Source organism: Drosophila willistoni (assembly GCF_018902025.1).
Source record: "Drosophila willistoni isolate 14030-0811.24 chromosome 2L unlocalized genomic scaffold, UCI_dwil_1.1 Seg168, whole genome shotgun sequence".
Lineage (NCBI taxonomy): Eukaryota > Metazoa > Arthropoda > Insecta > Diptera > Drosophilidae > Drosophila > Drosophila willistoni.
In genome coordinates this window covers 1752944-1819215 of record NW_025814047.1, presented here as the reverse complement: position 1 = coordinate 1819215, position 66272 = coordinate 1752944, and the positions used below count along the sequence as shown (strand labels likewise).

The following is a 66272-nucleotide window of genomic DNA, read 5'->3' as shown; positions in this document are numbered from 1 at the left end:
GGACCAATTGGCTGATTCAAATCATTTAGTTAAAAGACATTCTCTTCAACTAAACCAAACTGAAAAAAATTTAATAGAGTGTCTGGAAAAAATACCAAAAACTGGTTGCAAGAGCCTCTCATCGGGAATTCATAAAATAGAAATTCCCCGACTTGATCCGTTTTCAGCTCTTTGCAACGGAGATATAGAAGATGGTGGATGGATAGTGATCCATAATCGATATAACGGTAGTCTAGACTTTAATAAAACTTGGACTGAGTATCGTAATGGTTTCGGTGATTTGAAAGGAGAATTCTTTATTGGTCTTGAGAATTTGCATCGCATCACCCATTCACAAATCTATGAACTTTACGTGGAATTAGGATATTTCGATGGAAGATTCCAATTTACCAGTTATGATAGTTTTAGAATTGGTAACAAAAATACTAATTATGCATTGGAGTCCTTGGGAGAGTTTCGAGGCACAGCTCTGAATAGAATGCCCTACAATTTAAATCAACCATTTTCCACCTTTGATCATGAAAATGATCAAATGCCCGATAATTGTGCTGGAAAACATGGTCCCTGGTGGCACAAAGATTGCGGCTGGATGTAAGTTACCAATCTTTAATGTTTTATGCAACCAAGAATTAACATTTTTAACATCTTTTGTGTATTATTATTAGCCGACTTAATGCAAAATATTTCAAAAGTGAAGTTGTAAATTGTTCAAGTATGAGCCTGGGTAATTGCATTTCACTCAAATCTGCCAGGATGCTTATCAGACCAAAATAAAATTTGATTGCATCAAGATCAATCGAAATACGCAATACAAAAAGTTATGTAATTTAATAAAAATATAGAAAAAGGGATAACACCTTTCTAGGGTGGACGATTTCCCTTTTCGGACAATTGTGTTTTTCCTGGGTGAGGTTCCCTATCTGCCTTAGACAATTTTTACAATTTCACTGTAACTTAAATAAAATTAAATTTCTTTGTGCAATTTATTTAAATTATTAATAAATATATTAATTAAATCGACTTCTTTCACTTAACTAGATTAACATGTATACATATGTCTATTATTTAATTTTAATAACAGGACATATTTTCTGTCTGGATTTCGCAGTTATAAACAAAATTTATAAGATTTATTGGATCTTGATCAGGCTGAAGTTTGTATATCCTTTCAACTTGTTACAAATATATATTACTCAATGCCTACCAATGTTACATAAGGTTGGAGGACAATTCTAAACCAAAGACAAGCCTTTCACTTCATTTACCGAGACGTATAGATCGATTCCACGGAAGATGAATAATACCGTTTGAATAATAGTCGTTTGTAATAGATTTAAAGTTTACTTTTCAGAATTCCCAAACTGCTTTAATTATTAAAGTATGAGCGACAATTCGATAATCATGTTTAATTGTTAAGAAGTCGAATTGTTATCTTGCGTTATTTCTCACGCTATTCACATTCGTTTTAACAGTTTCAGTACTGACAAGGACTCTCACTTTGGTCCTCCTACTTCTCCTGTATCGTCGCTTTCACTTTCTCTTTGTGTCTCTCGTGGTTTTGCTCTTCCTTTCCTGTTTTTATGTCACCGTTCCCATGCCTAACCCTTACACACAAACAGAAAAACAAAAAGAATTAAATGAGCAATGAACAAAGCTTTCTAGGACATATGTACAAAGTACGAGTATTAAGGACATTCGGTCGCCAAGTGACCCGAAGTGCCAAACTAAAGCTGAATTGAAAAAGCTTTTCATTCATAACCTTGCGCAACAACAACAGCAACAACAACAACTGGAATACGTTAAATGCCATGCGGAAATCAAGTGAAATGAAAAATCTGAGCACAAATTTAATAAAATTTCAAAAGCGAAGGCGTAACTACAAAACTGAGGAAAAAAAATAACTAAAAAAAAAGGGAAAAATATTAATAATAAAGATGGCAAAACATGGAAACTGGCAAAAGGTAGAAAATTTCAATTCAACTTTTATATCGGGTAGCCCTTTATAATCGGCTTATAGTTTTAACGCAAAGAAATTGTAAAAACATTATAGAGTCAACCAGTTGGCAGTTTGCACAGTTTGCCAAGTTGATGTGGGCGTATGCCTAGTTCTTTTCAGATTTTCTACTGCTGATTGTGGGAATTCTGCTATGCCATTTCCGTTTTTGTTTTCCCTTTTTCCTTGTCGTTTTGTTCACTAAGCTTCAGCACATGCAGGAGTAAAATCAACAACAACAACAGCAACGAGAATCTCTGCCTCCATCTCTGGCTGCCATCAAACATGAGCTTCAGTGTCTAGGTCGAGGCAGCTTTTTACTTTGCTCTCATGTGGCCCGAGGAGCAAAGGTGGCGCGGTGATGTCGTTGGTGTTTCCTGGGGTGCGCCCATGGGTGAAGGTCACCCATAATTTGTTAAGTTTTCGTATGCCTCTCAAATAATTAGATTTAGTTTTGATTAGCGGTGATCAGATGACGATCAATTTAAGCTCAAACATGGTCAAGCGAATTATTATTTAATTATACTTTAAGTTAATTGAGAATTAAATGAAATTCGTAGTTAAATTTCACCAAATTATATTGTTATGCATTTATCAATAGATTTCAGCTAAACGCCCACAAGTATGCAACATATTTGGCAATCGCTTGTCACTAACACATGTGAGTTAGTGAATTATTATTCAAGGACCAATTCACAATAAAGCACTCGCCGCCAAATTGAGAGAGAGAGAGAGACTTTGAGAGGGAAAGCAATCGAGAGAGAGAGAAAGCTTGGGCATCCCACCCACAATAAGACAGCCTAAACCGTAAATCACAAGCAGCCTCAAATGCCATAAACTTTATGGCAAACCTATAGAGCGGAAGCGGACGGATTGTGGGTGTTAGATATATCTATACGAACAGAGCTTTAGGCAATTCCGTGAGCTTTTTGATCTCTCGCTCTCGGCTGCTGCTATTGCTGTTAACATTTCCATTTTGTTTTCAGTTGCTTTCGAATTGTCCGCCAAATTGGATGTATTTCCTAAAGGTTTAGTTAACAAAATATATATCTACTACATCCAACAACAACAACAGCAGCTGTAAACGTTAACTGCAACTACAACAATGCCATAAAATCGTTTAAGCTTACCACACAAGTTTCGCAGGGCTACAATAAACTAAGTTTTAAAAATCAATTTAAAAATGTAAAAGCAAAAAACAAAAACCAAAAACAAAATAACAAAATTATTACATCGTGTAAGTTCCTTTGTCCCTCTGCCATTTTGTGTGTGTGTGTGTGTGTTTGTCCTTTGGTTGTGAAATATGCCGCGGATTTTGCTAAAATAATGCTATTAAAATGAACCAACGATAGACAGGACTTTGAAACTAGAACCAGCAGGTGCATCCATCTACTGGTCGACAGTTCGCTGGCAGGCGAAACTTAATTAAACCTTTAATATGATACCAGGATCCCGGTTGCAGATTTCAACTCGCCAACATATGCGTGAGTGTGTGTGTGTGTGTGTGTGAGTGTGTAGGTGGATTGCCTAGTGGGTGGGTAAATTGCAAAGTAATCTATATGTGCTCGTATGTCTGTATATATGTGTTTGTTATTAACAAAGAACCTGGTCTGGTGGTCTGGTCTGTTCAGCCTTTTAGTGAGGACATTCACTTGCCATTGTTTGAGGCTTAATTGCATTGCCTCCATACAATTAACTGGTAATCAGCTTTATTGTTTTCAACCTTGACCAACCCGAACAGTAACATTATTGGCCATACAACAAAGCCAATGGCTATCTCAATTCTTTCTTGATGACCATAATAAATACAAGTGTTTTTCTCTAGTGCTTGTTACAATTTTCTACGAAATTTATACTTGCTTTTTGTTAGCCTAATACAAATAAATTAATCCGCCCAAAAACTATTAAACTAACATTGGGATTTACATTGATCAAAATGCCAAGTATCAGTTCAGGACGAGTAAGAAAGGATAATCAATGTGCTTATTAAGAGGTAGAAAGGAAAGAAACAATATCAAATTGATTGATAAATGTATTGGTTAGAAATAATTCTATAATAATAATAACTTGTAAGTACAGTCACTATAAAACATTAGAAACTTAATAGGTTACTGCTTACTTACCCATATAGTAAGCCACTTCATTTGGTACAAACTTTGGTTTAAACTTAAATGACAATAGTTTAAACTCAATAGTTTATTTTAATCTGATATTGTATACAAAAAAGTAAAGTATATAGCTTCCTTAACTTTATTTCTTTGTGATTCTCAACTAGTTTCAGCATTGCGAACAAGTTATTGTCATTGTATTTCGGGGGTCTATAGAGAAGTCTGTAACTTATGATTAACCTCATGCTGGCTAAGCAATAAGGATATACTATTTTTAGTACAGACTATCTTTACAACTAGACGATTGAGTAATGTATTTTATATAGAGACTACTATAGTTCAAGGTATTAAATTAAGGAATCTTAATGAAAATAATATGTTAATTTTCGCCATTTGGAAAAATTCAAGATCGTAAGTGATATTTTTACTAATCTTTCCTATGCTTGGTACATAAATCTATTTGGATACATCGTTCAAAAAAATTTGTTTAGATTTTAGGAGAAATGAATAGAAAATTGAGAGGTTTTAAAAATTTGCCATAAAACCTTTTTTATTGTGAATCCTTATTAATGTATCATTTATTCGGTTAGATAGAGAAACTAGCTTGAAGGCATTTCTAACTACAACTTAGAGTTTCGATTCAAGTTAAAACTTCTCTGTCCTTAATTTATTTTAATGCACAATTTAAGTACTGCAAATTTCTCTTAATATGTAAATACATCTCTGAACTATAAGGACATCAAATTAGAAATTGAACCCATTTTGTGTGTCTTAGTTACTAAAGTAAACATCTCTTAGTTAACTCATTTTGTGCTCGAAAATTTTCAAAAACACTTTGTTTCTATGGCATTTTCAATAAGTATGAATATTCATTTACATAAAATGTGCGTCCAATGGCCGGAATTGTGTTGCATCAGGTGCAACCAATTTCCAGTCTCAATGGATTATTCAAGTTGGGCAAATATTTGCCTTAACTTGTAGACCGCGATAGCTCTCCCTCTCTGTCTCTCTCGCTCATTTGCTGGCTTTTGGTATTTCTGACTCTGTCGCACTATTGCTTTACTCTCCATTATCCACTATCGCCAGTCAAGCATGGACGAACGCAAAATTAATTCCAGCTTCAGCTCCCAAGGAACACAGCTGCCAGCCTCGACAACTTTTTTTACAGCTTTCTTTTTATTTTCTTCCTTCTTTTTGTGTGTTTCTTGCCTTTCATTTTCTTTTCCTTACGTTTTTCTTCTCCTTTTTTTAATGTTTTCTATTGCTTTCGTGAGCCTCATTGTTATTGGAATGTCTGTGCTGCTGCTGCTGGTTTTGTTATAGTTGTTATTGCTGTAGCTACCTTAGTATCCTTGTCCTTGGCTGCAGCCGCGCGCCTCATCTCTCGCCCTGTCTCTCTCTATCTCACTGGCTGTGCCTCGTCAAGTCTCCGGTTTTTTTTTGTTGCCAGCTTCCTGTGTGCCTTTCGCCTGGTTCCTTCCTGTTCAACGTGAACGTGCGTTGTTTCCTTCTCTTACAAGCTTTGGCATTGGTATGTCCGCCTCCGTGTCCTGTGCGTGTTTGCCTGGGCTCAACTTGACTTTGCTTGTGTTACTTTACGTTTTTTTTCTTTCTCCCATTATTTTTTTTTCTATAGACTTTCCCTTTTTTTCGGTTGAACTACTAACTTTTTGCATAAGGATTTGCAATCAAATAACAATAAACGTCAACATAACACAAAAAAGAAAATAATACGAAAAAAAAAAACGAATGAACAGAATCAGAAAGTGAATCTAAATCTGAAGCGAAATCAGGATCACCAGGATACGCAGAGTTAGCGGCGGCATTGTCAGTCAGGTGAGTCAAGTCAAATATAGTACATATATATATTTACATATATCAATAACTAGTCTTAGAATTTACATTGATTTTGATTGATGGATAGATGGGTTTGGTTGCAAATCCACAAACACACACACACCCACCCATCTACACACGCACACCCACACACCCAGGCACTGCCATTTGTCAAGTGTGACGTATACGCCATGTGTGCCAGTTGAGAAATGAAGTGGTTTACAGTGATTAAATGATACGATTTAACTAAACAGTTTGACTTTAAATCGCCACAATAGAAAACTAATCGATATTAAATAAGATAGAATTAAATTGTCTAGAAAGTCGTAAAACACGTCCTAATAATAAGCTTAGTTAAGGATTATATCAAAAAGGAAGTCGTTAAAGCCTTGTCTTTCAGTCATAAAAGGACTACTAGTATTAAAGTAGTAACTAAGCTATTTACAATTGAGAAATTTGTTGATGTTGTTGATTTTTGTTACAGGGAGGACCGCTGATTAGAATTCAATTTGTGTCCCTTACTACTTATTTAAAAATTTACAAGTTGATTGTGGATTTGATAATATTCTTGATTGAAAAATATTAAAAACCTTATTTCAAAGCGTTAGTTTTCTACTCAAACTGTGAAAGCTTTTCGAAAATATTGCTCCAATTACTCAAATGCAAACCATGATCCATTTAGAACCTTATGTTTTTATATTTCCAGAGGTTATATTTGAAATTTTGAAACTGCAGACCTCAAATCTAAGATATTTTTTTGCTATTGCTGAGAAAAGGCCAAGAACAATCGAAAAATCAAACGACCAAATAGCATTTCTACTAATCCACTAATTTGCTCACGTAAACTCTTTACAAGATAGAAACCACTTTACAACGGAGATGGAAATAGAAACGAGTTTTATCTGAAAATTAACAAAAGTTTGAAATTATTCTACTTTTATACAGTTCGTTGCTATATTTTAAGACTCATGCTGCAAATCTACTTTTACTTTACATTTCTGAACTTTTTGTAGATATGTTGGTAGAACTTGAGTTTTTGAATAACGCGGGAACTTTTATCGTTTTGGCAACACTGATCATTTTGTTAATCGATTGTTCACATCCATTATCGCGAAAAAGACATATAACCTAAAAAACAGAGTTTCAGTTCACCAGTGCAATTCAACAATTTAAACTGTTTTAATAGCGATTTCATAGATTTCATTTTCATGTAAATTTCTAATTTTCTATGTGACATTTACTGTATTTATAATAAATTTTTTATGCAGCTTTGTTAATGTCCACTGACATGTTATAGGCCAGGAAAACTTAATTTTTAAGCAAAGAGTCTAATAATATGGCAAGGGGCTGTATTAAATTGCATATTTAATAAATATTTTTTTGGCACTTGATATAATGTAAAAATTTGATGCAATTATTCATTAAATAAGTAACTAAATGTTGAGGAGACTCCCAAGGGATTGGTTAACATTTGAATACTATTTATGTTCATTTTCAATTCAATCACTTTAAAAGTAAATGAACATTCCAATCATTACCTGTTCGTTTTGAAGGTCTGACAAATGAAAGTGAAACAATATTTTCGTTTCTCAAAAAATTTCCTTTGAAGTTAACACAAGGTCAAGGCGCTGTTTTTGTTGTTGCTTGCTGTCTAGCAGAACTAATATTGAATGGAGGTAAAAAAGGATTAGAACTATTTATTATGGAATGTGTATATACACGTATACACAAACACACACACAGGCGTGCGCTCAGGCAGTGCTGGGAAATGCTATGAACTTTGACCTTTGCATACATTTGCCATTGCAACTTCAACGTTAAACTGGTTAAACAGCTTTTCTATATGTCTCTGGCTCCCCAGTACTATATCCCCCTTTTGTTTTTCACTTTCTCTTGCGCTTTCTCTGTATTTTACTCCTGTCGACCCAGTCCCTCTCCCTCTCTTTCTCTCTCTATCTTTTGAGTCCTGCACATGTTTTTTTATAAGCTTTACTGCTGTTACATTTTTACGACAATGCAACTGCAGTAGTTGTTGTTGTTGCTATTGTTCATATTGGTGTAAACACACAGACTCAAACACACACACACACACATACACATACATGAGTGTGTGTCTGAGCGCGTGTATGTCCTTTCGTCTCTCTCGCCTTCTGCTCTGATTGTATTAGTTATTTGCGGCCAACATTGACATTTATGTGTTGTTAAGCACTGGCTTCAACTGCAGAGACACGAAAATAGTGGCGGGAGGGGCCAAAGAACACCTCAACCCAATGACAAACCTGGAAATATATATATATTTATGCAACCATATGAAAATCAAATCAAATTGTATAAAAACGTAGATACATGTATATAATAAATAAATATATATGTATATATATATTTATATGAAGGTGGCATACAAGGATACCGAAGGCCATTTGAAGGTTGTTGCCGATGATGTTGTTGGCAAGGTATTTGCCAACCTTGTTGCGATTTTCTAAAAACTTTAAAGGAACACTGTTTAAGAAATGAGATTATATTTTCTGCAGATTGCTATCACAATAACTTTAACATTCCGTCATTTGTTGTAGTTGCTGCAATACTAGAGAATGAAACATTTCTCGGGCCAAACGACAGCCCTCACATTGGCAATTCGGTGAATTGGGCGTATGTTGATGTTGCAGGTTAGCTAAACGTAGACGATGTTGGCCATTGGCTCGTTGACGTTTCCTCTGGGCTCTTGCCCGGCAGTAGACAAAACTATAGATGATAATACCTAAAAAAAAGCCATCAACTTGGAGAAGATATACAATTGTAAATCCTACTTACCCACTGCCACAATCAGAATATGCAAGACTAGGGCACAAATGGCAACTTTCATGAATTGCTCCTGTTGCACTTCCTCGGAAGTGATTTGCATTCTTATGTCGCTAAAGTTATGGGTGGAATTTTCTTCCTTTGTGTCAAACATCAGCAGCTGTGTCTCATTTAACCAATCAATATCTATTAGAAATACATTGCAAATTGATATAAGTGGTCAAGGAGTTCAAAAAGATGAACTAACCTGCAATATTATTTCCATCGTAACAGTAAGAAAGTCTACCTAAAAGGAAGGGTAAAAACTTAATCGTCTTTAAAGTGCTCATGCTGGGAGTTGATTGATTACGGAAAATGTTAACTGCTTCTACCCCAAGTCTTTGGCTCAAACAGACTGATGAGTAGGTGCAAAAGAAACAGCTGTGGACTTAATGGCTTTGATTTGATACACCGGCTACGAGACCAAATGACCAATTAAGGCGATAAATATTGAAAAGTGAATGAAAATGAAATCTGTTTTAAAAAGTGCTTAGAAATATAACTTTCTATTTCATTACGACCATTGGGACTGTATAGATTATGTACTTGCAATAAATGGGATAAACTTTTACTTAAAAATTGTTTATAAACAATTTCTGATAATCTAACCTAGTTTCTAGCTTTCAAAATTTGAATTAGGGGCAATTTTCGCCGTTTTCACAATCCGGCACCTTACGCCAGGGATTGAGTATGTATAGAATATATGTATTGAATCGCCAATAATATATATTTAATACACAATATCCTTGTTGGGGTCCTGCCAATGGAAAATAGTTCTGTAAATGTATAAATTCATTCAAAGCTGCCTTCTCCATAGTTTTTGGCCGTATACGGAGGGATGTAGCTATCAGAAACTTTTGTCGAGGCAAACTAAAGCTAATAGTGTTGCAATAGTATAGAAAGTCACATCATTAATCAGAAATTCAAGTTAAAATATATATAGTTATATATAGTTAATATATATAAAACATTGACACAAACTAAAACTTTTTAGAAAAGCAAGGTACAAGTATTGGAAAAGTAAGCTACATTGATGTAATTACTACTGTTAAGAAGAAAGCAATAAAGATTACTATATCACTTACTAAAAAGTAAGCAATACAGTTATGACTTACTAATTTTCTTATAACTTATAATAGAAAGCAGCGTAGTAATCACCTGCACAGAAAATAAAAAAAATACTTTAATAGGATTCAAAAACCCACAACGCAAAGCATTTATAATTTTGTATATTTTGATGGTCTGGATACAAATCCAAGTCTTACTAGACAAGACGACTATCCACTAAGCCATTATCCTGGATTATCGTCTACTAAGCGCCTGGATTGGATTGGATGACTATATCATATAGCTCCCAAACGAACGATTGGTCGAAAACACTGAATTTTGTTAATAACTTCGTTACTTTTAACCCGATCGTTACAAAAGTTATTTGATGTCTATTAATAACTGTGTCAAATTTGATCAAAATCCGATAACTTTGTTATAAAGCTGTCAAATAAAGAACAGCTGTCAAGGGAAGAGAACGAGAGAAACTTGCAAGAATACAGAAACTTTGGCGCGGCTGAAGTTAGCTTCGGCACTGTGATTTTTTCTATATTTGATATGTTACCATATCAATCTGTTCTGTCGTCAACCCCTTGTATACAATTCTTAGAATTAGGAAACACAAATTCAGTGCTAATTGTGAATAGTTGATCATGGCCTTCAACATTCCGTTGTAGCCATACATACCAAGTTGACAGTCCATAGTGCTGGTCGAGTGGAAGCTCTTCAGGGACAGATAAGGCAATGGTGGCCACACAATGCTCTGTGGAATCCAGACTATTTTTTGTGACCTTCGTTAGGTAATGGCAATGGCACCAAAGGCAACCCAGAAAGAGCAGGAAATTGCGATTGCAATTGGTTACCTCAACAATTTCTACTTGAAGCTTGCCCAAAACGGCCAGAAGAGCCAATAAGGACACTCCAAAGAGAGCTACAGTATGAGCATCATAATTGACATTTGGATTTGTAGTTGGATTTCATCTGTGTGGGCGATTCGATTTGACAAATTGCATGGGATAATGCACCCATAATGAAAACGCATCGAGTGCTTTGCAGAAAAGACATTTTGCTAATGGCCCACAATGCCGAATTCGGTGAAAAGTCGCATGGAAAATGGAAAACCCAGCTGCCAACGGTGACATCGCAGCCTTGCCACACAACTGGCAACAAGTACAAATTGTTGCATGATTGAACAGCAAATTCTTTGTAAATGGTTTGGCAGAGAGTTGAAAATGAACATAATTTTCATCTAGGTAAAAGAGGTTTTCCGCAAATGCAACACACAAAATGCTGACCAAAATCGTGTCAAAAATTCATTTGAGTTTAGTGTTTCATTGGTAAAGCCTTTTGAAAATAAATACCTAACATGTTCAATAGAAATATTTTGATTGCAATTGTGAAATTGTAGACTGTTGAGTCTCAAATGACTAAGATGGTTTTCTCATTTAAATATGCAATTTTACTGACATGCTCTTTAAACTAAGAGTTTAAACTTTGATTTTGTCGAATGTGGTTAAATAGGCTTCTCAACTATGAGGGTGTGTTTGTGTATGTGCGTTTGTGTGTGGGTCTTTGTGTGTGTGTGTCGAGAACTATTCTCTTCGAAGGCTTCGCAAAAGTGTTTGTTTTAACGAATATTTCACAATTGCTTCCAAGAGCTTAAGAACATCGACTAGAGTCGAGAAAAGGAAACAATGAAAATGTTAAAGCTTCCTCTTTTATATTCTAGATTTGAGAAATTCAAACTTTTTAGAATTGTAGGCTATATCTTTGAGTTTTAAAGTCTTATGGCATATATAATATTTATTGCAACAACTCAATTATAACAAATAAGATTAAGAAATATATAAATACGCATTATTAAGACTTTAATTCTTTCATCTTTTTATAAACTAACTGTGATTTGCATTTTTTGAATATTCTAGAGAGATCTAATAAGTTCAGAGATCTCTCTTGCCTAAAGTGGAACTTTAATTTCATTCCATCAAGCTCAGTTATCTACTTTTCCAACTCTTTGCTTCTTTATTTATGCAATAAGGTCTGAATTTAGAACAAATCTTTAATGCATAGAACTGATTGAATTCATTTAATCATTGATTTCAATTTTGAATAAATTTAAACCTAAAAGTTGTATAAGTTAATTTACTCACTTGCTCAACCAAAAAAAAACGTTTAATCTAAAATAAACTTAATTTGTAACTCTATCATTTTTGACCGACATTACAAATTTATGGAGATAGTTCTTGAAATCTATTAATTAAGCCAAAAATTAAATAAAAAGTCTTTAAATTAAGATTAAATTAAAGTATTACTTTTTCAAATCGATTAGTATTAGGCCAGAATACAGTCAAAGGAAAACAGGTGGAATTACCAAAAATTTTATCAAATAATTTCTGAATTTTTGTACTTTCTAAACTTATCTAGATTTAATACATTTCTTAAATTTCGTCTCACAAGTAAACTCTCTACTTTAGAATTTTAAATGAGTTTTTAACATTATTGACAGTGTGATAAATAAAGGACAAGGAAGTCAATCATCAAGTAAGTCAGGGAACTAATGAGTTAGTGAAGAAGTGATTCAAAGTGTGTAACTAAAACGGGAACCAGATTTGTGAAAATATTCACTCACTCAATTAAGGGAGTTCTTCACTGTTCACTCTTTAAAAACAAAACTGTAATGGATAACGTATAGCAGCGGAGAATGCCCGCATTTGGACCTGCTCGTCGGGGGGTGTGGTTTTAGTTAAACTCATGGTAATTATGCTGCTTGCTTTTCTGTTTAATTATATTCAAAATATAGAGCGAGCTATGGGACGAACGATATAAAGGTCAGGACGACGAGACGAGTTCAAATAGCCATGTCCGTCCGTCTGGATCAACGCAAACTCCTCCTAGACCGTTGGAGCTACATAGCTGTAACGTAGGCATGTAGGCTTGTATATCTCGGATTTCGCCGGATCGGACCACTATAACATATAGCTTCCATACAAATGGCAATGTCACGAAACAGTGACTTTCCTCAATAACTTCGTCTGGTTTTTTCTATAAATTTATTTATTTATTCTATCTATCATTAAGATAAATATGTTATTCGAATTGAAATTTTGAATTATCTACCATCTTCACTTCCAATTGAAAATTATCTTGATCAAAAGTGAAAAATTATTCATTTAAATGTTACCTTTAATTCATAGCATCATCAGCTGTTCCTTTCAACTCTTCAAACGACTCCAACTTATATTTTGTAGTTTCGTTGCCAATTATAAAATGATCATAACTAGTAAATCGAAAACATCCACTGTAATATCCCAATCGCACATAAAGTTCATAGGTTTGGGAATTGGTAATACGATGCAAATTCTCAAGACCAATAATAAATTCTCCTTTCATATTACCAAAGCCATTACGATACTCAGACCAATTTCTATTAAAGTCTACGCTGCCATCAAATCTTTTATGAATGACTATCCACCCACCACCTTTTTAATCTCCCTCACAGAGTGCAGAAATCGGATCAATTCCGGGAACTTCAATTTGATGAATTGAACTCATGAGGACTCATGAGAGTCCTTTGCAACCAGTTTTTGGTATGCCTTTTGTCAATCGATTAAATATTCCTTAGTTTGGATTATTTATTATTTAGGTTTTTTTATCAAAAGAAGATAAGAAACATAATTTCATTCTATTTGTATTGCCGTCTGTTAGACTTAGAAGCGGAAAATTAAAGAGTAAACCTTAAAATTGTAATTTCAGCACTATACCGTAAACGGGATATAGAGATTGCATGTCGATCCAGACGGACTGACAGATGGGCAGACACACTAACATTCTAAACTCACCTCGTCATGGTCTTTCTTTCTTTTCTTTCGACACAACAATTTTGTCCATTTGCCAAGGGATCACAGAATATAGAAACTTGAAAGGGTATACAAACTTTAGCAGGATTGAATTATCGTACGCCAGGTTCTCTGGTTCACTCCTTGGTTAGGACATACATATTTGTGTACTGTAAGAGAAATTTAATAGAACTTATTTTATCTAGATAAAAAAAAGATGTAGCAATTTTTGTTGATTGATTTTTTTTTTATTTATATATCATTACAGTAAATTGCAGAAAATTAGATTAGGATTGCATTTGAACTACAGTAAACATTCTTTTAAAAAGACATCGAATGTCATCTAACAATGAGACAAAACAGAAAACGGAAATTGTCCACTCAAGATTGAATCCGTCCAGAAGTTATGTTTGAAAATTATTTGCTTTATTGCTGAAATATATATTTTTTTTTTTTTTGATTGCATAGTTTTTCCAGATTTTCGTTGATTTTGAAATGAGATTAAATTTATTTTGGTCGGATAAGCATCTGGACAGATTTGAGAGAATACCACGAGCTCCAGCACATACTTGTATGGCCACCGCGTCCACTACTGTAACGTTCTCCATTGAGGCGGCTAATTAAGATAAACAAAATATTTGACAATTGGTAATTCTTGTATAATTAAATTGGTTACTTACGCATAGGTGCAAAATTTATGCCACCAGCCTGAATACCGTAGAGCACAATTACCATCTTTCCATTCATCATTATCTTGATCAAAACTGGTAAATGATGCATTTAAATTGTAATTCATAACCTCCTTAGCTGTTCCTCTAAACTCTCCCATTGACTCTAACTTATATTTCGTAGTTTCGTTGCCAATTCTAAAATTACCATAACTAGCAAATTCCAAAGTTCCATCGTAATATCCCAATTGCACATAAAGTTCGTATGTTTGGGAATTGGTAATACGATGCAAATTCTCCAGACCAATAAAAAATTCTCCATCCTTATTTCCGAACCCATTACGGTACTCAGCCCAAGTTCTATTAAAGTCTACACTGCCATCAAATCTTTTATGAATAACTATCCACCCACCACCTTCTATATCTCCCTCGCAGAGAACGGAAATCGGATTAATTTCAATTTGATAAATTCCCGAAGAGAGGCCTTTACAATTGGGGTTTGGTAGTTTTTCCCGACACTCGATTAAATATTCCTTAGTTTGGTTTAGTTGTAGGGAATGTTTTTCAACTAAATGATTCGAATCAGTCAACTGAGTTTCAGATTCTTCTAACTTTATCTGTAAGGATGTAATTTTAGAATTTAATTCTCCAATTTTGTTGCTGGTATTCTTTTCCTTAGCCTGATATTCTTTAAATTCGTTGTGTTTCGACTCGAGGTCTTTGATTGCTTTATCTAAATCTGATTTTTGGGTAGCTAATTTCTCGTTTAGATTCTCTATTTCTCTATTTTTATTTCTTTGTTGAGCTAAGCTTTCCTCCTTATCTTTGGCTGCTTGACGTTGAACATTTTCTAAATTCTCTTTCAGTTGTTCTACTTGTCTCTTATAATTGTCTATCTCAGTTTGAGATTTGGCTTTCTCTTCCACCTCTTTCTGCCTGACTGAGTTTGTGATGAATTCGTTAATATTAGCTATCTGTGTATTCTGTTGATCAATTTTACTTTGCAAATTCTCAACAGCTTTGCTTAGCTGACTATCTGAATGATTCTCCTCGAGTATTTTGATTTTTTCTTTCAGCTCAATAATATAAGCTAGACCGAGTTTCATAGACCTATAGCAATATAAGGCGCACAAATCTTTGTCGTCACTGGAGAATCCACACTCCTAAGTAAACAGATTTATCAATTAGATTAAACTTCACTTTGTGCTATTCACTTGGCCACTTACCCCGTTATTTGGGAGAGGAGATTCAGAGATTACATGATGCAAACCAAGAACAAGGAAGAGGCCAACAAGCGGGAGTACACTTTTCCTTCTCATTTTGAAGAGTAATCCAGAATATATACAAATTGGGATTTGTTAATGTTTAATTTACTTAACACTTGCGACTGAGATTATGTCTCTGAGAGCAATGATTTAATTTTGAAATATTCATTGAATTATATATTTTTCGGACTGTATTGTCGTTTGTCGCGATAAGAATTTATTCTTTTCTTAGTGCAAAATCTATTTCAATTCAATTATGTATTTGCTTTTTGACATTGACCAAAACGATAAGGTTGTGTACGAAAATGTTTAAACAATTCTTATCTCTTATTTATATGTATATATGTACATATATATATATATAAGCATTTCAGAAATGATACACACGACTTTCGGAAGCAGAATAAAATTTAATATGTGAAATAAATCAAAGAAAATCAAAAATTTTGCAATTCTTTAATACGAATTTTTATACCCTTGTAAAAACGGTATATTAATTTTGGTCAGAAGTGTGCAACACATCTCCGACCATATAAAGTATATATATTCTTGATCAGGACGACGAGACGAGTTCAAATAGCCATGTTCGTCCGTCCGTCCGGATCAGGGCAAACTCCTCCTAGACCGTAAAAGCCACAGAGCTGCATGTAGGCTTGTATATACTGCAGGGGTTGTATATCTCGGATTCAGCCGGATCGAACCAATGTATCATATATGTAGCTCCCATACAAACGGCAAAGTCACGAACAGTGACTTTTCTCAATAACTTCGTTATTTTCTGAGCTATAAACGACTATGCCAAATTTGATCAAGATCGGGTGACTATATCATATAGCTCCCATAGGAACGATCGATCGAAAACAGTGACTTTGCAAACATTAGCCTCTTTATCTAAAACGAAGAAAGAGTTACCAAAAAAGTTTACTGAATGTATTGAACGATTAAATTATCTATAAATAAGTTTTCCGAATATGTGGTTCATTTTGAAGAAGCACAAGCGTAGATTTCGTTAGAAAATCGATGAATTTGTAACAAAAAGTGCATAAATACCACATATACTTGCTCTGTTATAGATATCCTGTCATCAAGTAGTCGTTATCCTTTTGGTTGGTTCTGAAAAATCAGTGCACTCGTCATATACCAAATAAACAGTTACGCGTATGCGCTGAAAAATTACATTTAAATTGCAAATTTAAAGGAAAATAATGCACACACACACACCACAGACATACCTAGACGCACGCAAATTTTTTTATACACTTACAATTTACAATTTATGCAGAGGTAAAACCGAAAAAAGAGTGTAAAACAGCCAAGAGAAAACTTTTTTTTCCAAAGAAAAACATTAATTCACTTAGCCGCTATCTCGCTCTAGCATTTGCTTCTCTCTTTCTCTCTCATACACACATACACGCATATACCTGGTTTTTCCTGCTTATTTTCCATATTTGCTGTTGCCTTTGGCCTTTCAAAATTCAAATGAAATGCACTTTCTCTTGTACTCAAGGCAAAAGGCTTCGTCTCAACAACAAAAAGAAAAAAAAAAGGGAAGAGGAAAATTACATACATAGATGGAAAGTTTTAGTCGTCGCCATTAACAAAATCTGGCGACAAATTGAGCGGATTAAATGGAAATTGCGGCAAGATGACATATATGCGACATAAGGATAGATTTATTATTTCATTTTTCCAACTCACCCCGCTCGAAATCCTCTTCCAGCCAGTCTAAATAAATTGATGATAGTCGTGCAAGCTGTAAAATTGACTTTTTTCTAAATTGAAAATCATCATGATTCCGTTAAAAAGCAAAAAGTTTATCGGCCTGTCTTTTGCCGTGCAAGTAAAAATGCATATCACCTGGCCCTAAAGGTTTAAGAATTGAATACTATCATGAAAATTGATTTATTTCTTTTTTGTTTATCATCAGAGATTTTTTACAGTATAAAGCCATGTTCATAATAACAGGGAAAAGCCTAATTTTTTGGGTTATATTATAGATATATCCATATACATATATTTGTACCACTATTTAAGTGTAAGAAATGGTTTTATTTCTAAAAATACCAATGACTATACTTCTAAAAAATGAACTTTGAAGTTGTAAGCTATGTTTTCCCTTTTTCCGATTTAACTAGTTTTAATTCCCAACTAGTTTTAGTGTTGAAATTATGGGGAGTGGTTATCGAAGTCTGCCGATGAGAAAAGTTTGTAACTAATTGTCAAAATGAAGCTATGCAGAGAAGCAGCTAAATTTTTGTTTGTTTTAAAATGACCTTGAGTCTGCTCTACTTAAGATTTAAGTAAAATAGGTCACAAAAACATAACGAATAGAATGATAAAATAGAAAACTGGTCGTTTTTATTCAGCAATATTTTTGTCAATAATCAATTTGAACCTTATCATGGCTCTAATCCAAGGCTGGTTAGTTTATTTCCAGCTCAATTTCCTAAATTCATATATCTATGGTGTATCTATAATATGCTTAGATTTTGAAAATAGTACAATAGTCAACTCAAAATAGAATATGTCTGAAAGCTTTTAATAGTTTATAACTTCACTTTAATTTACCAAACCATTTGAAAATCATGTGGTTTAAACTAGAAGAAATCTGCAGATTAATTAAAGGCTTTAGCCCTTTTTAAATTGTAATTTTTAAAAAGGCACATCCTTTATTATTCTGTGGTTCAATTGAATAAGTTGAACAATATGATAGATCTTGAAATATGTGAAATTTCTTGCAGTTCGTTGAGTATTTTGAATATGCATTACAATTTCATTTAACGAATTAAAAGAATATGAAGTAAACGAATATTATACACAATTTCTTTTAAGAGACTAAGGATAGTCATTTGCTAGTCAATATAGACAATGCTTAAAGTGATTGAGAGATACAACATGTACATATATACATTTATGCTTATTAGCATAAAAAATAGAATGTGTTGAGTCTTTTCGATGGATAATATTTCACGCTTTTCATTCCATTTTGCCCCATTTAACTTGTTAACTTTTATGCACCTGCTACATTTTAATCCCCTCACTCTTTCTCCCTTTCTCTTTTCTTTTTTCGTTTTTTCTATTGCTCACTTTTTCATTGTGCAATTTGGAATTCATAAAAATCACTCGAAATGCCACTTTACGCGCATTTTGATTGAAATTTAGCGCTGAATTTGCTAGTACTTACATACAAGATGCTGAACCTGAATATTTTAATGCAGGACAAAAAAAAACAAAATGAACAAGGAAAAGAGGATGGCAGAAACTGTGTATAATGTTTGTTGGTATTGGATGGGAGTTGTTTCCAAGAAAAAAGGCAACAGAACGTAAAATTTACTTAGGCATTGAAATAAAAATGGAAATATGTCTAGCGAGAGGAAGAAAAACCGAAGGTGGAATTTCCACAGAAATTTGTTGCTTGGATTCACAGCTGAAACTAATTTGTATGCGTATTGGCAGTTGGCGATGAACAAACTCAATAATCGATATGATGGCAACAACATTGAGAACAACAATATGCAGGGAACACTCCCTCCATCAATCATATGCCCCTCTTTACCTAAAGCAACATTCCATACCCAATCTACTAATAACTTTAAGAAGTTAATTAGTAGTTTCAGCTAAAAAGGTTAAATTTTGTTATTATGTTATTCAATATATTTCAAGGTGAAAGCAAAATTAAGTATATTTAAAGAGTTCATCATGATTATGCTTACATATGCCGTTTCCCATCTATGATGAAAAATCGAAGAATTGTTCAGCAGTTTGCTTTACGTGCTCGTTCCTAAACGTGTGTGTGTGTGTGTGTGTGTGTCTATATATTGTGTTGGCATGACTGATTTTTTGTTCAATTTTCTATTTACCCTTTTTCCGAAGGATGTGTGCTACTTTTCCTTAGATGTCTCGAAATAGGGGCAAAAGAAGATCCCTTTTCTTAATCAATCAATGAGAGTCTCAGAGTTTTCCCACTTTCAATAGTTCCATTGTTGGGACTTTCAACTAAGTATAAGTATTGTTTATTATACAAATAGATAGGGTATAGCTGCTTCGTTCTATTGCTGCTGTCAGACTATTGGCCCTTCAGTTTTTTAGTTGTTCCTTTTATGCTTCTCTAGGGTTAAGGTTGGCCCCGTTTCATCTCAATTGCTGCTTGTTTGGTTTTTGGGGTGATGGGTGGTGAGGGACTGACTAGGCCAGCCTTCTGCTGGATCAAGTTCAAGCATTTAAAGTTTTTGCCCCTTAATAATTGCCGAGCACTGTGCTGATGATGATGATGAAGGTTTCTTGTTTCCCTTCTTGTCTCGCCTTGGGGGATGTTGGCATAAAAATGTCAAAAATTATAGCAACAAAAAAAAAGCAAAGAAAGTAAAGAAGAGGAATGTCAGAACGGAAAATGCTGCCGGGCCGACAAGATACCGACGAATCATCATCGTCATTATGATGATAATGATCATCATCATCAAAAGGATATAAAGAACGAAACTGAAAATATTTCTTACACACACACAAACACACACACACACTTGCAAATACTAAACAGTCGACTGGGCTCACCATGCCCCATAAACCACTTTAGTTGCAATGCGTTGCACATTGCCAAGGTCATTGTCTATGTTGTCCCTGGCCCCTTACCCATGTTTTTCCACCTTCTGCCCTTCTACCCTGTCCCTTGCCATCGCCGATGTGTAAACACCAGCAGCAACAACAATAAAAACAACAACAACAACAGCAGCAGAAGCTCGAAAACATTTTCACACTCGAATTGACCAAACACAAACACAGAGCAAGAGCTCCTCCTCTCCTTCCCATCCCCGTCCCCAAAACGAAAGCTGAGGCAGATGATGAGTATGATGGGAAGGCAACAACAGATGAGGGCGACGAAGAGCAAAGCTGGCAGAGGAGGAAACATCAGACTCAGACAACAATTTCCCCTTGTTCAATTCTTAGTCTGTTGGTGGGCACATGGAGCGTATACGTAACACTTAATTGCTACTCTTGCATTTTAGTTTTGAATGATTTCGTTGCTTGTGTTCTTCTAGTTGTTGAGTACCTACTATTGTTAGTTGTGAGTTTGTTGCTTCTTTAAAATGAAACTAGCTGCACATTAATTATGTATAAGTTGCTGGGAAAGCATAAATTTTCACTTAAAGATAGAATGTCACACGATGTTAAAAATGTGCCAACAAATTGCCAGCTGGCAAACTTTGTTACTACCGACAAAATGTATAAATCTTTATTAAAGTATTATATTACTACCAGTTTTTGTATTCAAATAAACTGGAATGGCTTTTCACCCATATAGTCTTTAGAAAGTCCAAGTTTTTGTTTGAAAAGAATATGTCAAATTAACTTTTGTAACTCCTTTGTCAAAAATATGTACGTAATTTTAACTATTTAATTCAAGAATTCTAATCCCTCTTTAATGAACTTGCATTGAGACATAAAAATTGTACATTTTGGGTTCAAGTCTATTTGAGTGAATTATTTAAAACATTCATCATTCAAAGAGGACATTTTTTATCGATTGGAAAAAGATTGTTTCCTTAAGAGTACAAAAGTAGTTTTGTAATTGAAAATATTTAAATTGGCCTTTATTTGTTTTTCTATTACATAAATTTAAAATTCCCAAAAAATGCCAAAATTATTTTACATTTTGAGTTAAATGTAAAATAAATTCTGGCATTTGAGGGAATTGTGTAAAGTTTCAATAAAAAATTTAATTGACATTTGAACGAGTTTAAGTTAAATAATTTATTGAATCCATTATAGTGTTCATTCAAGTATATGATTGGATTTTTAGTTAATATTCAATTTACACGGTTTTTACATGCAAAAATCGCATCAGTTTTACTATTCGCCTTTTTGTTTAATTTTATTTGTTTACGTAAAAGCAACTTGATTTTTATAAGAAGATTCGAGGCATCAGCTAAGGGTATAAATATTTTTAATATCGCTAGCAACAAAATTGAGAAGAACAGGATTAATTTCATTTAATGCAAATTGTGTTGCCGATTGTCGGTTGTTTGTGTTGTTTTTTCTGCTCTCTTCAATGAAATAACGACTTCAACTATTTTTCCCGGTTAAATTCCGCTGAATTCAAAGCTGAAGCGGTGTTTTTCCCTGTTGTTTTCCTCTGCATTCTCTTAACTGCCCACAGGCATTGGTATCATTAAAAACTATTTGCTAAGCAAATGCCGCAAGCACAAAAAGCCGCCATCCCACAGCAACTGGCGGGCGAGAAAAGGATGAGAAGGAGCAGAGCAGAGGAAAATATCACCAGGATGAAATGAAATCCAACAGAAAGCATAAACAACAACAACTGAGAATTGTGGGCGATGTGGTAAACTAGTACAAAATTGTTTAGGGAAGGAAATATAAATGTATTTTAACAAAACAGTCCAGATGAGCAAAGGATAAGATAAACGAGCAAAACAGAATAAACAGAATGAAAGTCGAAATGTTTATACCCTTGTTAGATTCTGTGCTAATCTCTTTCTACCTTAACCTGTTAATGTTGGGAAACTTTTATGTGAAAAATAGAATGGAATGCCATAAAGCAAGCCATTCTATCATATGTATAACTGCTTAACATTTATCAGAATTAAAACTTTTTATGTGCATTTATTAATTATCTAGTTCGCTGGTAATCGCATTAAAAACAACTTTGTAATTAATTATATCTACTACATAGTTGGATTGAAAGTGAAACAAAAAGAAACGGGCCAATCTCGATCATGGTAAAATTTGTATATACTTGCAAGTTGAAATACCACTCGACCACCCGACATATTATTGTGGGACTGGGGCATTGTCTTACGAATAAACACAGTCCCGGTTATAGTTTTATAATAGTTTTATTTAATGTTAAGATAAGTATTGGTTTTTAGATAATATGTAGAATGAATTAACAGAATGCATTCGAGTCATTTATCTACAATTTGTTCACACTGACAATAAATTTGATCATTGATTTACATGACGTCCAGGTATATGTAGGGGAGAGGGCCCAGTTGTGCCCCTGTCCCAGTTATGGCATTCTCAAATATTTTTGAAATGCGGTATTGAATGTCAGTTTGAGCCCTGTAAATCATGTTCGTTAGACGTTCTGCAGTTTTTGGACAGACACCAACGTTAATAATCGTATTGTATATACGCGTACCAAACATCGTGTTGAAAATCGTGCGAAAAAGTTATTTTCATTTTTTTCAAAGTACCAAAATGTTGTGAAATTAACTGTGAAAAGGTGAGTGTAATGCATACAAATATTGTATTTTCCGTATATTTTGTGATTCTATATATGTAGATTTATGTGATTATGTGTTGTATATAAAAAATATACATTTGATTATGAAAAATCCCGGTTATGACTTAGTTGAGGTGCCCAGTTATGCCCCATTTTTTTTTTGCAATATGATCATGTAGAATTGTCAAATTCCAACATTTTTCTTGTTGTTTAAAAACAAGGAAAGGAAATTTACATATTGAGACCAGTTTTTCCGAGAATATTCTGGAAGATCTCAATCGGGAATGTTCATTCGAAGTGCGCTAACATGCAACCAAGTTATTTCACTTGCAAAAACTGTAAAAGTGACATGGACGACGAGAAATAAAAATCGTTGTCATTTATGGCCATTGGAGGCCAGTTTCTTTTGTGTTTTTCATTGTTTTTCCCATTGAAGGCCCTCATAATAAATAAACCGTTAAATCACAACAATTTGTGTGATATTCCTTTCAATTTTCTTATTTTCAGTGAATTTTTTAAGGTGACTCATAACTATTTTTCTGCCTAAAAAAAATTTCGCCAGATTAAATCAGTTCCAAAATTTTATGAGTAACTTAAATAAACATACTTTCTTTGGAAAAAAGGTGCGTTAGGTTAATATTTAAATGTTAAACTTCTTAATTTTTTATTTTTCGGAACTGAAGAAAAAATGTTTAGGTTTTTCAAAACCCGGCTCATAATTGGGCCCTCTCCCCTACCTTTTTATAGTTACAAGTAATTCATTTAAATAAAAACACACATCAGTTTCTGGAAAAAAAAAAAAATCAACCAAATTAGAAAGATCTTAGCCCAGAAGAGATGATTGCTAAACACTCACATTCATTTATCCTGGTTAATTTTTGTCACAAGTCAATCTTTATTTTTGTCGGATAAGCATAACAACATTTTTAATAGAAAGTCATACTTGAACAATCGTCGACTTCACTTTTACAATTTTTTAATAGATATATTATAATTTTGATTTTAGTAAGATTAATTGGTTACTTACATCCAGCAACAATCTTTGTGCCACCCGCCACTATAATGTTTACCACAATTAACTTTCCATTGACCATTAACCATATTAAATGTCGAAATTGATTTATCGACCATAACATCCGCAGCTGTCCTAATAAACTTTCCTAACGTCTCCAACTTTAATTTCGTATTTCATTTTAAAATTGTCATAACCAGCAAAAAGGGATTTGGGTTTTCCAAAGGTTTTGGCATTGGTGATGCAATGCAAACTTTCGATATAATTATCACAATCTCATTGTCAGTATATCAGAAGCAGATGATATAAGTGACAAGGTAGGGTATATAAGATGGTAGAGGATATGCGGTTGCAGGTTAAACCACTCCATGAGTGCTACGGTGTGGTGTCCTTTCAAGCGCCTGATTGATATGCTGTTGTTTAGCAGGTTGATGGACAATTTGTCAACGCAGTCAAGATGCTCCTTCGTCAGCCTAGTGATTTCATCAGCTATACATGGTAATCCATTCGTCCATACTGGCTTAAAGAGAAAATTTCTTTTCCTATCATTGCCAGTAAATTATTTTTTCGAATTTCTTTATCACCAAAAAAGAAAAACTCATCTCATCTACCTTCTTTGTTTTTCTTGCTTTGCTGATTCTATATAAAAGGAAGGGAAGAAAAACTGAAACTGCGAGATCGCTAAAGATTTAGGAGTCAAATGAAAAATAGGTATAGGGTATTTCCAGATGTCCGAAATAAGAAAACAAGCCTTTGATATCTCATTTACTCGACGTTCGGGATGTCCTTTTATGGATGGTAGTACTGTTTTGTAGTACTTGACGGCACAATTCCTGTTTTGGCCAAAGGACTTGCGAGGTATTCGCTGTTTTTATCAATAGTCCTTTTAGTGTAATTACTTACTTAAGTTTTGCTAATAAAAATTAATACAGTTTTATATAAAAAAAGCCAGTTTGGCATCTTTAAAAGTTAAAATATGCCTTGTTTTCCAGTATCAAATATTAACTAAGCCGTTAAAGAAATTGCCTCACGTCCATAGCGCATAATTAGACAATTTTTTAGGAAAATACTTTAGCATTTAATATTGTATTCTTCTCTTATTAGCTTTTGCTCAATTGTTATTCATTTGACTGAGTAATTAGTTCTGGTCTTTTGCTGTTATTTTTTCCTTTTTTTGTGGTTGGTCAATGTCTAGCCAGGCAAAGCTGAATACCCGAAAAAAAGGGGGTCGGGGGTGCCATAAAAAAACGTGACCAAGCACTAACAGGCCCCAGATGAGATGGAACATCATCATTATCATCGTAATCATCTCATCATGCCATCATCTCATCACCTTCACATCACATGATGTTATGGCCACTACAAAAACTGTGACAGTTGAATTGCAAATGTCTGTCTCTGTGTGAGTGTGAGTGTGAGTGTGGGTGTATGTGTGTGAATGGGCGGATGGGCGGATGGGTGTGTCTGTGGCACATCAAGTGCCATTGACGGGGCGTCATTTTCTTGAGCACTCATTTATGTCGAGGTGCCAGGCAAAAAGCAGAAACTGCTGCCAGAAAACGTGTGGAAAGGGCCTGTCGGTTGGTTGGTTTACGAGTGAGTGTGAAATCTCTTTTGATGGCCAAGTGAGATGTGGAGAGACAGGATAACTTGATTATTCAGTTAATTCGCAAAGATCATCCACACTAATCATCAACTGATGGTGTTGTTATTTTTTCGTCAAAGTTGTATAAGTTGTATGTGAATGTGAAGGTTTTGTTTATCACCCAACAATTTCAATGCCACTACACACCCCTCCCCAATGTCAAGTATCAAGTCACGTCAATGCCAAAATTTTCACACCCACTTCAAAGTGGGAAAAATCCATCGATGGAAAATTTAAGATTTATCTATCCTACACATATATATGTGAAAATTAGCAATGAGAAAATCTCTTAAATTCAATTATTAACCCATTTGCTATTGTGCCTGTTTCCAGTTTTTGCTTAACAACAACAACATGACTGATAGGGGCAACAGCTGGTCTAGCTGCTTCTATCAACCAAGATTCATCTGCTACTGCTGCTGCAACCAATTTGTATATTGATCGGCCATGTCACCGCAGAATTGCTTCAACTTTGACTCTGATTGCTGGCAACAAATGTTTGCCTAAAAACTAATCCTATGACTCTGGAATCAAAAATATTGCCAATAACAACAACGACAACCACATAGACAAACAATTGGCCGCAAAGAGATTGAATAAATCTAAATCTAATAAAGTTATTGAAAACCAATTACAAATTGCACACAAATATCATCAAAAATGGATAAAAAATCAAAAACGAAATCAAAAACGAAAGGTCTCAAGGCTAACAAAGAGTCGAGCACTCACTTGGATGTGGATCTATGGGAGGTAAGATGAATCATATATCTCTTCTATTAATGTAGGATTATGCAAAAATCCACAGACGTCTAATTGATATGGCACACTAAATAGGGCAAGTGAAAGGGACAGAAAATTATGTGAAATATACGATTTAGACCTCTGAACCTTTGGACCACTTCTCTGGGTCCGTCCCTACAGGAATCGGCTTAGATTTGAAAGTTTTTAAAAGAATGGACAACGCAGTTAAGATATTTTTGGTTTACATATAGCAGAAAACTTCTAAAAAGTCAAAAATAACAACTCTCCTCAGTTGTTAGTGTTCGATCAAATAACCAATACTCATTTTTTAAAATTTGTATTTCTTTGCACTAGATAATTATTATTGAGTCTCGAAATTTAACAAAAAATTAATTGTTTTATTAGCAATTTATTAATAATCATACTTATGCGAATCATTGTCAGTCTCCTACATATACTAGTCAAAGTTGAACAAAACAGTTAATCATAATTCAGAAAATTGATAAATTGTGAAATAATTTCCTTAGTCTCTCTATGTAGATCCCGCACTGATAGAAAACGAGGTTGGAGTATCGAAATCAGTAGAAATGCTAAAAAGTAATAAAAACATTATATGTACCATATGTATATTTCATGAGCTATATCAAAAAGAGACTACTATTTAGACAGAGTAAGATAACTTCCAAAAACCATTTTAATTTAGTCAAGAAATGTAACTGAGTAAAACTTTATCTAATATAAATTGTTAAAACATCCCTAAACATGGACGGTTCTTGAAAATATTTTAAAGAAGGTCCTATTAAAAAATCAACATTTTCGATGCTGTAATTTCGGTAGTTTTCAATGAAGGTATTTTTTCAGTATAAGGATATATCAATATATATAAAGAGGCGAAAAAGTGAAAAAAATGTTGGAATTACTGACGTTTTCGGGTTGTTCTGATCCCCGGGCTCCTTTCTCTAAGTATAATTTTATGTTGTTGGTTCAATATTGATAAACATTTTTTTGTTTTTGGCTTACAATTAGATGGAAAAGATTATCGCATATCCTCGTTGTACAGTTGCCTTAATAACTGGGCCACTTAGACAACTCATCTAATGAGGACTGCAATCTTTGCTAATATTTATCACTATTAAACTGAATATACTATATTTTTGACTGTTCAAGCCTTGGCTGTGGAGTTGCCATCATAATAGGAAGAGTATGAGTTATTGTAGAAACGACAATTTTGACTTTACAATAAATACATATGAACATATTTTACTCTACAAACGAACTCAGTTATTTCACGATGCCAACAGCAACTTCATATTGATTTACTACATTAGCCATGTCGTCACTTCTTTTCTATTTTCTGCCCAATTGAGATATTAAGCTTTAAAATTACATATCTACGAGTTTGTCGTTAAGAGTTTACATAAAGTTATCAAAGTAGTTTGTGCACCGCCTACCAATATACTCCTAATAAAATTCTTCTAAGGCAACTTTTTCATATTTCAATATATTTCTATTTACCTAAATGGAATTCAAGTCCTTCATAACCACAAAAGAATTATGAATTACCTTGAATATTTGTTTAATACAATATAAATTGATGAGACTTGGATTAAATTGTTTCAATTCTAAAGACTTGCATTGGAAAAAAAAACAATGAAGTCCTCGAGACATAGACATAGCATGGTCATCTCCTGCTGACCTTTTTACTTTGCATATATAGCAGAACATGTCATATAATTTCATGTCTTAAACACAGATATTCGATTTACGTGCACATTCTGTTAAATAAATCTCAAGAGATGATTGGCTTGACCTCCTCTATAGAAAACAAAAATTATATATATAAAATGAAATCTTTATTTATTATAGTAGATAAAATAACCAATCAATCTCAATCAGTCTGTGTGCCCTGCGACCTGCCTTGCCCTGGTGCTCTGTTGCTCTGATGGTCTTGGTGCCAACTGTTACACAGTTTGGCAGATGGCCAAATCTCATGCCAAGTGTCCAAGGTTAACCAAACATTTGCAATGTTTCCTTTTTGTTCCACAGCAAAACGAAGATCGTTTCAGCACCATTGACCTGCCAATGGCAAGAGATGGCAAAATGCTTGCAACTGCAACAGTGACACCAACAGCAACAGCATCAGCATCAGTAAATGCTGCAACATCCGCTTCGGGAAGCAGTGCCGGGGGTGGTTGTGCCAAAGGTCTCGTTGTGGTTTGTCCAGCCAGTGCTGCGGCATTGAGCAAAGAGAAGGAGAAGCAGAAAGAGAAGGATAAGGATAAGGATGTATCCACAATGCCGGTGGTCCAAATGAGCACTACACCCACAGCCATTAGCATTGCGGGATGTGCATCGGGCACAGCTTTGGTCACATTGGATACCAGTGTGGGTGGTGCTGGCGGTGGTGCAGGCGGTGTAGAACCAGAGCGTGGCAATTGGACAGGCCGTTTTGATTTTCTTCTCTCGCTGCTGGGTTACTCTGTCGGCCTGGGCAATGTCTGGCGATTTCCCTATTTGTGCTACAACAATGGGGGAGGTAAGTCAATGATTCTCTCAACTCTAGAAATGAAATGTTCACTTAATCATTTTCATTCATTGCAGGCGCCTTTCTCATACCATTCACCATCATGCTAATTATAGCTGGACTACCGCTGATGTTTATGGAATTATCTTTTGGCCAGTATGCTGCTCTGGGCCCGGTGGCCATTTATAGACGATTCTGTCCATTGTTTCGTGGCTTGGGCACTGGCATGATTCTGGTTTCGGCCATTGTAATGCTCTATTATAATCTGATTATTGCATGGACCATTTTCTACATGTTTGCCTCGTTTCGCACTCAATTGCCGTGGCAGAATTGTGAGCTGGAATGGAGCACGGAACGTAAGTAGAAACCATTTCAGATGGGCAGAAGATTTTCCTTAGGGTTTTCAATTAATTGCCAAGAAGAGAGTGAGCCAGAAAGCGAGAGAGACCAACTTATATATAAGTGGCAGCATTTTCTATGTTCTTGGGTAATAAATTAGGCAAATTGCAAGCTGTCAAAAGTGAAACTTTTATTTTTTTGTTCTTTTTCTTCTATTCCATTTTGTTTTTGTTTTGTTTGCTTTGCTCTCCTGACTTGGCCGTGCCCCAGGGTGAAAAAGAAAAAAGCCGAAAGAAAAAACTGCTGACCCACTAGACAATTTGTTTCAAAGATAAACAACACCAACAGGCAGGCAAAAGTAAAGCCGAGACTTTAATAAAGATGAAAAACAAGTTTTCATGTGGATTAGTTAGATTCACCTTCAAGTGAAGTGGAAAGTATTAAGATATTTTAAAAACTAACAAACAAAAACAAAAAAAAAAAAACTAAAATCAAAATCCTTGATTTAACTTATAGCTGCAGCTTCAAATTTCCGGAAAATCTATCGAGTGTTTTTTTTTCCCTTGTTTCAATTTTATTTACGCACACGTTAACAATAAAGAGAGAGGGGAAGAGAGAGAGAGAAAATAGCAAATGAAAGGGATGGCAGAGAAAACTGTTCACTGAAGATGATAATAATAAACAAGCGACAAGAGGGGGGGCTGTGAGAGGGCGGGGCTAGTGCGGTGATACGAGGCGGAGGTGGAGGCGTCGGCAACGGCGGCGGCAGTGACAACAAAAGGAAACCAAAAGGCGACGCCATAAAGTAGGCAATTGTTTTTGTGCCTTGGTTCGTTGCTTCTCATTTGACATTGTTAGCTTAGGTGAGCAGGCGGGTGATTGCCTCGCCAGACAACTATATCACGTAGGCGACAATAATGGCCAAGGAGGCGTGGCAGTCGGTGCCAGCGGGACATCGGTTGGCAGGGCGTTGCTAGTCCCTTTGTATTGTACGCGCTTAAGCGTGCATTTGATTTCTTTGCACACTCACACAACCACACACAAACAAACACCCACACAAAAACACTTTAAAATTGCCTGACACGCGAAGGACATGAATATAAATCTTTAACGATGCAGCTCTCTTTGAGAGAGGCCTACAATTGTATAGGCATCCGGAAAACTAGACTAACGATAGGCCAAGTGAAACGAGAAGGCCAAGACAAGAAGAAGAGAGTCATAAAAAGTAGCAAGTTTATGGCATAAAAATAAACAAGGAATAAAGTATGTAGCTAGCAAAAAAAAAAAAACATTTTCAGATAATGCAAAGAAAAAATTATATATATAAAACACTTAATTTAAAATTGCAAAAAAAAAAAAAAGCACACCGTGAAATGTGATAATTGAGGAAATGAATATAAATGATTGATGATAATGGGAATCGAGAAATTATAAGTGAAAAAGAAAAACGTTGACTAAGTAGCAAGAAGATGTGAAAAAAACTGGGGAAATGAAATATGAGAACATTCAAAGAAAAGGCAAAAAAAAACAAGTAAGAGAAAAAAAAAAAAGTGAGAAAAGTTAAGTAGATGAACTTAAAACCAAATAACTGAAATTAATTTTAAACTGCCGAATTTTGAATGCTCTTTTTAATTAGATTTATCCAAGACAGATCACTTACAGATAAATTATCTTTATTAATAGTATTAATAAATAGTATTGTCTATGTGGTTTATAGATTAAATTGGGAAGAAAAACACATCAAATTAAATATCTAAGAGTGCTAAATATCAAGTAAATATTCCACAGAAAAATAAATTTAATTAAAAGATAAGTTACAAAATGAGAAAACATGGTTGATGGAAAATTAAATCTTTGTGGTTAGCCGGCTAAATGGCCTAAAATAGTTTTTGTTGTAATTTTTGTTATAATGGCTAACTAACTTAATCTCTCTTAACCTATCTCAAAATGCATGGCTTATGAAAACTTTCCTTTCCTGTGTGTGTAGTTAAATTAATATAAAATCGAAATCACGTTTTTGGCACAGTTTTTGCTTCATTCTAATGCAGTTTTTTATGGCAATTTCAGAAAGCATTTTAAACTTGCAAAAATTATTAATAATTTTGGATTATACATTTATACTTTTTAATAAAAGTTTATGAAATATTTTAACGAATACGAGGGCGGTCCGAAAAGTACTCATTCTATTATTTGAAACTCAAGTATGGCAAATTATCTCCAATAAAGACTTCTGTAGTATCGACTTGACTTGAATCCCCTTTTTTAATCTATCGGAGAAAATGTACTCTCAGAGCCTGCAAGGCCTTTATGAATGGCAGCGGTGACCTCTATTTTTGACTACATAATCTGTCCAAAGTGAGACTCTTTCAGCCTTGGAACTAAATTAAAGCCACAAAGGGCCGTATCTGAAGAATAAATGGGGTAGCCACTCTTGATGCAATTCGGTCAGACTGTACCTCCGTCCGATGGAAAAGTAAAGTTTGTGCTTCAACTCTGTGTCAAATCAAGCCACAAATTCAACTTCAAAAAGTCCTTCTGCAGGCACTCAATGTAGAGTACGGATGGAGCCTTCTCATGCCTTAAACTTCAAATGAGATACCCAGAGTTTCAGATATCTTGTGGTAATATGTCCGAGATCATGGGTTTTGGGTACTTTAAACTCCGTAGTTGTCATTTCCGGGGAATCTGGGAGTGGATAATCATTGCTTATTTTGATGTGCGATTTTGTTTCGAAAATAAACATTAAATCAGCATCCGTCCTCTCTAAAGTCCGCCTTGGACACGCTCACTTCCACACGTGGCGATAGACAACTATGAGTTGAATTCTTTTGAAGAACATACAACATAATGGTAAATCTTTTTTGCATTTCCTCATAACTCGGTGAAGCTTAGTACTCATCGGACCTCTCTCGTATGTAAGGGTTACTTTTTGGTGTATGTATGAGTGTGTGATATTTATTTCAGTTTTTCTTTTTAGCATTTTTCTGTTTGGCTTATTTTATGACTGCTGGCTTAGTGGCACTCAAGTGCATGTGTGTGCGAGAGAGAGTATGAGAGAGATAGAGTGTGAGAGAGAGAGAGGGAGACACAGGCCCTCAAGTGGCCGTCTCTATGAACAGGCTAAGGCAATAATAATGGCAACAGCAACAACAAATATGTCAAATGCCATTGAAAGTTTTGCATGAGCCAACGCAGAGCTTCCCCTAGAAACATAGACGCATAGACATATCACCACCGCCCCCCCACCCACCACTCACCCATCACCGTCAAATGCCACCTCATCCTGCAAAAACACAGACAACGATGATTTAATACAAACGCCATTGATACAAAAGACTGAGAGCTAAAGCTCCTAACCAAATGGAGGCTCCTAAGAAAAGCGCGTTCGTTCCATTCGGTTTTTCCTTTTTGCCTTTATTTCACGTCTGTGTGTGTGTGTGTGTGTGTATGTGAGAGAGCTAGAAATCGATATGAGGTGCGGATGTTATCGTATCTGTCGCCGTCTTGGCTTCTTCTTCTCACGTTTTTCCGTCATATTTTTTTTTTATATATTTTTTTATTGTTGAAATGACAACAATTATGTCTTAACTGTTTTTGACATTCAATCGACACACCGAGTCAGGGCAACCTCAACCTTGCGGCAGCTTCATCTACAGTTTTTTTTTCTTTTTCATCCATAAGCTCTTAAGTTAGACAAGGGGAAAAGACCATTTGAGAAAGGAAGAGATTCTTAGAGGAAGACAAGCAATTTCTTAAGGATTTTATTTATTGACACTTTCGCCTTCCTGCCTTCGGTTTCATCCTTCGATCCAACTTGACTCTCCTGGCCACGTCCGTCTGATATATATATATACATACATATATATTTTAGATGATAAATGTTTACTTTTAGTGTCATGATTAAAATGTGTTTAACTTGTTTGTGTATTGATTGAATGTCACATACTCAATGGCGAACATTTACGAGTATGTATTTAGGATTCTCACATATTTTTGCCTTTCTTTTTCTTTTGCTTCGTGTAAATATTTATTATTATTGGCTTAAATCCACTTAAATTTGAGGCATAGTCTTAAAAGGGGATTTATGGAGCTTTTCCTTTTGCTTTAGAGTGGTTTATATACATACATACATATATACTTGTTCTCTTGCTTCTTCTGGCACTTTTCCATCATCCATCAAGATTTTATTTGGGCAATTAAAATTGACATCTGTATGTACATATATCTATGAGAGAGAAACTTATAATGAAGCCAATGTTTCATTTAGTTTTTGGGGGGCTAATCAAAAGTCCAATGTGTCAGTCAACAGAGACATCCATAACCCGACAAACTGTCGGTAGAGTTGCTAAAAGTTCTGGCGAGTATCCCCCAAACATGCCAAAGGCATTGCCAAACTTAAAGGTCACACAAAAAATTTAATGGCAATTTCCTACTCTGGCAGGTCGGAGCCAACTTATATAAGATGCTGTATGTGTGTGTCTCTGTTCGTGTGTGTATGTGTGTGTGTTTGACAGCAAGCATAATCAACAATCACACACACACACACACACACTCATAGATGTTGGGATGTTTTTCAGAGTTTTCTTGTTCTTCTTTTGCTTTTTCTACTTTTTCTTTGGTTCTGCTCAAATAAAATTTATACGATTTGTATCTACGGGTTGTGTGTGTGTGTGTGTAGGGCTGGGTGCATGTGTGTGTGTAATCAAATTAATTGCAGAACAAACAACACACAGACAGGCCAAATTAAACGCCAAGTAAACACTTTGAAGTTTGTCTTCTTGTTTTCTTCCTATTCCCTCTACCCCTCTCGTCATTCCAAAGACCACAAGAAATTGTTTTCAATTTTCTACAAGCATCGAATTTTATTTTAATTTTGATGCTGATTGATTGGTTCGGGCCACATTTCGTTTCGGCGTATTTCAGTGTTATTGAGAGAGAGAGAGAGAAAGAGAGAGATAGAGATGGAGAAAGAAGAAGAAGAAGAGAGACACTGTCAGTGGCAATTGTCTGCCGTTTCACAGGGCGTATGTGTAATTTGAGTGACTCTGTGTGTGTGTGTGTGTGTCGAGGGAATATTGTCAATTGGCTTGCTGAAATACTAGAGATGCATGGTTTTACTGGTTTTGATGGTTGGCCTGGTATATTTCATTCATTTGTCTCTCTAATATTGTTAAATAATGTATAAGACTAAAAAGCTTGCAAGAATTGCATAGACAAATATTTCCTGTGATATTTTCCATTGCCTGCTTTTAGGCTCCCCTTTACATACGTTTCGGTCTTGCAACGTGACCTGCATAATTAAGTACGAGAAGATTAATAGGAAATAGACAAAACACACATAGACACGTGTGTGCATTTGTGTGTGTGTGTGTGTAGGCAGGTGTATAATTAAATATCAAATGAAAAACTACACAAACTAAGCTGAAATTAGTTACACAAAGCATGTTTCAACCCAAGAAAATCTGTCCAATTGAAATTGAAAGTGACTTTTGCTTTTGGTTTTTTTTCATCTTTTTCCAACAAAGAGTCTTCAAAGTACTAAAAATATCTTTAGGTTCTTGTGGTTAACCGCTTCGTTTCGGCGGCTTTTATTGCCTAATCATGCAATCTTTGCAATCACAAACCAAATGTGGCAGTGGCAGTTGAAACACCGAGAGTCAATTTTAAATTTGAATACGTTCTTTTTTTTATCTTTAAAACAAATTTCATTTTCTCCATTTAATCATGGGCAGGACAACAAAATGCCCACAAACCCTTCTGATGATGGCCGCCATCATTTGCCAATTCATTTCATTCATTCAACATGAACTTGACTGCCGTGTTTTTTCCACGTTTTTTTCGCCTCCTTTTCTCTTTGTTGGGTAGTCCTTTTTTTTCTCTCTCTTGCAGGACAACATTGTTGTCAGAGTTATAGAGTCCTGGCTCTTTTCACTGATTTGCTACTTTGTACTTTTAATTATGTAGCCGCACAAAAAAGCTGCCATTTCGTTGTAGACTTGTGCATACTTTAAGCTCTCTTCGTTTTTGTTTTTGTTGCCCCCTTTACAAATAGTTCATAAATATTAAAATGCTAACGGAAGCCCTTTTTTTGTGTGCATAATTGAGTAGGGTTTGGTGAGGGAGAGGCTGACAAAGGTGCGGAAATAAGAAAAACACGAAACTGCTGACAGAAATTCTCCATTGACCTCCACTTCTCCTCTTTTCGTGCTCGTTCCAGATTGCTTCTCCTACGTCCAGGCCGATCAATGTGAGGCATCGAATGGTACCTATTACCTGCGTACCTGCTATAATTCCAGTGCCGCAGAGGAGAACAACATCACCGAAATGGCTTTGCATGCTTTGAAACGACCACCAGCCGAAGAGTACTTCAAGTGAGTTGGGTCAAGCAGTTTTTATTTTTCATTTTAACTCTATTCACTTTTCGTTGAATCGATCTTTTGCAGCAACTATGTCTTGGGCCTGTCCAGTGGCATTGAGGAAACTGGCAGCATTAAATACTCCCTGGCTGCCTGTCTACTGCTCGCCTGGGTCATTGTCTTTCTTTGCCTTTGCAAGGGCGTGCAGTCCTCTGGCAAAGTGGTCTATTTCACAGCTCTGTTTCCCTATGTGGTATTGGTTATCCTGTTCGTAAGAGGTGTCACTCTACCTGGAGCGAGCACGGGCATATTGTTCTACTTGACACCCGATTGGAAGCAACTGGCCAATGCTCAGGTGAGCAATAATAATAAATTGTTGTTTAGCGATTTCTAATCAATTTGTTGGGGGGACTAGGTCTGGGGTGATGCCGCTGTTCAGATATTTTTTGCATTGAGCCCCGCCTGGGGTGGTCTGATTACATTATCATCGTACAACAAGTTCTCAAATAATTGCTACAAGTGAGTAGAGAAGTTTGTCCATTGAGTAAGATCGAGCAATTTATGCAAAAGGTTTATTGGGATTTGCTTTCATTGTGCTTTCAAAATTCGTTTCATTTCGGCAGGGACGCTCTAATTGTGGCCGTTTGTAATATTGCCACATCATTCTTTGCCGGGTTGGTGATTTTCTCGATTATTGGTTTTCTGGCCCACGAACTGGATGTGGAGGTGAAAAAGGTTGTGGATCAGGGCGCTGGACTGGCCTTTATTGTCTATCCGGAGGTGGTGACACGTTTACCCATCTCACCCGTTTGGTCGATACTGTTCTTTGTCATGCTGCTGACACTTGGATTAGATTCACAATTTGCTCTAATGGAGACCGTAACCACTGCCATTTTGGATAAATTTCCAAATTTGCGACAATGCAAAATCTGGGTTGTATTGGCTGTGGCCATATTTGGCTATATTGGAGGTCTGGGATTCACCACGAATGTGAGTCAGAGTCTGAGAGGGAGAGAGAGCGCCAGAATTTAACATAATCTTCATTGCTTTTCTTTCGTTCTTTAGAGTGGCATGTATTGGCTACAATTGATGGATAAATATGCAGCCAACTGGTCTGTTTTGCTTATTGCCATATCGGAATGCGTTTTAATCGCCTGGATATATGGCTCGCAACGTTTCCTTAATGACATACAAGGCATGATTGGGAAGAGGTCACGTTTCTGGAATTGCTTTTGGGGCATCATGTGGCAGTATATAACACCGGCCACATTGCTGGTAAGTGAAATTAATTGACAACACTTCTCAAATCGTCGTCGTCTGTATCATCATCATCATCATTATCCTGTTTTTGCCAGTTCATTTTATTCTTCAACTGGGTGGAATACAAGCCCGCTCAATATGGTCACTATATCTATCCATTCTGGGCCGATGCAGTGGGCTGGACTATTGGTCTGCTGCCCGTATGTGTCATCTTTTTGGTGGCCTTTCAACAATTTTGTCAGGCTCCCAGTCATTTGAGTATACGGGAACGTCTCAAGCATTTGCTACAGCCCACTGCAGAATGGGGACCCGCTGGTCGACCTTGTGTAAATTTACATGCCGAACGCTATCAGAGCCAGAATTACGATGGAGTGACCAACACTCAGATTTTGATCAGCAATCCAGGTAATCCCCCCGACTCGGTGCTTCCCTATGATGATGTGGGCAATGGCAACAGTAATGGCAACGGCAATTTCAACGGCAACACCTACCGCGATGAGGCAATGCAACTCTGAGAGCGAGTAATGGCATCCTCGTCGACGGTGGTGGACGTTGATGCCTTGCCAGTGGCAACAGTGGGCAAACTGCCAGGACCGAGCATACTTAAGACCTCGGCCAGACACAGCAGCAATCAACAACAGGCTCAACAGGCCGAGAACGGTAAGCACAAGGTCCATGCGGAGGTAAGTCCCAGCAAGCAGCCGCTTATCCAGCCGGAAAGTGAAAGCGAACAAACTGCCAAAAAGGATGCACCAGTTGTACCAGCTACTTCTGCCGCTCCTGCCACCACCAAAGTGTTTGCCACCGGCACAATGAGTAGTGGCCGTGAATGTTCCACCATGTCTACATTTGCCAATGCCAATGGTTCGGCAGCAACAACACCGCCAGCAGCTCCAGCAGCAGCAACAGATGCCAAAGTAACTTCACCTGCATCTGCTCTCAACAACACAACAGCAATAACTTCTGCCAAGACGGCAGCAACAACAACAACAACAGCAGCAGCAGGAGCCATTTCTGCTGGCATCAAGTCAACACCAGCAACTGCAACTACCGTAACCAAAAATGTGTCTGGCACAAAGCCAACTCCTGCTTTGTCCACATTCATGCCAGCAATAAAAACATCAGCAACTGTTGCAGGCCCATCAACAGCAACAACAGCAAATCAAAAGTCACAAGTTGTATCGGTCATCAATGCATCAATTATATCACAGCCAATGCCAACTATTGTTCAAAATACAACAAAACCGGCGACAACAGTTGCCAGTGTGACAGCAATATCGGTGAAATTGACAACAGCATTAGCACCAACAACAACAGCAGCAGAACCTTCGGTAAAACAGATAACCGAAAAAACTATAACAACAGCAGCAATCAGTATTAAGCCAGTAACCACAATTAACAAACAGCCAGCAACATCTGTCGCAGTAACTACAACAGCAACATCAATTGCTAAACCTTCAGTAACAGCAAGTACAGCAGCAACATCAGCTGTTAAGCCTTCTGCAATAGCAAACACAGCGGCAACATCCTTAACTAAACCAAGTAGCACAACAACTTCAGCAGCTAAACCAACTACAACAGCAACATCAGCGGTTAAACCATCTACAACAGCAACATCTTCGGTAAAATCATCAACAGCAGCAGCGCCATCTTCTGGAAAAACATCAACGGTAGCCGCAACAAAAGTCCCAACTCAAAAATCAGGAAACGACAAGGCGCAAACTAACAAAAACCCCACAGCAACATCAACAACACCATCAACAACAACAACAACAAAGCCAAGTGGCAGCAATATGTCACCAAAGGTCATCAAGGGAAATACCGCTAAACCCACAATAACAACAACAACAACAAGTCCTACAAAGACCACGGTCAAATCCTTTAAGCCACCAGCAACAACAAGCCCAACAAAAGCCACAAGCAAATTTACAGCAGCAACATCAAACAGTGGACAAAATCAGGCGGTCAAAACGAAAGCAACTACATCAAAAAAGTAAACTATAGCAAAATGGTAGTTCCGAAATCGAAAATAAAACTATTTTTGTAAGTACTTATCAATAAAAAACAAAAAAAGGAAAACTAAACTCACACGAGCTACGCAGCAAAAAATAAATAATTCTAGGAAATTGTTCTAGGATTTAAAAAAAAAAAAAACCAAAAACACACACAGAAAAAAAACTATTTATACATAATTGTTAGATATTTTAGAGACATTTATTTTATGTTATACATACATTTTGGTCAAGGACTAACAAGACTATGGCAAGTATTTTCAGTTTTCGTTGCAATTACTCGATAAAGTTAACGTTAATCCTTAGTCGTGAAGAGTGTGTCTATTCGTATATACCCCAAACTATGAAATACGTTCCCAGTACTTTTTAGAAATGAGACAAATGAGTAAGAAATTAAAGAGCAATGTCCAAGTGCAATGAATGGCAAAGCAACGTTTAGTGAAAGTTTTTAATATTACATTTTATAGACTTATTTATGTAGACATTAAATGCAAATGCATAATGGTTTTTATCCAATTATTTTTAAACTAAACCAACCCACTTTGGTAATTGAATAAGTGCTGCAATTGTTAAGTTGTTTTCTATTTTTTCTGTTGTCGTATACATTTTTGATTTCTTTTGTATTCATGTTTAGTGAAATATATAAATGCATACATATACATATATATATATATCTATAATACGATTAATATGAATGTACCTAGATAATAGAAAACTAAAAGAATAAAAATATATGTATGATTAAATGAGAGACTCATGTACCTAAATGAAATTAAGATACATACATACATAGTTAATAAGCAAAATACCTAACAAAAAAGAAAGAACAAAATTTATATTGTATGTACCGACAAATAGATATATACCTAAACTATATATATTTAGAAATGTTTTTTGTGTATGTCAAGTAGATCAATAAACAGAAGAAAACAAAACAAACAAACAAACAAACAGAGGAAGGAATAACTAAAATACAATAATTAATTATGATTGAGTGTTTTAATTAATGTTTACATAATTGTTACAAAAAGTATTAACTATATCAAGCTGTGTGTTGCCTAATAAAAAAAAAAAACATTAAAAAAAAAACGTATACAAGAGATATATACATAAGTACATACAAAGTATTTATATATGTATGTGAACATTTGTATGTGTTTGTACCTGTAGTTAGTTAATTAAAAATAAATGATATACCTATATGCATATATATATACATATATGAACCCATAGCAAATGTTAAACACGATTTAGCTTTTATTTTTGTGTGCGATTTGTGATGGAAAGAGAATTGGGAATTGTTTTTTGTTTGTGAGACGGCAATAGATTAAAGGAGGGTAAACAGGAATTTAAACGAAAATTATTGTTATCAACTATGATTTAATAGTTGTTGTTTGTTTTAGCGCAGTAGCTGTGACATAATAAAAACCACAACCTAAGTAAACCAATGTACCTAGTCATATAATGCCTATATAACAAGTAATCAAATTCAATGTCGGTGTTGCATGTTGCATGTTGTGTGTACCTGTGGCAAAACAAAACAAAAAAAGCAAAAAAAAAAGCAGAAAGTAAAACTAACCTAGCGATTCAGCTTTGGATAGACCAAAGTTTCCATACTCTTGCAAGTTTAAACATTTCAAAGTCTAAATTAAATTTTATAGTTAGAAGAGAATTCTTCTTCTAATCTTCTAAATCTTTCATCTAAGTATTAAAGTATATTTATCTTTTAAAAAATTCAAGATACCTCTTTAGGTTCAACTTTAAAAGGTTCAATTAATAAATTAAAAAACTTAACAACCAATAATTTTCGTACTGCAAGGTAAAATTTATTTTATGAGCTCTATAAAAAAGATGGTAAATATAATTTTTGAAATTGTGAAATATAGATTTCATAAACCTCTATTAAAACAAGAAATGGTCCGATAAAGTTGGTTGTACTACTTAGCAGATATTATAAAAATCAGAGTTAAAGCTGGCCTTATAATCTGGGTTGTACTTGCAAGGGTATAAAATGAAAATTAAAAAATTGAATAACATTATTAAAAAAAAAATAAGAAAAATATTTAATGGCTGTTAATACAAAAAAAAATGTAAGAGAGTTATTGAAAGGCAATTGCAAAGTTTATTTTGTAAATAAAATAAATAAATAGTTGTATCTACATACATACATACATACTCATGTGTGTATTATGTATGTATGTGTAGGATGGGCACGTTATTGTTAAGTATATAAGTAGCCAAGAAAATCAAAAGAAAAGAAGCAATTTGCTCAAATTAAAAAAAGTTAAGAGATAAACCTAAGAAATATATAAATCTACGTATTTAAGATGAAACTGTCAATTCAAGACAAGATAAATAAATATATATACATACATATATATACATACATACATATAAAGCTAAGAATGTTTACTTTAAACCCAATGGAAATATATATAAACACATATACACAACAATATATTGAAAAATAAAAACCAGAGGAGCTTCAAATTTTATACGAAATTTTGGGCTGTCGATGAGATACTAAATACAAAAAATAAAAAACTCATATCGATAAATATATATAGATCTATATACATATATAGGGTAATTTGACATTAACCTTCAATCCATACGTCTCTCAGAAATACTCATACGAAATTCTAGCGAATTAACTAATCCACCCACCTTTCCGGCAACAGCTCAATGTACATACAGAAAGAATTGCAAAACTTTAACTATGTATAAAGTGGAAAAGGCAACAAAATAATATAGAATTGTTATATGTATTTGATAAGTCAGATAATTTATATAGATACACACACACACACACATACAGAGAGAATACCAAAAACTAGTCATAAGGGCAAATCCAATCGACACTCTAAAAACATAGAAAGAAAACTCAAATACAAATTAGATAAACTGTAATAAAAAAAAAAAAATTTAAGATAAAAAAAAATAAAAAAAAGATTAAAGAAAAACAAAGTCAAAAACCATGTTCAGTATTTTGTATGTAATACCTGTTCTTTGTAATTGTAATTCAATATTTAAATGTAAATGTATTCCAAAGATGCCAAAAATTTAAACTGCATATAAAAATGATGTATGTAGTTCTCTATTTACCGAAACATACTATAAAACATATTTGTTTAACATTAACATTAAGTACAACAGAAAAGTATTAATGAGCATTAGATAATTGATGATAATTGAGCAAATATTTATGGGTTTTAATGAGAAAAAAATTCAAATAAATGATTTCAAAATGAAAATAAGTTTTTTTTTTACATTCAGAGGGTGCACTATCCTGGTTATCCAGTTTGAAAGCTAAAAAAATAATTTAGATTATTTTCCAATACAGCTAAAAACTTTGATTTTGGACTCGTTTGCATACTTTCAGGCTGCCTTTTTTATTGTTACCGTTTAAACGCTTCATGGGATATATTTATCCTCTCCTTCATTATCTTATTTTATCACATACATATTTCAACACGATTTATAGCTGAACATTTTGTGCAGAATCTTTTAAAACTTTTCTTAAGTCCAGATTGTCGGTTAGAATACAATATATCAAGGGAATTATTTAATGGATAAGGCGATTGGTAAAATAAAAATTATTAAACATCCTTGATCTGCGGGCACACGACAAGAGGCTAAAAATGATCTCTCGATATGACTCCAAAATCTAATCGGCATCTCATGTTGATCAGAATTATTTATACTAATCAAGCACCTTGTGGCAAACGCCATTCTTCGTTTTTTGGCCAGGTGCAAGATCAAATAATGCAGATGGTTTGCCGAATCGTGAGCATGCCACGTGCAATTGGCCATGAGAAAAACACAGATTTTCTAGATTGAGGCCACAAATGGTCAAGGATTGGCCCTGTGATTTGTTGATCGTCATGGCAAAGGCAAGACGAATCGGGAATTGAATTCGTTTAAACTCAAAGGGCATATCTGTTGGGATGATCGGAATCCTTGGAATAAGAACTTCCGCATCTTTAAATTTTCCTTTGAGTATCGACGCGTGAATCACATTGCTCATCAGTTTTCTTATCACCAAACGCGTTCCATTGCACAGTTTTTGTTGGTTTAAATTTCTAGGGATGATAACTACCGAGACAACCTTCAGTTGTAAATTGTGCGGTGGTAAGCCAGAAACATCCAAGGAGTTCAAAAATTCATTTGGATAATTAGTGCCTTCTTCTTCGTTTGTTACACAGTCGATAGATTTGAATGAATACAGAGTGCCTACGATTTGATTTTGAATTATATAATTGAGGTCATCTACATCTTTATTTTTAGCTGCCAAAATTGCTCGCTCACTTAACCATTTAGAATTTTTTTTGGTTAGCAAGTTTTCACCAACAATCAGGATTGCCACTTCATCGATTGTTGGAGCATTAAATGTGCGTTCATGTGTTCCAGCTGGTCTTTTATCTGCTCTGATTACAACTTTATAGTCATCACTTGGCATACGCTCTAAAGCAGTCTTAAACAATGCATGATGTTCATGAAGCATTTGCTGCAAATCTTGAATTGCTTTTTTCGTTGCTCTGTTGATCCCTTGACGCCGGTCAAGTTGTTCTTCCATGAAGTATATTTGCAAGAATTTATGCTGCATCTTCAATAGGTTGCAATGCGATGGCAAATCTGGCCTTGAATCTTTAAATTCAAAGCCATAGGTAAAGTTGGATTTACAAACAACTTTTTTTACGTAAATTACCTTAAATATCGGATTATATCCGTGTTCTTCGATAATTTCAGCCCCAAATGAAGTCACTTGGAAGCAGACATTGCATTTTAAAGTGTTCGCTAGAAAATGTCAAATTTCTAGTGCTTCGCCATAAAGCAGGGAACGCAATGGCTCTGGTGGCGGGACCACTGTTGGCAATGTCACTTTACCACTAAGGGAGCACAAACCAGGCGTTTCACCAGCAAATTTCAAAGCGCCACAATGCTGGCAAACAACGTCCATTGGACCAATGCAAACTAAACAATGCAAGGCGTAGTCGATGGCCATATCGATTCAAATCAATTCTTGAACCATTTCTTCTTGCACTTTGAAAATTATTCCTATGTTTATCTGTACGATAGGCTCGACGATTTCTCGTTTCTAACCTAGTCGTTTCATAGGCTGTCCTCTGTGCTCTTGTGAATACTAAAGCGGCGCTCTTCTCGTAAAATTTCTCCTTGTTCATCGGATAATTGACTCTCGAGGTACCGTAGCCTAAATGCATTACGGCTCCGCTCCGCTAATGATTAGATTGCTTATTGGTTTGGTTTGATATTACGGGTTACTAAAAACTGCACAAAACACGATATTCGAATATCTATTGTTACTACACAAAACACAATATTAACATGGTATATTACAGAGCACTACAATGACATTGAAACAACAGTTGACTTTATTTAAATTGAAAGTTAGAAATCCCTATACAAAATAGGGAAAAGAAATTGGCTGTTTTAAGGGGTTTTCCGGCAATTATTTATTCTTTTCATGAAAATTGGTTCAGCAGATCTCGAGTTATAAATATTTAAACACTTTCTCTTTTCTCCTCGCAAGATAGTTTCCTAAGCAGTCTTTGCCTTTTTATACCCTTGCAAAAAGGGTATATTAATTTTGGTCAGAAGTGTGCATCGCATAGAAGGAAGCATCTCCGACCATATAAAGTATATATATTCTTGATCAGGACGACGAGACGAGTTCAAATAGCCATGTCCGTCCGTCCGTCTGTCCCTCCGTCTGTCCCTCCGTCTGTTCCTCCGTCTGGATCAGAGCAAACTCTTCCTAGACCGTAGGAGCTACAGAGCTGAAACTTCGTTATTTTTTGCATGGTATAAAAATTATTATTGATGAATTGCTTTCGAAAGTCGTGTGTGTCATTTCTGAAATGTCCATATACATATATATATATAGATGAGAGATAAGAAAGAATTGTTTTAATATTTTCGTACACAACCTTATCGTTTTGGTCAATGTCAAAATGAAAACACATAATTGAATTGAAATAGATTTTGCACTAACAATAAGAAAAGAATAAATTCTTATCGCGACAAGCGACAATACAAACCGAAAAATATATAATTCAATGAATATTTCAAAATTAAATCATTGCTCTCAGAGACATTATCTCAGTCGCAAGTGTTAAGTAAATTAAACATTAACAAATTCATAATTTGAATATATTCTGGATTACTTTCCAAAATGAGAATGAAAAGTGTCCTCCCACTTGTTGGCCTCTTCCTTGTTCATGGTTTCCAGCATGTAATCTCTGAATCTCCTCTCCCAAAGGACGATCACGGGGTAAGTGGACTGGTGAATCGTACAAAGTGAAGTTCAATCTAATTGATAAATCTGTTTACATAGGAATGTGGATTCTCCAGTGACGAGAAAGATTTGTGTGCCTCATATTGCCATAGGTCCATGAAACTCGGTCTAGCTTACATTATTGAGCTGAAGGAAAAAATAAAAACATTCGAGGAGAATCGTTCAGAGAGTGAAATTAGTCAGCTGAACAAAGCAGTTGAGAATTTGCAAAGTAAAATTGATCAACAGAATATACAGATAGCTAATATTAACGATTTTATCACAAACCCAGTTAACGGGCAGAAAGAGGTGAAAGAGAAAGCCAAATCTCAAACTGAGATAGACAATTTGAAGAGAAAAGTAGATCAATTAAAAGAGAATTTAGAAAATGTTCAACGTCAAGCAGCAAAAGATAAGGAAGAAAGCTTAGTTGAACAAAGAAATAAAAATAGAGAAATAGAGAATCTAAAAGAGAACTTAGCGACCCAAAAGTCAGAATTAGACAAAGCAAATAAAGACCTCGAGTCGAAAAACAAGGAATTTGAAGAATATCAGACTAAGGAAAAGAATTCCAACAACAAAATTGGAGAATTAAATTCTAAAATTAGATCCTTACAGAAAAAGTTAGAAGAATCTGAAACTAAGTTGACTGATTCGAATCATTTGCTTGAAAAACATTCCCTACAACTAAAGCAAACTAAAGAATATTTAATCGAGTGTCGAAAGAGAATACTAACTGGTTGCAAAGGCCTATCTTCGGGAATTCATGAAATTGGGATTCTCGGGATTGATCCAATTTCTGCTCTCTGCGAGGGACATATAGAAGGTGGTGGGTGGATAGTGATTCATAAACGATTTGATGGCAGCGAAGACTTTCATAGAACTTGGTCTGAGTACCGTAATGGGTTCGGAAATAAGGAGGGAGAATTTTTTATTGGTCTGGAGAATTTGCATCGTATTACCAATCCCCAAACATACGAACTTTATGTGCAATTGGGATATCACAATGGAACTAGTTGCTAGTTATGATAATTTTAGAATTGGCAACGAAGCTACAAAATATAAGTTGGAGTCAGTGGGAGAGTTTAAAGGAACAGCTGGTGATGCTATGGAGTACAATTTAAATCAAGCATTTTCCAGTTATGATCAAGATAATGATCCATGGCCTCGTAATTGTGCTTATTTGTATGGAGCCTGGTGGCATAAAAATTGTGGCTGGATGTAAGTAACCAATTTAATTATACAAGAATGAACAATTGTCAAATATTTTGTTTATCTTAATTAGCCAACTCAACGGAAAATATTTAAATAAAGAAGAACAATCCTGTTCAAGTATGAGCTGGTGGAACTGTATTTCTCTCAAATCTGTCCAGATGCTTATACGACCAAAATAAATTTGGACTTCATTTCAAAATCAACGAAAATCTGAAAAAACTATGCAATCAAAATAAAAAAAATGATATTTCAGCAACAAAACAAGTTATTTTCAAACAAAACTTCTGGTCCCAATCTTGAGTGGACAATTTCCGTTTTCTGTTTTGTCTCATTGTTGGATGACATTCGCTGTCTGCCTAAAATAATGTTTACTGTAGTTCAAATACAAACATAATTTTATTTTTTCAAATTCACCATAATGACATATAAATAAAAAAAAAAATCAATCAAAACAAAATTGCGATATCTCTTTCTTAACCGGATAATATAAAATGCGTTCTATCCAATTTCTCTTACAGTATACAAATATGTCCTAACCAAGGAGTGAATTGTGTAAGTATAACCTAAATTAATTGTAGCCAAAAAACCTGACAAACGATAATTCAATCATGCTGAAGTTTGTATACCCTTTCACGTTTTTATATTTTGTCATCCCTTGGAAAATGGGCAAAACTTGTTGTTTGGAATGAAAAGAAAGAAAGAGCATGACGAGGTGAGTTTATAAAGTTCGTTTGTCTGCCCATCTGTCAGTTCGTCTGGATCAACATTCAAACTCTATATCCCGTTTAAAATATAGTGCTGAAATTACAATTTTAAAATTTACTCCATTCTTTTCCGCTTCTGAATCTTACCAGACGGCAATAAGCATTAACTGAGTATCGCAATGGGTTCGGAAATCACAGGGGAACTGTCTGATCTGCTAGTTAATTTAGAATTGGAAACGAAACTACGAAATATAAGTTGGAGTCGTTGAGAGAATTTAGAGTAACAGTTGAGGATGCTATGAATTAAATTTAATATTTAAATGGATCATCTTCCACTTTGGATGAAGACAATGATCAAAGTGAAGATGGTAGATAATTCTACATTTCAATTCAAATAACATAAATCTATCTAAATGATAGATAGAATAAATACATAAATTAATAGAAAGAAGAGTTTAAATACCCTTGCAGTCCTTGGCAATAATATTTTTACATGCCCGAAATTCTTTTTCTGTAACTCAATTCATCAATATGTTAAACCCTTCACCTACTTTTCCTATATAACTATATGATATAGTGGTCAGATTTGAGCGATTTTTATACATGATCTCACGCAGTTTCATCTCTATAGTTTTGTAGCTGGCTGAGTAAAACGCATACGCACCGACGGACAGACGGACATTGCTATATCGACTCAACTTCTCATGCTGATCAAGAATATATATACTTTAAGATAGATAAGAGGTTTTAAAAAGCAAAATCCAACAATGTTTTTTATACCCTTGAAAAAGTTGATATTAATTTTGAAGGAAGCATCTCCGACGATTTAAAGTATATATATTTTTGATCAGCATGAAGATTCGAGTTCAAATAGCCATGTCCGTCCGTGCGTCCGTCCGTCTGGATTAACGCAAACTCCTCCATGTAGGCTTGTATGTACTGCTGGAGTTGTTTGTCTCCCATACAAACGGCAAATTTAATATTGATGAGCTTATTACATCTAAAAACGACTTTGCCAAATTTAATCAAGATCGGGTGACTATCATATATGTATATCATATAGCTCCCATATGAACGATCGGCAGAAAACAGTGACTTTGATTAATGACTTCGTTATAACTATGTTATGCTAAGATTGTAGGCCGTTCTTTCGCAAACATAGGCCTTGATAGATAAAACGTTTTTCCACTTTGATGGCTTTATGTAAGGAAAGAGTTACCAAAAAAGTTGCAAGGGCATAAAAACTTTGACGCGGTCGAAGTTAGCCCCGGCCTCTGGTTTATCATAAGTTTTATAGTGTTGATATATAATTTTGTTGCAGCACATTTGGACAGAGTAAAACTTTATTTTGGTCGAATAAGCATCTGGAAAGATTTAACAATAAGAGAAATGCATTCCCACCAGCTCATGCAGGATCAATCTTCAACTTGACTTTTCGAATATTTTGCGTTGAGTGACAATGTTACTTCTTGTTTGCATAAGAAAATAAGTAATTGGTTACTTACATGGAAACCCTCTTGTGCCTCGAGGCACCCATCTGGTCAGTACATTTTTTGTCATCCAATTGATCATTGTCTTTATCAAAGCTCGATTATTATATATTCTATATGCAATGCCTAAGAATCCAAGAGTCCCAAATGCTGAAGGAGGAGTTCGCGTTGATCCAAACGAACAGACGTGGATATATTCACTAAGATGCCTAAGCTGATCATGACTATGTCAAACAAATACCCCCTGTAAGGGTATAAAAACTAACCTATTGGATTGGTATAGTCTGTTTTACAGAAAATTGCTAACCATTTTACTTTAAATTTCTAATGAAAGAATTGGTTTTCAGTAAAATTGGTTTAATTCCAACTTTAGTTCAGTCTACTTGCATTGTATTTATAAGTAGCGTTTGTTGATGGGGATAAGTGTGAAATTAGTTGTCATTCCAGACAGTTTATTGTTAGACTTCTGTGTTCAGTATTTCGTGGCAAATCACCGTGAACTGATTTTTAAACACATTTATAAAGCTCGACTTGTTACGTCAAACGTTTTGTGAGCAATTTAGCTCAAGGAATCGTCCTGTCAACTGAACAGGGTCTGTGGGTCCGTGTCAAATCATTGGTGAACGTGGATAAGCCACCAACCGTTGGACACTTGGAAGCCAACATTGAACGCGCAATAGGTGGCCAATGGCAACCAATTGGACTGGTCGAAAGGCCTATTTAAAAAGCAAACACTTAATGACATCTTATTTGTATGAAAATAAAGCTAAAATTGTAATCATTTCATAGATTTTTGTGTGTCTTTACAGTTACTTTAGAGTGTACTTTTCTTTCCTAATTTTGATAAGTACATTTATATCTGTAGTTTATGAGGGTGATATATTAAGGGTTAAGATAATGTATGTAGTGTATCTATGTATTTAAGGTAAATTAATATTCTACATATGTACATACATAGATATTTCTGCATAACGATACAAATCAGAAATTTGTATTTAAAATCCCTCATTTAAATCTAACTTACGGCTAGGACTAGATATTATGTCAGGATATTGAAATGTTTCTTCGTTGTAGAAACATCTATTGTTAAAGTTTGTATGGAATCATTCATGTCTCTCCGTACTTTCGTGGAAAAATGCCAGGCCAAATTATTTACTTAGTTCTTTGCTCATCTCTGGTTTGAAAATACTGGTAGAAATAGTGTGGCTGTTCTTGTTCGCTTATCGATAAGTCGGCTGCACTTGGCGCTAAATTTGAAAAGCGACACACGAAAGAGAAACTGAAACTCTGAAACTTATTAAACGAATGAATTGTGAAACCTATTAAACGAACGCTTATAAAAAATGAGGAAAAATACAAAAAATATCAGCTTATTTGATTACATATATAAACTGATTATAGCAATTGATATATTTTAAAATTTGTACAACCTGCATTGGGTTAGTCATAAAATAACGCACAACAAAATAATAACTTATCATTGCCATCATCATCATCATCATTCATTCATTCATTCACTGATTCTGATTGCCAGGTGCAATGCGTTCGAGCCATTAATTATGACAGCCGATAACAATCTAAATACGAATGCTTTGGAAATACGATAAGAGTAGGAAAGAACATTTAATGCGAAGATAAAACCAAAAGCCATCATAAATTTACAAACAGTCTAATCCGGGAAGTCGAAGCGAAAACAATTGCATAATTTTCGGGCCGAAAATAATGGCCCTACTGCACTACACATACGAGGAGTTGCAATATTATTTGAAATATATAGTAAATAAGAATACAACATCAACGGAGAATTATGCAAATGACGTCACATATCCGGGCATATTGATATCCGATCTGAGTCAGATAAACATCAAGAAGCGTAGCATTTTCATGGGCATAGTGGGCGCCTTGTTCCTCTTGGCATTCTTGGGTAATCTGAGTACCCTCTATGTGAATTCACGTCGGAAGCTGCGTCCATTTTTCCGAGCCTGTCTGATATCCTTGGCCTGCAGTGATTTAATGTCATGTGTGTTCAGTACCATTGCCTATATAGCCCAGTTTAAGGCAGAGTATTTGCAATTATGGGTGAGTTGGCGATGCCACAAGATAATCTTTTCATGACTCAATGTCCAACACAGACTCTGGGCGATTTCATGTGCAAATTCGTGCCGTTTATCACCACGGCAGCTGTACTGGCCAGTAGCCTGACCCTTGTGGCCATTGCTTTCGATCGGTATATGGCCATTATGAGAGCCGTTTTGGGTTTCTGGAATCCAGATGTCCGCATTTGTGTCATCTGCATGGCTGGCATTTGGTTGGCATCAATGGGGACTTCTGGTCCCTTGTTTACCATCTACGATCTGGATAAGATTTACCTACTGGAATTGGATGAACCGCAACTGCAATCGAACCAGGGGGAGGGAACTACAACCGCAATGCCAACTACCGAGGATTTGCTGGTCACTGAGTTGGAACTTGTCAGCATGTGTATAACTGGCGATGTGAGTCTAAGATTCCAAATTCTGGATTATTGTTTTACATGTGCTGGGATCAGAGGCGTTCTGATAAGGCGCTTATCAGCCACTCAACAATAACAATGTGTTATTTTTTTATTTTTCTATTTATACAAATACCCACAGCATGATGTTGGCCTTTACTACGTCATATTGTTTGGTTTAATATTTCTGCCGTGCATTGTGGCCTTTATTTGGCTGAATACCATAATAGCCCGTCAATTGTGGCTAAGGCGTCATTATCATCATCATCAGCAGCAACCAGAACAGGAGCAGGACCAGGTCGAAGCTCGTGTCAAGATGAACAATGTGGAACTCCTAATGCCCAGCGCCATGATGAGTGCTCTGAGTGTGGCGGCCCCTTTTAATCTTGATAAAATGGGCACTACATTGCCTCCACCTCCCCCACCAAAGCCAACTGTTTCCTCCACACCGCCAACTGTGGGAGCAGCTGCCTTGGCCCGAGAGCAAAGACATCGACGTATGGTTCTCGTGGTCCTCCTCATGATGGCTGTCTTCATTTGCCTTCGTTTGCCAGCTTGGATCTTTCTGATTATGCGTCTGTATGGCTCGTTCTCCACACCAGTCGATTGGTTGCTCTACTTCAGTTTTGGGATCCTAAATTTAACAAGCTGCGCATTGAATCCTGTGTTTTACACCTTTCTCACTCAAACCATTCGCACACTGTCGTACTTTAAGCAAAAGATACGCAATTGGACCTGTTGTGGGGGGAAGGGTTTGCAGGACGAGGCCATGCCAACGGAACCGACTGATCCTGGCAAAAAGTGGGGATTCGGTGTGTGTTGCGGTCTAAGACACATAACCATCACTTGGCGGTGTTATCCAGATCATAATCTAGCCAAGGCAACATCCACAGAGATTCCCAATGATGCAATGCCTCAGCAGCCCTCCGGTCAAATTCAAGGTGATCCCAGTAGCCTGCAGTTCTTTTATAATTTGAAGCATGACATATACGCCATCTACAATCAGAATGAAAGTTCACTCAGTGCGTCAATTGAGTCCTCTGTCTGATCATCGTTATTATCATCATCAATCATTGAACCCGATCGCCTGATACGGTAATTATAAATTGATTAATAATGGTGGGCCCCACACACACACACACACAAAAAAAAACTGAAACTGAAACTGAAACTGCAACTGATATGGCTGAAGTAATAATAATATGTACTTGAACAAAATGTATATAAGCTTGTGAATAATTTTTTTGTACAATAAACATACAAATAATATATTTTAGATAAGAGTTCAATTGCTAGAAACAAAAATGCATCGAACAAAATCATTAAGCAAACCACAAATTTGATTAAATTGAACAACTAGATTGACAATTTGTGGTTTTTTATTAAAATATGACCTGTGACTAAGCACCTCTTTAGACCTTATACTAACAGCTTTATCTATAGTATACAAGTTTGTTAGTTTTGTTTAACAATTTCCGTTTTTTAAACAATGGCTTTTCAAAATATGCTCTGACAAGATAAGACATCATCATCATCATTATCATCGCACTAATTAAATGTCAAAAGTTGCTCAAGCGAGGTAAACAATAGAGGATTATAAACATTAATTAGAGCATCGAATAATGTATACCCTTCAGTAGGAAATTAAATAAGGCTTAAATAAGTCAATGCAAACAATTGTGTTTTTATTACCACTTTATTGTCATATGAAACATAAAGTTGAAATTTTCGTTACTTTGTGTTAGAGAAGCTATAAATGACAAAATATTTATTACATCTGAGAGATATGTCATATATTATGTATATGTTTATCTATATATTTCTATATTTTTTAATCTATTAATGACAGGGCAACTTCATTACCCTCTCCCACTTATAGCACATAGGACTTTCCATTAAACCTTGTAATTCAAGTCGAACCCAAAAAAACTGGGTTTAGATAAACCAATACACAAAATTTTCGTTTATGCTGTCGATTTTGGTTCATATTTAAATTGATTAATAATAAAAATAGTAACAAATAAATTTGTTTTCTTTCACAAAATCATCTAATTAGACTGTAGTAAGCAGTAGTAACCTTAACTTTTCGAAACACATAAAAAACAATTGATCTTTAATCTGTTAATGTAGAGAGCAGCATGAATGATAGAAAAATCAATTCGAGTTAACTAAATGAATGAATGAATTTGAAAATCAATTTCAAGTATATGAGTGTGCGACGTAAAAAACAGTCGGACATCATTCAAACGAAAAAAAAAAAACGAATTGAATGAGTTATAAAGTAAGACAATGAGTTGCTATGATACGAATGGATTCGAATCCCAATTCTGATTTAAGTATTTAGTATTTATTTGTATTGTATATTTTTGAACTATATATACTCAGACTACAATACTGTTGTTATCGGGTACAAACCCAATACAGAGTAATATTAAAAGGTGATGGATTGGAGAATATTATTCTTTATAATATGTAAGATAGCCTTATTTATGTTTTCTCGGTTCGTGGCAACTAGGAATCTAATTTAGAATTTAAAATTAGATTTTACAATATTTGTCCCAAATTGTCCAATCCAAAAAAAGTTTTTGTTCGCCATTATTTTTCCTACATTTTTGATCAAATAATAAGTTGTTGTTGCTTTAAAATGTACCAATAAAAATGAGACAATTCGAATAATTCGAATGATTCGAGTGCCTTAGTACATTTCGATGCTTTGACACTCAATTCATTGCCTTTCATTGAACAGAGTTACGTATTTTCAGAGATTTGACAAGTACTAACTCACACTCATTTATTTCGTTGTGTAGTTGTCACTCATTCATTTGAATTCAATTCGAATGGATTCATTTGAATTTGACTTTTCTCTCATTCATGCAGCTCTCTAATGTATAGGTTGCTTATAATTAAATAATTTCATAAAAATTACAAATTAAAGACCACTAGAGACACCCTACGCTAAAAGCATTTTGAAAGAAATGTATATCTGTGATTGTTTAATCGATTTTTGCGTTGCCTAGGAATATTCCTTCCGCGTTGGCCTTGCATTTAAAAGCACACTTAAAATGCAATTTAAATATTCAGGCAAAGTAATATTGATTTTATATATTATATATTTATAAAGATTCACATTTACAATGCATAAGCCACAACGACTGCTGAAGGACCCGCAAAAGTTTAAGTGAAGGGAAACTAGAAGAAAACTACTTGAACTTTAACTAATACTCTAAACGTAAAACTAGATTTCAAAATTAAAGAAAACCAAATTTATATTTATTTTTTAAATGGTTTCAAAATTAAATTTTTGGTTTCTAACTAAATAACCCTCAGAATGATTACAGGGTATACGGTAATTCATCATCGTGTCATTAAGCTGCTATTGTAAATTGAATTAGGTGAGCTGAATGAAAGCTAGTCTCTCACTCTCTGTCTCTCAGCTGACCCCACGCAATCAGCTGTTTTAAGCCAAGCTCGACTCAAAAGCTTTGCCCATTTCGCTTAAGCCAATGGAATTTTTCTCTCAGTTATCATTGGCGGTTTGTGGCAAGCGGTTGGCTTTTTAGTTCTCTCCATTTGAGAGACAATTTCGTGACAATATTTACTCGGGTGAAATCTACGACAATCAGTGCTCAGTGTTCAGTGCATGCCAAAAAAACAAAAAAAAACAAAAAAAACAAAAAAAAAAAGAAGAAACAAATTGTGTGTAAAATAAATAATAACCGAAAATGAAATGTAAATAAATGAGGCCAATCGACAAAAGAGAGTTGCGAATTATGGCGCATTCATTATAAATTTTTATAAATAGAAACACAAAAGAAAGAAAAAGTGGTTAATCACATACTAAAAAAAAAAATCTTTTAAAGAACCAAAAACCAAGAAGCAAGGAAAGAGAGAGAGAGAGAGAGAGAAGATTATACACAGTTTTAACAGTGTGTGAAAAAGTGTCATAAAATATTTTTGATTAAGTGAATTCTTCTGCACACAAAGCAAAGAAAGCGAATCATCAACAGGTAAATATTACTGGTCACTTTGTTACCTGTTCTTCATCATCTTCAGCATTGATTTGGACAAAATATAAAATGAATGCAAAACCAGTTGGCGGCTATTTTACTGTTACACATTTCGTCAGAAGACCACAAAATACCATATATGTATGTACATTTGTATGTACTCCTCGAGCTGGAGAAACACGTTTGTGCGCATGCGCGCATTTCACTTGGAGTTGGTCCCTCCATCCACCCATCCATCCATCCATCCATCCACCCCTCCTAGTGCCATTACGCTTCTCTTTATCTCACTCTGTCAACCAGGCCCACAATTTGTGAGCTTGGCTTGCAAAATCTTGTAAAGTTGTCAACGGTTTTTCACTTTTTTTTTGTTATTCCTCCTCCTATTTACTATATCTATGTATCTATCAGTTTCATCAACACACACACACACACACACATTGTATGGCATTCTAAAGCTCTACGTCTGTCTGTCTTTGTCACTCACTTGTCATATCTCTTTCTCTTCGACCATTATGTTCAATTCATGTTTGGTTTTTTTTTTTTGGATTTGTCATTCAGTTCAGACTTCTTGGACAGGTTACGAAGCGGAGCGCTTTCGTTAGTTTGGATTTCTGTTTCTATTTCTATTTCAAATAGCCATTCCCATATTCGTGCACTGTGGTTTTATTCGGTAGCTGCATATTTAATTAGATCATGCTAATAAAATAACCATTATATAGGCCAGTATTTTGGGCATGACGAGGCCAAAATATTAAAATTTTCAATGTTAACAAAGGGCACTGGCTTTGTAATACCCTGTGCTTCGATTTCCCTCTTTTTTTTTGGCGAGACGTCACCACTTCAATTTTCAAACAAGCCATTTCTGACGAAGATTTTTCGCGAATAAGCTGGAAAATGGTTTAAATACCATTTTGATCGACAAAATTCGAGTTTTTTAATATTGAACCCACAAGTTCGCAAGTTCAGAAAACTGAAGATATGTTTGTTTTTAGCAAATCAAAATATTTCCCTTTCTTCTTTAACCAAATCTAAAGGGTATTAAAGACATTTCACTCTAAAAAAACACAAACACCGGAATACCAAAACCAATGAAAAAAAGAAATGTTTAGAATAATTAAAATATCTTTAATAGAACCACACAAATTTCTCTTTGTAAACAGAGTTTTACCTTTGTTCACACTTTGCCCACTAAGGAAAAACAAACCAATGGGCGATAGAGAAAGAGAAGAAAATTACTTTCCATTTCATTTCTTAATTATTATAAAACAAGAAATGCTCATTAAAACATTACATGCAGCTTATCTACCGCCACACGACCGTTATACAATAGCCCAAAAAAACTGAAAACTGAAAACTGAAACCCACAACAAAAATTAAAAAAAAAAAACAACAACAACACTAGGAAAACAACAGATACAAACAATGGATAACAACATGATGGTTGTTGGACTTTGAAGCTATTTAGCACATCCCAAAAGCATTTTCATATTATTAAGAAAATAATTTCTAAAGAAAGTGAAAGTTACAAAATGAATCCAACGTTTGCCCTTATAAGGCGACGACCTGTCACTGACGTTGACTGAATAATGATCAATAACTCTGATCGTATCAGATAATCTGAGAACCTACCTACATACCTACATCAGAGAGAGTCGTTGTCGTCGTCGACGTTGTTGCTGTTGTTGTTAAATAAAAGTGTGCCAAAAAAATAAAATAAACAGAATAGTTCAGCAACAACAACAACAACAAAAAGAAATGAAATACACGTGCTTAACCGGTTTCAATCTAAAGCCATTTCTTTTATACAAATTATTGCAATTGAGCTTGACTCATCTTTTATACCCTTTACTGGAATTGTTTGGTTTATATTAAATGTTAAAAAAAAAGTTTATAGAATGAAGATTAACTGACAATATAGTATAACTCAAATTTTTCTCTTAGCGAGGCTCTTAAAAGAGTTAAGAGGTTATAAAAGTTAGAGCCATTAAATTAGGTATTTGGACTCGTCGAGTTTGAGGTAATTTCACATCTATGCGACGTCGCACTTAAGCAAATATTTAATTAAATATTATGAAATGTGAATGTGTTATATGTAAAGAATAAACAAGACCTTGTAAATCTTATATGTTTAATGCTGAAGGAGAGAACTTAGCAAAGAGTAATAAATATAAGATAATGAGACAAAAATATGTTTGAATTTGTTTTATATACTTAGAAATTTATTTGGATGTCTTGCACACATTAAGAATTAAAACTTAAAAGTTTAAATTCAGGAAATCTCAATCATTTATATGTGTATCTCTACAAGGTTTAAATATCTTGGATAAATAAGTTTAACCAGAGAGAAGAGCTGACCCCATTAAATTCAGATAAAGCCTTACTTTGTTTTTATTAAGAAAAATTATCAAGCAGAATAATTGCTTAAACGTCTGTCTGTTGTTCATATAATTATGCCACAGAGATTGACTACTTAATACGATGATTTATCTCAGTATTATAAGCAACCAATTTGCTCTTTCATAAAGTAAACAATTTTTACTTAAATATGTTGCAATATTAACATTTCTTTTACAATATTTCAAACAATTTTGATGGAAAACCTTTCTTGTACAAATTCCCTATAATTTTGTTTTCTTTATTGATAAAATAATAATTAAAATAAGATTTATTTTTGAGGAGATAACTTTAGGTCGAAATTATAAATCTTTACTCCTTTCTATTTCCATTTTTATATATTGCAAAAACTTATTCCAATAACTTTTTAAGAGCTTTTAAACGTGCTTATATGGAAACAAATTCTATAGATCGAGACATCTATTTCTATGGATTTTCTTCGTGTGAAAATAAAAAATAAATAAAATAAGCAAAGCATACAAATTTTGTCTAGAGCTTGAGCCTACTACACTTCAAAATAAGTAAGGAAATAATGACAATTAAAGGATATGATTTATTTGAGAAACATTTTGAAAATATGTTCTACTGGAAAAGAAAGAAAAACATTTTTGGTCAGTTTGTTTGATAAGAAAAAACTTTCTTGTCTTGTCTCTTGATGGCAGTGATTTATGCAAATTTGTGTAACTTTTATTTCAATTTATTATTATTTATTTGTTACAAATTAATACAGGGTATTTCAAAGTCTTTCAAAGTCCTCTTCTGTCATGACTTCTTTTATTATTAGTTAGTTCAAAGTTTTATGACTGTAACTTGACCTGTATTTAAAGCTGGAAATTTTTATCCTAACCTTGCCTAAAAACTTGTTTGCTTTTTCTCTGGTTTTGTGTCTTTGCCGCTTGTAATTTGTATTGCCAAATGCAATTTTGTTTCATTTCAAAATGAACTCTTCTTCATCGCCCTGACGACACTTTCGATTTTCGCATATAACAAATGAAATCACAGAAGAAGCAACAGCACCAACAAAAAAGTCGCGCTTTAGTTACTTTTTTCTTCGGTTTTCTTCGAGACCTTACTACTTACTACTTATTACACCAAAGTTGACGATTTCACTTCGTCTGTCTGATTGTTGGAATGTCCGTCTCTCCGTCTCTCCGTCCGTCCGTCCGTCTGTCTGTCTAGGAGAGGCCAATGTACCGTCATGGAGAGACTCCGATACGCGTTGCTGCGGGGGTCTGTATACAAATATATGTTTTTTTTTTGTTGCTTTTTGCCAGTGACCAAATGATGGCTCGACATTGAGTGTAGCCTCTCTTCTGCCCCCGTTTGATCCCCTTCTGGTGGTGAGCCATTGAAATTATGCATAATGGGGCGCTGGGGCTCGCTTGGCACAATAAACACAAATGGTCTTAAGGTTGCTCGCCAACACCAGCAACAACAACACCGACAACACCGACAACAGCAGCAACAGCAGCAACAACCGAGCAGAAGCAAACAAATCAATTTGTTTTATTGTTGACTTTGGGTATCAAATGATCAAATTAAACTGAGCAAAAGCAAATCTAAACAGTTCAATCAAATTTAATAAACAAAAACTTTGTTTTTAAATGGCAAAATTAACTGCTAAATTTTTCATCATTTAAGTAGTTCTCTAGATTTTTAGTAAATTTTAATGTTACATAAATAAACTATTAACTGATAACGCGATCTGCCTCACTCTCTCTCTCCCGCACCCTTTCCTTCTCTGCCTGTCAGTAAAAACACATTTCAATTAAATGGCAACTAGTTTTAGTTGTTTGCTAGTTTGGGTTCTGTTGAGGATGTTGATAAGGCCAGCAATCTAAAGAAAAAACATTCGTATTATAAATAAACTCGACAACTTAATACCATTCGGGCTGTTGTGTTTAACACGTTATATAAAGAATATTTACTTGCCCAAATAAACAAATGTGGAAATGTTTACCCACAGTTAAGATTCTGTGCTCTGAAAACTGAATCATCACCAGCAACAATAGTTTAAGAGTTTTTAAGAACATACTAAGCCACATGTTTAAATGCAAACCTGTCTAAAGAATAAAACATTTAATGTCAGTTCTATTTTTTAGTTGTTTTAAATTTGAATGAAAAGTTGCTACATCTTTCCAATATTTCCCTTATTCACTTTTCGCTTCCAATAATCATGAATAGTCAGAACATCAATTACCATAATTTCTTATGCTTTTAACCGATTTTAGTCAATTAGTATTTGATTTTGGCCAATCGTTGTATGGACTCGATCCTCAACTTATATTAGGCTAATTTCCTTGCACAAGTTTCCTACAAGAATATAACAAGGATGTAAACAAATTTTACTTCATTTAGTTTTCATTTAAAGTTTTGTCCAAAATGACGAGTGACAATAAAATAGCTTTTACTTATAACATGGAAATTATTGGAAATAAAAATTATTTACAGCAATTTTATATAGATAGAAATGCAATTTAATGAAAAATTATTTAAATTTAGTTAGTTGCCTTTCAAAATATTTATTATAAAAATTTTTACAAAAACTTATTTTGTTTTTTCTACTTCATTTGTGAATGAATGTTTTTCTTAATTGAAATTTCAGAAAGAATCAAAGCTAATTAGAAAATTGATTCTGCATTTGTATCCATTCAATTCCTTGTTGTCAATATCATTCAATTTATTTATTGATTTGATGATAAGTATATTATATATTGGTTTTGTTTGTATGTACATTATTCATTCGATTAATGTGTCTGATCAAAGAATACAACATTTTCTATAAATATTGGAGTGTTACAAAAACATTAATATCTTTGCCTAACTGTCTGTGTTTATTTTAAACTACATTTGTGTTGTTTAATTTCCGATTTCTCACGTTTTTTCAGAGCGTTTGTAATATGTATAATACTTTTTAATACATTAATCCATATACAACTTTAAATCCTGTTCAGAGATTTAGTAGGAAGTTTTGTTATTAATCTGTTAGTGGTAAATTTTCTCCAGTCATCAAAAGGGCTTTTCAGGCATTACAGCTAACTTGTTAATCATGTCTAAACTACATTAAATTAGCCTTGAAATGACTGCAAATTTCGCACAATGTGTAAACGATGTTTTTGTTGTTGTTGATCATAATGGATCGAAAATATGTAGATGGCATAACGGAATTTCATATACTTGAACATTGCCCCTTTTCCTGCAATGAAACCCGTTTAACATAATAATGACTGTTTTTTTCCTTACTTGCTTTTTTTGTCCAACCCAAAAATGTAGGTCAAGCCGGCGGCTGCTTACCTGTGAACTGGCGGCGGAGAGGCAAAGAGAGAGATAAATAACTTGAGAATTATGACACTGCATCGAGCACCATCATTATGGTCAAGTCCACGACGAAGTCCCAGGGGAATGTGCTGCCTCATAACGATGCTGGCAGCACTTCTAGCCACAACAAATGGTAACTAGATCAAAACTGCACTTGAAAACACTCGAAAACAATTGCTAACAATTCGTCTTTTACAGCCTTTCCCTTTCTGTTCCCGCGTGTCCAGCCCCGTATCAATTGGACCCAGCCCGAGCTGGCGGAATGGGTGATTGAAGAACAGCCACGGAGTATACATCCACATTTGGAACTGACGCACCATCCCAATCGCACGAACAGTGAACCCTCCGACAGCGATGCGGAGTTCTTGGAACGTTTGCGAGCCATCAAGACGAATCGAACGGCAACGGGTCGCATGTTGTGGTACGATGCGGCAGCCGGCGATGGCCTGGTCTATCCGCCCTTTGTGGACAAGGCCCTGAAACTCTTGAATCTCAAACAGGTTGCCTACGAGATCGAGAATAGTGTCATGTCCAAGGTGACATGCACGGCCTGCAAGGCAGGAGCCGGAATGCTGCAGCATCAGATACAATCGGGCAAATCGGATGAGGAGATAATGCGTTTAATAGCCGAATATTGCACCAATTTAAATATCCAGAGTGCTCGAGTGTGTCAGGGTGTATCCCAGCTATTTGGCAGTGAATTGATCTACGTCCTGAAGAGAGTTAACCTCACGCCCGATGAACTGTGCAGCTTTGTCATTGGTGATGGCTGCAGCGATGTCTACAATCCCTATCATGAGTGGGAGGTTATATTTCCCCCGGTGCCGAAACCGCCTCGTCTCGCTGATCTGCCCATACCCCTGGAGGCGGCACCCTTTTTCAAGGTTCTCCACATCTCTGATACCCACTATGATCCCCACTATGTGGAGGGCTCCAATGCCGAGTGCAATGAACCTTTGTGCTGTCGCCTGAGCAGTGGACGACCAGCTAATCCCAATGCAGCGGCCGGCAAATGGGGAGACTATCGCAAATGTGATACTCCGAAGAGAACTGTCGATAATATGTTGGCCCACATAGCTGAAACTCACAAGGATATCGATTATATACTATGGACAGGTGACTTGCCGCCCCATGACGTGTGGAATCAAACCAAGGAAGAGAATCTGGCCATTATCAAGGAGACGGTTAAGCAAATGGTGGAGAAATTTCCCGGCATACCAATTTTCCCAGCCTTGGGCAATCATGAGAGTGCCCCGGTAAATAGTTTTCCTCCACCGTATGTAAATCAAGTGGATATATCCATTAATTGGCTTTACGATGAATTGGATAATCAATGGCGTCGCTGGCTGCCTCAAAGTGTCTCCCACACCGTACGCAGAGGAGCCTTCTACTCGGTTCTGGTGCGTCCAGGATTCCGAATTATTTCCATGAACATGAACTACTGCAATAACAAGAACTGGTGGCTTCTGCTCAATTCCACAGATCCAGCCACAGAGTTGCAATGGTTAGTAGCAAGACGAAATGCGATTGAAATCAGTATTAATAATTTTTGTTATATTCTAGGTTTATTTATGAACTGCAAAGTGCTGAGTTCTCCAATGAGAAGGTCCATGTCATTGGGCATATACCGCCAGGACATTCCGATTGCCTTAAGGTTTGGTCTCGCAACTTCTACAAGATTATATCCCGCTATGAGAGCACCATAACAGCTCAATTCTATGGTCATACGCATTACGATGAGTTTGAAATGTTCTACGATCCACATGATCTAAGTAAGAAGGCCACAGAAGATCCTAGAAAGAATGGAAATAATATTTATTTCTCTCTCCAGATCATCCCAACAGCATTGCCTATATTGGACCCTCCGTGTCGCCCTACTATGATCTTAATCCCGGCTATCGCATTTACTATGTTGATGGCGATCATGATAGTACCACACGCCTGGTTATCGATCACGAATCCTGGATTATGAACCTGAAAGAGGCCAATCTCTATGGCTATCCCATTTGGTATAAACTATACACAGCACGGGCGGCATTCAATATGAAGGCACTGCGTCCCAGCGATTGGCATAATCTCCTCAACGATCTAACCAATAACCAGGAACTCTTTGAGCTGTATTACAAGTGAGTTGAATGGACCCTTCATTGATTATAATTCTCAATTGTAACTCAACTCTTAGATATTATTGGAAGAACTCACCAGCCCGACCCACTTGCGATGCAGAGTGCAAAAAACGCATGATCTGCGATTGCAAGAGCGGTCGTTCACATGATCGCAAACATTTCTGCACCGATGTGGAATCCAAAATTGATGAGGAGTCATCCAAGTCATGGAAGTCGTGGTTCTATCGTGGATTATCTAATTCGTATGTACTATTTGACTAAAGTTCCTATGTTATGTGTTTGTTCGTTTTTGGTGTTGGTTCTTGCATTCCATTGACTGCCATTGCTAAATGCATTTTACCTGTAGATCCAAGATCTATTGAAGCTTTAGCATTATATAATCCAGCATTTTGTAATTAATTTTGTATATACTTTAATTATAAAAAGAACAAAAAGTAATCTCACAAATTTTATTTTCCACACGTGGTTTTGGTTAACTCATCTTACGAACTCTCTCAGAGGAGAGGAAACAACTAAGGAAGGATCTGCTTTTAATACGGAGACAACTACCGATAATAATAATTGGGGTTCGGTGGATTTCATTATTGTTAATATTGGTGGTTAAGGTATTAATGTCTTGTAAATAATTATCAATAAAATGAGAAAGTATCCCAAACTAAATTAATTCTATTCCCACACTACAAATCCAACTTTAGCTACAGTCTTCTCTCATCGATCACATATTTGCCGAAATACTTGCTGGGCTATCGCTGAGGAAAAAACCTTCGATTCTTTGGATAAAGTCAATGCAACAAATCAAAATACACAGTGCAAATGCGAAACGAAAGAAATACGCCTACAATATAAGTTTACTATGTGATAATTAGTGCTTAGAATTTAAATTTAAATTAATTAAGTAAATAATGTCACAATTGAATGCAATGCCCATAAACCCAACCCAACCCAACCCACCCCGCCTCTATATAGAACTCCTCCAATCGATCCAACCGAGTCAATGAACAATAGTCATTAAAATTAAATTGATGGGCGTGGCGGCTGAAGGCGGCCAGTGGAATGGAATGCTTACCAGTTGAACAAATTACTTTATAGAATTGTAGAATTATCGTGAATAAAGTGCAATTAATTTAATAAATACATACATAAGTAACTTTGTTTTGACTGCAAGACTTGAAAGCTCTCTAACGGTTCCTTTTCATCATGCAATAAAAGCTTTGCAAACGGTTGTAAGTCTGTTAAAGCTTTGGCTAACAGAAAAAATCGATTTTCCAACCGGTTTTTCACTATCGTTAAGGCGCCAAAAATTTGGAAATGAATTCAAATAGTTTTATACTGAAAATTTGAACAATTAATGCAAAGCTTTTAAAGTTTAATCAACGCACTTTCCATTTGATCCGATTTTAGGAGGTATTTTTATTAAATTAGTGATAAATTATTATATTTAGAGCGAAAACGATTATTTTGACAGTGAAGTGTGAAGTGTGAAGTTGGTTTTCTTTAAGGGGTTACGCCACCCTTGAGGTCCAAAAAACAGGTGAAAAAATGAATTATTGTTGTGCGGCCAGTATACAATTTAGGAAAAAACTTTTTTTATACACAGATTGAGGGTACTTTAAAGAATATTTATTGCAAAAAAAAAAAAAATTTTAAAACAAAATGGTGGAGATATGGGCCGGCAAATGCCACCATGATTTGTAAATCCTTGCAGGTGGGGTGTCAAATTTCTCGGCTAAACATCACCCGAAAAATCCAAACAAAAAATCTTGATATTCAGGAAGGCTATGGCTATCCGCCCACGTAGGATTTTTTTTTTTAAATTTTTTTTGTCAAAATGGCGGCTGTTTGAACAAAAAACGCTCTTTTTCGGAGAACATTTTTGGCTAAAAAATTCATAACTTCCAAACAGGAATCAGGAAAAAATCCTACGTGGGCGGATACCCAACACTGTAAAGAATATGTGGTAAAAATTTAAGCCAAATCGATCCAGTAGATTCGGAGATATTTGACACCCCCGTTCCAAAAAAGTAGTTTCGAGAAAAACGCAAAAAAAATGTACAGTGTAAAAGATTCTTAAAACTATAGAAGATTTTTAGAGCAAAAAAAAAAAATTTTTTTTTTTTTTCAGGGGTGGCGTAACCTATTAAATATTATTGCTCGAATAGCGATTTTGGATGTAAGGATACACAACTTAGATTCTGTGACTAAAGCAGACAGAATTTTCTTTTTGTTATGAGGCTGTAAATCCTATTCTGAAATATTTATTTATTAATTTTATAATGACAAATCTTATAATCGTACAATCTCTGGTTTTTCTCGAGTTCGAACCCAGACGTTATGTGGGGCTTCCCCCATCCACATGAAGCAATACTGAATGTTTGTACAATGGGGCAAAATGGGAAATTTATGAGAATTATTAATTGATATATGAGTGTATCGATTTCCATGCAATTTGCAACAATCGAGGCTAGCCAATTTCTCTGGCTATATTTTATTTATTTTATATACATAAAACACATAATCCATTAAGTATTTCATCAAAATTAGATACAATATATTCCATGTGACCTAGCTAAGTGCAAGACACCAAAAACATTTTTGTTTGACTCAATTTGTATATTTATAAAAGAATTAGTTACACAAAACAAATATATCATTAATTGAATTTTATTTGACATATACAGATAACAAACTTCATTCAAGGAAATCGCAATTGCAATTGTTAATGTTGAGTTTCTTGAGTTCTTTGATAGTCGCACTTTATTTTAGTGGAATAACCATCTGGACAGATTTCAGTGATACGCAACTCGGACTCATACTTGAACAATCTATAGCATTAAACATATTTAGCATAACATATTTAGCATTCAGTGCACAAATAACGATAGACAACACATTTAATAATTGTTAAATTTTGTTGGTATAAGACTATAATTAATAAACATACACATAAACATACAATCTTTGTGCCTTCAGGCACCATAATTCTTAACACAATTACAGGAGAGTTGATCATTATCATAGTCATATGTTGAAAATGATTGATTTATGTGCAAACCAATGGCATTCGCAGCTTTCCCTTCAAACTTTTCCATTACCAATTTTAAAATCATCATAAAAACAGATAGTACAATTTCATCGACATCTTTTAGTTGCACATAGACTTCGAAGGATTGGAAACTGGTAATTCTATGCAAATTTTCGTGGCCAATGAACTCTCCCTTCAAATCACCGAAGCCCTTCTGATACTCAGTTCAAGATCTGTTAAAGTGAACGCTACCATTAAATCGTTTGATTGGATCGGTGGATTCCGTTTCCGATTTCCATTGCCAAGAGCTAAAATGGGATACGTCCGTCCGTCTGTCCCTCCGTCTGGATCAGAGCAAACTCTTCCTAGACCGTAGGAGCTACAGAGCTGAAATTTTGCATGTTCAAACGAACAGTCACTTTTCTCAATAACTTCGTTATTTTCTGCATGGTATAAAAATTATTATTGATGAATTGCTTTCGAAAGTCGT

The 66272-nt window shown here is 35.1% G+C and overlaps 4 protein-coding genes across 6 annotated transcripts in view; all 4 read left to right on the top strand.

Moving 5' to 3' along the window:
- The window catches only part of LOC124459864 (angiopoietin-1-like), a 1909-nt gene extending 938 nt beyond the window's left edge, over positions 1 to 971 (top strand). Inside the window, exons 2-3 of the mRNA XM_047009635.1 lie at positions 1 to 591; positions 666 to 971. The exon at positions 1 to 591 is cut by the window's left edge and continues 701 nt beyond it. Of these exons, the coding sequence (XP_046865591.1) occupies positions 1 to 591; positions 666 to 774 (700 nt within the window). The 3' untranslated portion in view covers positions 775 to 971. The remainder of the gene's footprint in view (positions 592 to 665) is intronic.
- Positions 972 to 5825: 4854 nt separating this feature from the next.
- Positions 5826 to 38754, top strand: LOC6643393 (sodium- and chloride-dependent glycine transporter 2). Its single transcript, XM_047009576.1, has 11 exons — positions 5826 to 5937; positions 25822 to 26238; positions 28276 to 28765; positions 28831 to 29109; positions 35310 to 35463; positions 35536 to 35803; positions 35864 to 35967; positions 36072 to 36438; positions 36514 to 36723; positions 36804 to 37217; positions 37248 to 38754. Exons 2-11 carry the CDS (start codon positions 26149 to 26151, stop codon positions 38703 to 38705), a joined length of 3834 nt encoding a protein of 1277 aa, XP_046865532.1. The 5' UTR covers positions 5826 to 5937; positions 25822 to 26148; the 3' UTR covers positions 38706 to 38754.
- An 11351-nt stretch (positions 38755 to 50105) lies between these two features.
- LOC6643394 (neuropeptide FF receptor 2) lies at positions 50106 to 52089 on the top strand. Its single transcript, XM_023176319.2, has 3 exons — positions 50106 to 50503; positions 50557 to 50919; positions 51058 to 52089. The coding sequence occupies exons 1-3, from the start codon at positions 50147 to 50149 to the stop codon at positions 51961 to 51963; spliced, it is 1626 nt and encodes a 541-aa protein (XP_023032087.1). The 5' UTR covers positions 50106 to 50146; the 3' UTR covers positions 51964 to 52089.
- Positions 52090 to 54783: 2694 nt separating this feature from the next.
- On the top strand, positions 54784 to 63903 carry LOC6643395 (sphingomyelin phosphodiesterase). 3 transcript variants are annotated; one of them, XM_023176257.2, is made up of 8 exons: positions 54784 to 54922; positions 60590 to 60767; positions 60833 to 62138; positions 62198 to 62406; positions 62466 to 62760; positions 62817 to 63002; positions 63259 to 63365; positions 63456 to 63516. In XM_023176257.2, the coding sequence occupies exons 2-7, from the start codon at positions 60662 to 60664 to the stop codon at positions 63362 to 63364; spliced, it is 2208 nt and encodes a 735-aa protein (XP_023032025.1). In that variant the 5' UTR covers positions 54784 to 54922; positions 60590 to 60661; the 3' UTR covers position 63365; positions 63456 to 63516. The 3 variants fall into 3 exon arrangements, with proteins under 3 accessions (XP_023032025.1, XP_023032026.1, XP_002066142.2); XM_023176258.2 differs by lacking the exon at positions 63259 to 63365 and having other exon boundaries at positions 63456 to 63903; XM_002066106.4 differs by lacking the exon at positions 63456 to 63516 and having other exon boundaries at positions 63259 to 63413.
- Positions 63904 to 66272: the final 2369 nt, after the last annotated feature.

Coding starts and splice junctions, on each gene's coding strand:
- LOC6643395 (XM_023176257.2), top strand. CDS start 60,662: ATGACACTGCATCGAGCACCATCATTATGGTCAAGTCCACGACGAAGT. Junction 62,407..62,465: donor CTACGATCCACATGATCTAA/GTAAGAAGGCCA, acceptor TTCTCTCTCCAG/ATCATCCCAACAGCATTGCC. Junction 62,761..62,816: donor CTCTTTGAGCTGTATTACAA/GTGAGTTGAATG, acceptor CTCAACTCTTAG/ATATTATTGGAAGAACTCAC.
- LOC6643393 (XM_047009576.1), top strand. CDS start 26,149: ATGGATAAAAAATCAAAAACGAAATCAAAAACGAAAGGTCTCAAGGCT. Junction 26,239..28,275: donor TGGATGTGGATCTATGGGAG/GTAAGATGAATC, acceptor TTTGTTCCACAG/CAAAACGAAGATCGTTTCAG. Junction 35,464..35,535: donor CCAGCCGAAGAGTACTTCAA/GTGAGTTGGGTC, acceptor GATCTTTTGCAG/CAACTATGTCTTGGGCCTGT.
- LOC6643394 (XM_023176319.2), top strand. CDS start 50,147: ATGGCCCTACTGCACTACACATACGAGGAGTTGCAATATTATTTGAAA. Junction 50,504..50,556: donor CAGAGTATTTGCAATTATGG/GTGAGTTGGCGA, acceptor TGTCCAACACAG/ACTCTGGGCGATTTCATGTG. Junction 50,920..51,057: donor GCATGTGTATAACTGGCGAT/GTGAGTCTAAGA, acceptor AAATACCCACAG/CATGATGTTGGCCTTTACTA.